The sequence below is a fragment of the Glycine max genome, chromosome 7 (genome assembly GCF_000004515.6).
Source record: "Glycine max cultivar Williams 82 chromosome 7, Glycine_max_v4.0, whole genome shotgun sequence".
Taxonomy (NCBI): domain Eukaryota; kingdom Viridiplantae; phylum Streptophyta; class Magnoliopsida; order Fabales; family Fabaceae; genus Glycine; species Glycine max.
Window position 1 is genome coordinate 25,006,518 of NC_038243.2, and position 72,089 is coordinate 25,078,606.

General features: G+C 37.5%; 2 protein-coding genes, 1 non-coding gene and 1 pseudogene across 3 annotated transcripts; 2 read left to right on the forward strand and 2 right to left on the reverse strand.

Annotated features, from left to right (window-relative positions):
* The first annotated feature begins 13,889 nt into the window (after window positions 1–13,889).
* On the forward strand, window positions 13,890–13,996 carry LOC113002223 (small nucleolar RNA R71). The gene has a single exon (XR_003267767.1). It is a non-coding gene; the product is annotated as a small nucleolar RNA R71 (small nucleolar RNA).
* A 17,246-nt stretch (window positions 13,997–31,242) lies between these two features.
* LOC102669060 (uncharacterized mitochondrial protein AtMg00810-like) lies at window positions 31,243–31,776 on the forward strand. The gene has a single exon (XM_006584267.1). It carries the CDS (start codon window positions 31,243–31,245, stop codon window positions 31,774–31,776), a length of 534 nt encoding a protein of 177 aa, XP_006584330.1.
* Window positions 31,777–36,022: 4,246 nt separating this feature from the next.
* LOC106799280 (ethylene-responsive transcription factor 4-like) lies at window positions 36,023–41,480 on the reverse strand (annotated as a pseudogene).
* A 2,366-nt stretch (window positions 41,481–43,846) lies between these two features.
* On the reverse strand, window positions 43,847–47,588 carry LOC547691 (uncharacterized). The gene is made up of 2 exons (NM_001249526.2): window positions 46,868–47,588; window positions 43,847–44,208 (listed from the first exon to the last, which is right to left on the reverse strand). Exons 1-2 carry the CDS (start codon window positions 47,426–47,428, stop codon window positions 44,149–44,151), a joined length of 621 nt encoding a protein of 206 aa, NP_001236455.2. The 5' UTR covers window positions 47,429–47,588; the 3' UTR covers window positions 43,847–44,148.
* Between the last annotated feature and the right edge of the window lie 24,501 nt (window positions 47,589–72,089).

Here is a 72,089-nt window from a genome sequence, read left to right on the forward strand (position 1 = left end):
TCCCTTTAAACAAAAGATTTCAAAGGACTAACCGCATGAAATATCTTTTGTTTCCCCTTACAAAGATTCAAAGGACTAACCGCCTAAGAATTCTTTGTCTTAACACATCGGAGGATACATCCTTTGTGGTACAAGTAGAGCGTACATCTACTTGGGTTGTAATACTAAGAACAAGAGAGGGTACATCTGTTGTGGATCAGTTCAAGTGAAGTGTACATCCACTTGGTTGTTCAAAGATAACAAGGAAGGGTACATCCCTTGTGGATCTTTGCTTGTAAAGGATTTTACAAGGTTATTGGAAATCTCAAGAACTGGTGGTTGCTTGGGGACTGGACGTAGGCACGGGTTGTGGTTGAACTAGTATAAATCTTGTGTTTTTCTTTCTTCTTCCCTACACTCTTTATTTTTCCGCTGTGCACTTTTTTATTTTTTCTTTACTTTTGTCTAAGTTATTGTTTCTGTTCTTTACTTTCTCATAACTTAGTAGTAAAGCCTAATTGAATCTAGTAACATTAAGAAGGATAAATTTTTAATTAGTCAAGACACGTTCATAATTAATTCAACTCCTCCTTCTTAATTATTCCGAGGCCACTTGATCCAACAAGTGGTATCAGAGCAGGTTTCTTGAGAAAAGTTTTACAACTTCAAGATAAATGGCCTCTTTAAATTCTCTATTTTTTGAAAGTAATTTCAGGTATAGATCAAATCTAAAGTCATTTCAAGATCATGATGAAGACCAAGCCAACTTGTGTCTCATGATAAAATCTCATAAGAACAACGAGGAAGAATCTGTAAGAAAGAAGTGGTACATCGATAGTGGATGTTCCAAGCATATGATGGGAGATGTATCCAAATTTACAATCATTTCCCCCAAGAAAAGTGGACATGTTACATACGGCGACAACAACAAAGGCAAAATCATTGGAGTCAACAAAATAGGTACGAGTTCCTCTACTCCTATTGAAAATGTGTTACTTGTAGAAGGTTTAAAGCATAGCCTATTGAGTGTTAGTCAATTATGTGATAGAGGATATAAAGTATCTTTTGATTCTGAAAAATGTATTATCAAGCATGAGCATGACAAAGATATTGAGCATATAGGTTTCAGAGAAAGTAATGTTTACATGATTGATTTGAAACAAAAATCTGAAAATGATAGATGCTTTCTAAGTAAAGATTGTGATCCTTGGTTATGGCATAAGAGAATTGCTCACATTAACATGGATAATCTAAATAGATTAATCTCAAAAGACCTAGTTGTTGGTTTACCAAAATTAAAGTTTGAAAAAGATAAATTATGTGATGCATGCCAAAAAGGTAAATAAACAAGAGCATCTTTTAAATCTAAAAATATTGTCTCTACCACTCAACCATTACAATTACTGCACATGGATTTGTCTGGACCCTCTAGGGTCATGAGTTTTGGTAGTAGTTACTATGCATTAGTAATTGTTGATGATTATTCTAGGTATACTTAGACTTTATTTCTTACTCACAAAAATGATGCATTTCATGCATTTATGAGACTTGCCAAAGTCATCCAAAACAAGAAAAGTCTCAAAATCATCTCCATTAGAAGTGATCATGGAGGTGAATTTGAAAACAAGTATTTTGAAATGTTTTGTGATGAACATGGCATAGAACATAATTTGTCTGCACCTAGGACACCTCAACAAAACGGTGTAGTAGAAAGGAAAAATAGATCTTTAGAAGAAATAGCTAGAACTCTCTTAAATGACACTCCACTCCCAAAATATTTTTGGGCTGAAGCTGTCAACACCGCATGTTATATTATGAATAGAGCCTTAATAAGACCCATTCTTAAGAAAACCCCATATGAACTGTTTAACAATAGAAAACCAAATGTTGCTCATTTGCATATTTTTGGATGTAAATGTTTTGTCCTAAACAATGGTAAAGAAAGCCTAGGTAAATTTGATGCTAAGGTGGATGAGGGCATCTTTCTTGGTTATTCCCTACATAGCAAAGCCTTTAGGATATACAACAAAAGAACCATGACAATTGAGGAATCAATACATGTTTTTTTTAATGAAACTAATATTATCTCTTTGAGAAAGGATTTTCTTGATGATATTGCAGATTCTTTGGAAGATATGTACAATCAAGAAAGGAATCTAAAAAGGAAGAGAAATGAAGAAAACAAGGATGTTCAAGATGACCTAGCTCAAGAAAATGATGATCTTCCCAAAGAATGTAAAACTTCAAGAAATCATCCTCTTGACAATATCATCGGAGATATCTCAAAAGGGGTAACAACTAGAACTCTCTCAAAGATTTATGCAATAACATGGCATTTGTTTCTATGATAGAACTAAAAACTTTAAACAAGCCATAATAGATGATCAATGGATAGTTGCTATGCAAGAAGAGTTAAATCAATTAGAGAGAAATAATGTTTGGGAACTAGTTGAGAAACCACATAACTACCCCATTATAGGAACAAAATGGGTATTTAGAAATAAACTTGATGAAAATGGTATAGTAATTAGAAATAAAGCTAGACTAGTTGCATAAGGGTACAACCAAGAAGAAGGGATAGACTATGAAGAAACCTTTGCACCTATAGCTAGATTAGAAGCTATTAGGATGCTTTTAGATTATGCATCTATTATGAACTTTACACTTTATCAAATGGATGTCAAGAGTGCCTTCCTAAATGGTCTAATTCAAGAGGGGGTATATGTCGAACAACCTCCCGGGTTTGAAGACTCACAAAAATTAGATCATGTCTATAAATTAAAGAAAACACTTTATGGGTTAAAACAAGCACCTAGGCTTGGTATGAAAGATTAAGTAAATTCCTATTAGAAAATAATTTCATTCGAGGAAAGGTAGATACCACCTTATTCATAAAGAAGAAGGATAATGATATCTTATTATTACAAATTTATGTTGATGATATAATCTTTGGATCTACTAATGAATCTTTGTGCAAAGAATTTTCTATTGACATGCAAAGTGAGTTTGAGATGTCCATGATGGGTGAGTTAAATTACTTTCTTGGACTTCAAATAAAACAAACAAATGATGGGATCTTTGTCAACCAAGCAAAATATTGCAAGGAACTCATCAAGAGATTCGGAATGGAAAACTCAAAACACTTGGCTACTCCTATGAGCACTGGTTGCTACCTTGACAAAGATGAGTCTGGTCAACCTGTTGATGAAAAGAAATATAGAGGTATGATTGGATCTTTACTTTACTTATCTGCAAGTAGGCCAGATATTATGTTTAGTGTGTGCATGTGTGCAAGATTCCAATCAAATCCAAAGTTTTCACATCTAATTGCAGTAAAAAGAATCATAAGATATCTCTTAGGAACTGTTAACCTAATATTATGGTACCCTAAGAATTCTTTTTGCAATTTAATAGGATACTCAGATTCAGATTTTTCCAGATCTAAAACTGATAGGAAGAGCACTAGTGGCACATGTCAGTTCATAGGGCCTGCTCTTGTTTCTTGGCACAACAAGAAGCGAAATAGTGTAGCATTATCCATAGCCGAAGCAGAGTACATCTTTGCTGGTAGTTTTTGTGCACAAATCTTGTGGATGAAACAACAACTATCTGATTATGGGATTGTATTATACCATATTCCCATAAAATGTGACAACATAAGTGCCATAAATCTATCTAAGAACCCAGTCCTCCACTCTAGAACCAAGCACATAGAAATTAGGCATCATTTTCTTAGAGATCATGTCCTAAAAGGTGACTGTGTTCTAGAATTTGTAGATACCAAAAACCAACTTGTAGACATCTTCACAAAACCACTACCTAAAGATTCTTTCTACACCATTAGAAGAGAATTAGGACTTCTAGATGCTAGTGACTTAGACAAATGATTTGTTTTATGTTTTGATGTCTTATGACTATGTTTTGATACACTTTTTAGTATATTACTTTCTAAATTAGTTGTTTTAATTTGGTTATCTTGGATGACTTTATTTGACATTTTATTATAGTTTATGGATAAATTATTATCTTCCCTGCTTAGTTTATGTATGAATTATTGTCCTCCTTGTTTGTTGTATGGATTAAAATGTTTGGATGATTATGAGTTTGTGTATGATTTTTTGTCTCTATACGTACTTTGGCTTTTTGTTGATGCCAAAGGGGGAGAGAAAGTTGGGATTAAATCAAGAACTCATATAATTAAATAACTTAATTTCAAGTGTAGCTTAAACTCAAAAACAAAGGGGGAGAATTAAGTGAGTGATCAATTAGAAGATAGAACTTGTATGCGTTTCTTGATTTCAAGTTTGTCATCATCAAAAAGGGGGAGATTGTAGAAGCAAGCTTCATGATGATGAACCAAGCAATTTTGATGATGCCAAAAGCCCAAATGATTGATTCAAGATTGATTCAAGACTTCAAGATCAAGCATCAAGAATCCAATCCAAGATTCAAGATTGAAGAGAAGAAATCAAGAAGTAACAAGTCAAGACTTCATATAGGATAAGTATTAAAAGATTTTTTCAAAAACCAAATAGCATAGTTTTGTTTTACAAAATAATTTTCTCAAATTTTCTAAGATACCAGAGTGATTACTCTCTGGTAATCGATTACCAGTTGGCAGTAATCGATTACCAGTGACCAGTTTGGTTTTCAAAATATTTTCAAATGGTTTGATGTAGAAGCAAGCTTCATGATGATGAATCAAGTTGATTCAAGTAGTTTTGATGATGACAAAGATGATGACAAAAAGCCCAAAGAATGATTTCAAGATTGAGTCAACAATTTCAAGATCAAGATTAATTTCAAGTTTCATGAGAAGAAATCAAGAAGATTCAAGAATCAAGAGAAGTTTGATTTCAAGGTTCAAGAGAAGATGAATTCAAGATTCAAGAAAAGAAATCAAGAAGACTTCACAAGGGAAGTATTGAAAATATTTTTCAAAAAAACAAACATAGCACAGTTTTGTTTTTCAAAAGAGTTTTTCTCAAAATTTTCTAAGTTACCAGAGTTTTTACTTTCTGGTAATCGATTACCAGTTTCCTGTAATCGATTACCAGTGGCAAAGTTTGATTTCAAAAGCTTTTAACTGAATTTGCAACATTCCAATTGTTTTTTAAATGGTGTAATCGATTACATGGTTTTGGTAATCGATTACCAGTGACAGGTTTTGAATAAAATCAAGAGATGTAACTCTTCCAATGGTTTTCTCAAGATTTTCTCAAGGTTATAACTCTTCCAATGGTTTTCTTGACCAGACATGAAGAGTCTATAAAAGCAAGACCTTGACTTGCATTTTATGTACTTGATATAACTTTTTACACAACTTTTTGAACATCTTTCTTGAACTTCCTCTTCTTCTTCTTTTGCCAAAAGCTTTCTAAGTTTTCTGGTTTCTAAACCTTGTTCTTTCACAGAAAACAAAAGTGTGCTATTCATCTTTTTCATTCTCTTCTCCCTTTGCCAAAAAGAATTCGACAAGGACTAACCGCCTGAATTCTTTTTGTGTCTCTCTTCTCCCTTTTCCAAAAGAACAAAGGACTAACCGCCTGAATTCTTTTGTGTCTCCCTTCTCCCTTTTCAAAGAATTCAAAAAGACACAGTCTGAGAATTCTTTTGATTCTTCCCTTTCCCTTAAACAAAAGATTTCAAAGGACTAACCGCCTGAGATATCTTTTGTTTCCCCTTCACAAACTTTCAAAGGACTAACCGCCTGAGAACTTTGTCTTAACACATTGGAGGGTACATCCTTTGTGGTACAAGTAGAGGGTACATCTACTTGGGTTGTTGTAACTGAGAACAAGAGAAGGTACATCTCTTGTGAATTAGTTCAAGTGGAGGGTACATCCACTTGGTTGCTCAAAGAGAACAAGGGAGGGTACATCCCTTGTGAATCTTTGCTTGTAAAGGCTTTTACAAGGTTGAAAATAAATCTCAAGGACCGCAGGTCGCTTGGGGACTGGATGTAGACACGGGTTGTTGCCGAACAAGTATAAAATCTTGTGTTTGTTTTCTTCTTCCCTACACTCTTTAATTTCCGTTGTGCACTTTAATTATCGCTTTTACTTTTGGTTAAGTTTCAATTACTATTCTTTACTTTCTTAACTTGGTAGAAAAATCCTAATTAAATCTAGTAACATTAAGAAGGATAAGTTTTAATTAGTCAAGGTACATTAATAATTAATTCAACCCCCCCTTCTTAATTATTCTGAGGCCACTTGACCAACATTTGCAACGTTCCAAAATGGTTTTCAAATAGTGTAATCGATTACACTATATTAGTAATCGATTACAAGTGAATCTGAACATTGGAATTCAAATCCAATTGTGAAGAGTAACTAGGAAGTGATCCTAGGTCATTTCCCAACGAGCAATGATAAACCAAATGTTCATAATACACTTGCAGTAACAGCAACGATTGGGGGGGTTTGTTTGTTTTGTGATTTAAAGGACAGAACAAGTAAACTGGAATACGAAACTACTAATATTAAAAATGGATTGTTTCCTCTTCTTCAGAAGCCATTCTCTTATCCAGGGTTATGGAGAATTCGTCCCTAACAGTTAACCACTTAATCCAACCCTATTTCAATTCACTAAGCGAAAATCAACTTAGGTTTGTCAATACGTGATTAGGCACCACATACACCAATTAGTCCTTCGTCCATTAAGCATGAACGCAAGTTAGGTTCAGAGGCAATTAATCGAACACGAAGCGTGCACTGATTAATGTTCATGAATTTTGGTTAACTGGTGAAGGGAAAACTGCCAGAGAACCACATTATAAACGAAACCTCAAAGAGAGTTGGGCTTTGTCCTCAAAAGGAAACAACACCAGAATATTTAGCCTTCCATAGATTCAAACAGAAAACGTAAATGAAACATGAAGCAGAAACGTAAATAAACAGAAACGTAAATGAGACAGAAACGAAAATGAAAACAGAAACGTAAATGAAAGTAGAAGAAGAAACAAGAACGAAATTGTAATTAGAAGCAGGAAATGGAAAATTGCATTACGTGAACAGTAGCATCCAAGCAGAAAAATGTAAAACCCTAAACAAAGCTCTAAATAATGAATGACATAACAGAATAGCCTTGCACGAATCCCAAGGCTGCTATTTAAAAAGAGTCACTCAAAGTCACTTGGCCCTATTACAATAATCTGGCCCAAAACGAAATAAACATTGAACCACATAAAATAAAATTGTGAAATTTCCTAATTAGAAATTAACTAAGGTAAGCGCTGCTTTATTTGCCCTCTTCAAGTCCACAACCAAAATCCGGATTAAGCCCAATGTTTCATTAATTCCTGAAATTAGATTAAAAACATCAAATTAGCTAAATGAGCCCAAATAATAAAACTGCCTAATTAATTGACAATTAAGACCAATAAGTAATTAAAATGGTGCAAAAAGGGTTTAGAAGATAGAAGAAAATGATGGCACATCAAAACCCCCCATACTTAGCCTTTTGCACTCCTGGGCAAAATGAAACAAAGAACAAAATCCAAGGATATCAAAGAGAGACAAACGAAAACATTCACATATTTCTCAATGAACATCAAGGAATGAAAGGAATGGGTAACATCTAACATAAGGAGATCCGAAAAGTCAAGACATTCATGAAAATCATCCAAGCAACCCAATCATGGCAAAATAGTTAATCAGCTCAAGAATTAAAAGTGATAAAGCCTCACAAGATATACACTCTATCTCTCAAGTGTCTAGGCTACTATTTACCCTCAAAGCACCCATGAAAACAAACACCACATAAACTTGGCAAGATTCTAAAATTGACAGTCAACCCATAAACACAAGCACATGAGGAGCAAAAGGTCTTTTAAGGTTGTAATGGGGCCAAGGACAAGGTATGGAAAAATATGGAATAAGTGGCTGAATCCCAAAGGAATAGAGGAGCAATGGGGAATAAGTGCATATTAAGAAAAAATAAGAAAATAAAAAGAAGTAAAGATAAAATTTAAACATAAAGAGTAGAACCAAGAGTCTCATCATTCTTTTGTCATTTAAGATCTTATTCACTCAACTTTATTGCTTTTCTTTTTCTTTTTTTTTTACGTACGTAGCCTTTGAGAAACAACATCTCATTCAGCATGTCCAACATTTAACCAATATACAATGTACATCAAGTATGGCCCAAAATACATCATGAAGCATAGCCAACAAAACATGTTATCCAATGAAACAAAAACCCCCACACTTATTCCCAAAACAATTCCAAAGCTCCAAAATTCCTTAAGGATATGGTGATATCATGGTTTTTCATTTAAGGCTTGTAGTGAGCTTCAAAACAAGGAAAGGGAAACAAGGCTCAAAAGGGCTATCAAAGGAATTAATTCAAGGTAAGTCCATTTGGCTAGAAGCTTATAAGAACAAAATTGTCTCAATCATTTCCAAATATGCATGTGAATTAGGAAGCATCAACAAGAATCAAGCCAAGGCTATTGTGCAAGCAATCAATGGGGCAAAACACACCAAATGATTATGATGATGGATGGCTCAAATTCTCACAAAGGTAAACTCATCACTTTCAAATTGAGCTTTCAAAACTATCATGACATGTAGAGGAGAATCAAAGATTTCAAGTCACAAAATGTCAAAAACTTTTATTTTCAAAACAATTACCCATTTCTTGAACATATCCTATAATTCAAAGAAAAACATGCAAAGTCGTACATGCACACAGAATTGACCCAAAATATTAAACTAAAAATCCGACGAAACTAACAACATTAACAAATTAACACAACTAACAAATTAACAAAACCAACAAAACTAGCAAAACCAAAGAACACTCCCCCCCCCCATACTTAAACAACACATTGTCCTCAATGTAGCACAATTAAGAGATTAAAAACAATTAAATCATCAAATAGAATCGGACAAGTGTAATAAAAGCAAAGAAGGAGATAGGAAGAGAAGAACTCCCTAAGTCATGGTGGAGGAAGAGTAGGGTGGTGTAAGGAAGTATCTTCCACCACTACGTCCACTAAAGAAGGGTTCGTGAGGAATGGCTTAAGTCGATGTCCGTTGACCTTGAAGCTCTTGTTTGTGGAGTCGCTTTTGATCTCAATTGTACCATAAGGAAAAACATTAGTAACAGCAAAAGGACCAATCCACTAAGACCTCAACTTACCACTCATGAGTCCAAGCCTAGAATTATACAATAACACTTTTTGCCCAACCATGAAGTCCTTCTTAACTATCATGCTATCATGGAACTTCTTGGTCTTTTCTTTGTAGAACTTGGCATTCTCGTAGGCTTCTAGGCGGATTTCATCTAACTCACTTAGTTGCAACTTTCTTTCCTCACCAGCTTGATCCATAGAGAAGTTGCAAGTCTTCACTGCCCAGTATGCTTTGTGCTCAATTTCCATTGGAAGATGACATGCCTTCCCAAAGACAACCCGATAAGGAGACATTCCTATAGGTGCTTTGTAGGCAGTTCGATGTGCCCAAAGAGCATCATCAAGCCTGGTACTTCAATCTTTCCTGCTTGGCTGCACAATCTTCTCTAAAATTCTCTTGATCTCCCTGTTAGAAATTTCTGCGTGTCCATTGGTCTGGGGGTGGTATGGTGTGGATACCCTGTGTACCACCCCGTACTTTTTAAGCAGGGCATGCATTGTTCTGTTGCAAAAATGGGTTCCTTGATCACTAACAATTGCTTTAGGTACTCCAAACCTGCAAAACAGATTAGACCTGACAAAATCTGCAACAACTTTAGCATCATTAGTTCTAGTGGGCTTGGCTTCCACCCATTTTGAAACATAGTCAACTGCAAGGAGAATGTAAACATAACCAAAAGAGACAGGAAAAGGGCCCATGAAATCTATACCCCAGACATCAAACACCTCACAAAATAGCATAGGTTGCTGAGGCATTTGTTGTCGCCATGTAAGTGTATTTCCTGCTCTCAGACACTGCTCACAAGTGCTGCAGATCTTCCACACATCTTTAAAGATGGTGGGCCAATAAAAACCACAATCAAGCACTTTGCGAGCTGTCCTTTGAACACCCAGATGACCTCCCGGTGTGGAAGAATGACAGAACTGCAGGACTGAGTCAGTCTCATGATCTGGAATGCATCGTCTAATGATCTGATCACTGCATAATTTCCACAAGTAGGGGTCATCCCAAATAAAATGCTTAGCATCACTTTTAATTTTATCTTTTTGGGCCTTAGATGCTAAGGGAGGAAAAACAAAAGCAACTAAATAATTGACAATGTTAGCAAACCAGGGAGTAGAAAGAGAGTCAGAAATACTATACAGTATATACAAATGATCATCCGGGAAATCATCCCGAATGGGTGAATCCGTATCAAATACACGTTCGATCCGACTCAAATGATCAGCAACTAAATTTTGTGCTCCGCTCCTATCACGGATCTCCAAGTCAAACTCTTGGAGCCAGAGCATCCATCGAATCAACCTGGGCTTAGAATCAGCCTTCTTCAACAAGTACTTTAGAGCTGCATGGTCAGTATAAACAATAATGCGGGTACCAAGCAAATAAGATCAAAATTTTTCAAGAGCAAAAACTATGGCTAGAAGCTCTTTCTCAGTAGTAGTATAATTCGCTTGGGCAGCATCTAAAGTCCTAGAAGCATAGTATATCACCCTGGGCAATTTATCAATTTTCTGAGCAAGGATAGCCCCCGATGCATAATTTGATGCATCACACATAAGCTCAAAAGGGGTTGTCCAGTCGGGTGCCTGGATGATAGGGGTGGTAGTCAACGCTCTTTTGAGGCAATCAAAAGCCTCTTTGCATCTGTCATTAAAGTCAAACTCCACCTCCTTTTGCAACAAGTTGGACAGTGGAAAGGCTACTTTGCTAAAATCTCTTATAAAGCGCTTGTAGAATCTTGCATGACCAAGAAAAGATCGCACCTCTCACACACAAGAGGGGTAAGGCAATTGTGAAATAACAGAAATTTTTGCAGGATCTACTTCAATACCCTTCTTGGAAATAATGTGGCTTAAAACTATACCTTGCTCAACCATAAAATGACATTTTTCAAAATTTAGAACAAGATTAGTTTCGATGCATCTATTCAAAACTTTTTCCAAACTATCCAAACAACCATCAAAAGAGGATCCATATACAGTGAAATCATCCATAAACACCTCTATGCAATTTTCTAAAAAATCACTGAAAATACTAATCATGCACCGTTGGAAGGTACCAGGGGCATTGCACAGGCCGAAAGGCATCCTCCTATAAGCAAAAGTGCCGAAGGGGCAGGTGAATGTGGTCTTTTCCTGATCCTCAGGAGCAATAGTAATTTGCATATAACCAGAAAAACCATCAAGGAAACAGTGGTGAGATTTACCTGCCAGGCGTTCAAGCATCTGGTCAATGAATGGCAGGGGAAAATGGTCATTTTTGGTAACCTGGTTCAGCCTCCTATAGTCAATGCAGACTCTCCAATTGTTCTGCACCCGAGTAGGAATCAGCTCCTCCTTCTCATTTTTTATCACTGTGAGGCCTATCTTCTTCGGGACTACCTGGACGGGACTCACCCATTGGCTGTTGAAGATAGGATAAATGATTCCAGCTTGCAAAAGCTTGGTTATCTCCTTCTTCAGTACATCAAGAATCACCGGGTTGAGTCTTCTCTATGGCTGTCTTACTGGTTTAGCTCCATCCTCTAAATTTATTCGATGCATACATGTGGATGGGCTAATACCAGGAATGTCCGCCAGGGTCCAGCCTATAGCCTTCTTATGCGTCTTGAGAACAGACAACAACTTCTCCTCTTGCGCATCAGCAAGGGAGGCAGATATAATCACTGGAAAACTTTTGCTATCATCCAAGTAAGCGTATTTTAAATTTGATGGCAGAGGCTTCAATTCTGGTGTGGTCGGCTGGATAGTGGTAGAAGGAGATGGTTTCTCAGCCTGTACCTCATAAAGAAATTCAAAGGTATGTGTACTTCCTGAAACATGGTTAGTCCTATCTGACTCTATAAAATCAATCTCGAGAGGTAAAACACCACCACCAGACATGCAATCAATATCACTTTCAGATTCACTCTCAGCATCAAATTCAGACATATGATCAAGTACAATTTCAGACTCAATGGATGAAGAGTGAGAGGCATGCAGATTAGAGTAAAGATCAGTCATGTATTCATCAACAACATGGTCAATTATTTCAGCACGAAGTACAGAAAGATCTTCAGATGGGTATTTCATAGCATCCAGAATATTAAAATGAACAGTTATATCACCAAACTCCATGGATAGTGTGCCTGCATAAACATCTATCTTAGTTCTAGCAATTTTCATAAAGGGTCTGCCTAGAATGATGGGAACTGATCCTTGAGAAAATCCCTCCTCCATATTCAAAATATAAAAATCAAAAGGGAAAATCAGTTCACCAACTCTAACTAAGACATCTTCTATGAAACCAACAGGATAGGCAACACTTTTATTAGCTAAATGAATTACCACATCAGTTGACTGCAAGGGACCTAGAGAAAAAGAATTAAAAATAGACAGAGGCATAACACTAACAGAAGCTCCTAAATCTAGCATGGCATTGTCAAACTTACTATTCCCTATAATACAAGGTATGTTGAATGTACCTGGATCTTTACATTTTTCAGGAATTTGGGGAACAGATTTACCAATCAATGCGGAGACATTTCTGCCCATGCTAATTCGTTCACTTCCTTTAAGCTTCCGCTTATTAGTGCATAGCTCCTTCAAGAATTTAGCATATCTCGGAATTTGCTTTATTGCATCCAGCAGAGGTATGTTTACCTCTACTTTTCTAAATGTTTCCAAGATCTCTTTCTCTGCCTCTTCCATTTTTTTGTTGGAAACTGCTCTTGGAGGGAATGGAAGAGGAGGGATGTGCTGCTTTTGCAAATCAGAATTACCAGTGGAAGAAGATTCACCTGCACAAAAATTGTTAGGTAAATTTTTGTTATCACCTTTTTTTGGAGTAGAGTGAAGTTTGGCAGGTTCATTTGCAAATGAGGAAGGTGCTACAGGTTGAGGTCCTTGACACTGCTTTCCCGACCTCAATGAAATGGCACTGACATTTTTGGGATTTTGGACAGCTTGAGAAGGCAGCTTGTCAGAATTCTGGGACTGTTGTTGATTCAATTGTGTAGTTAATTGTCCCATCTGATTAGTTAAGCTCTGAATGGAAGCTTTGGTCTCTTGTTGAAACTGCATGTTCTGCATAGTCATTTGCCTCACAAGTTCTTCGAGGGAAGGTTGTGGAGGAGCCTCAACTGTTGGTTTTTTCTGGGGTTGTTGCTGTTGTTGGATTGGTGGAGGAATGTATGGTCTGCTTGGGCCAGCAGCATTTTGGAAGGAAAGAGCAGGCTACTGTTGTTGTTGCTGAGAGCTAGACCATCTGAGATTAGGGTGATTCCTCCATCCAGGGTTGTATCTGTTGCTAGAGAGGTCATAATTGTTCTGTTGTGGTTGATTTTGCTGCTGAGGTTGAGGAGGTCTATTGTAAATGTTTGCAGTATAAGCTTCGGGCTGCTCAATTGCTCCAGGTTGCTGCATGGAAGGGCAAAGGTCTGTATGGTGGTCAGCAGAGGAGCACAAACCACAGACCCTTGCGACAGGTGGAGATTTCTGGTTCAAGGCTAGCTGGGTTACCAAGTTAACCAATGCATCCAGTTTGCCTTCAAGCTTCTTAGTTTCAGATGATGTAGCTGAGTTTGTAGCTACCTTATGCACTCCTCTAATGACTATAGCATCATTTCTGGCGCTAAACTGCTGGGAGTTGGAAGCCATCTTCTCAATTAAATTTCTGGCTTCAGCAGGAGTCATGTCTCCAAGGGCTCCACCACTGGCAGCGTCTATCATACTTCTCTCCATATTACTAAGTCCTTCATAAAAATATTGGAGAAGCAGCTGCTCTGAAATCTGATGGTGAGGGCAACTGGCACATAGTTTTTTAAATCTCTCCCAGTATTCATACAGGCTCTCTCCACTGAGTTGTCTAATACCTGAGATATCCTTCCTGATGGTTGTGGTCCTGGAAGCAGGGAAAAAATTTTCTAAGAATACTCTCTTAAGGTCATCCCAGCTCGTGATGGACCTTGGAGCAAGGTAATACAGCCAGTCATTTGCCACTCCCTCTAAAGACTGAGGAAAAGCCTTCAGAAATATGTGATCTTCTTGGACATCTGGGGGTTTCATGGTGGAGCAAACAATATGAAATTCCTTCAAATGTTTGTGCGGGTCTTCACCTGCAAGTCCATGAAACTTTGGAAGCAAATGAATCAATCCAGTTTTAAGAACATATGGGACATCCTTATCAGGGTATTGGATGCACAAGCTTTCGTAGGTGAAATTAGGTGCAGCCATTTCCCTTAGAGTCCTCTCACGGGGTGGAGGTTGTGCCATGTTCTCAGAATGTTCAAAATCAGAATGCTCAGAATCAAAATGCTCAAAATTATAATGCTCAAAATCAGGATGTTCAAAATCACCAATAACAGAATGCACAGATTCACCAGTAATGGAATGCTCAGGTTGATCAAAAGGTATAAAATGATGCCTAACTAATCTATGAAATGTCCTATCTATCTCAGGATCAAAGGGTTGTAAGTCAAATGGATTGCCTCTAGTCATACACTACATTCAGCATGCACAACTAGTTGTCTTGTCATGTAAATAAAGGTGTAGGTTTGAACTACAGCTACCCTCAAATGATATCCAAATGACTTGAAATTTTGTGAGCAACCTTATAAAATGATGAGAAGATAGCACAAAAAAATTTCAGGCAAAAATTCAAAGTCTAACTATGGAAGCTAAAAATGGTAGGTTAAGAAAAATAAGTGAATAAAACTTAAAAAATAAAAAACTTTTGACAGAATCACTTTTTTTGGACGATGGAGACCTCAGCCGGCCTATGGCCAACCCCCACGATGTAGGAAATTTTTTTCTACCCCAAATACATATATAATAATTGCGATTCTGATAACTGGAGCAAAAGTTATGGCCGTTTGAAGTTTTGACAAACACAAAATTTGCTATTTTTTTGGAACTTTCAAATCTGACCAAACTAAAGGCTCTAGCTATTTTTCCCACAAAATATGGATTGAAAGAAGTTACCACAAAATAATTCAGCCAAAAATAACAACCCTAGCTACTAAAACAAAAAATCCAAAATAATTCAGCATGGGTGGTCGCTAAAATCCGTCGCTACATGATTTCTTCTACTACTTTGTTTTGCCGCAACCAAAAGTGGTCGCTAAGTCCATTGCAAAACACTATTCACAGCAAAACACCCAAAACTGAAATAGGGGAAACGCTTAAAAGGAAAACTGAAACAGAACACACACTAAACAAAATACCATGACATTAAACAACACTAACACACATACTAACAAAATACTAACAAGTAAACATAAAACACGAAGGAATTAAACACACAACGCTAGCTATTATGAACCTTTGGACACTGCTCCTCGGCAAAAGCGCCAAATTTGATCGAGGCCGTACCCGAATCAAATAAACATGAAAATGCAGTAACTAGGAAGTGATCCTAGGTCGTTTCCCAACGAGCAATGATAAACCTAATGTTCATAATACACTTGCAGTAACAGCAATGATTGGGGGGGTTTGTTTATTTTGTGATTTAAAGGACAGAACAAGTAAACTGGAATACGAAACTACTAATATTAAAAATGGGCTGTTTCCTCTGATTCAGAAGCCATTCTCTTATCTTGGGTTATGGAGAATTCGTCCCTAACAGTTAACCACTTAATCCAACCCTATTTCAATTCACTAAGCGAAAATCAACTTAGGGTTGTCAATACGTGATTAGGCACCACATACACCAGTTAGCCCTTCGTCCATTAAGCATGAACGCAAGTTAGGTTCAGAGGCAATTAATCGAACACGAAGCGTGCACTGATTAATGTTCACGAATTTGGGTTAATTGGTGAAGGGAAAACTGCCAGGGAACCACATTATAAACGAAACCTCAAAGAGAGTTGGGCTTTGTCCTCAAAAGGAAACAACACCAGAATATTTAGCCTTCCATAGATTCAAACAGAAAACGTAAATGAAACATGAAGCAGAAACGTAAATAAACAGAAACGTAAATGAGATAGAAACGAAAATGAAAACAGAAACGTAAATGAAAGTAGAAGAAGAAACAAGAACGAAATTGTAATTAGAAGCAGGAAATAGAAAATTGCATTACGTGAACAGTAGCATCCAAGCAGAAAAACGTAAAACCCTAAACAAAGCTCTGAATAATGAATGGCATAACAGAATAGCCTTCCACGAATCCCAAGGCTGCTATTTAAAAAGAGTCACTCAAAGTCACTGGGCCCTATTACAATACTCTGGCCCAAAACGAAATAAACACTAAATCACATAAAATAAAATTGTGAAATTTCCTAATTAGAAATTAACTAAGGTAAGCGCTACTTTATTTGCCCTCTTCAAGTCCACAACCAAAATCCGAATTAAGCTCAATGTTTCATTAATTCCTGAAATTAGATTAAAAACATCAAATTAGCTAAATGAGCCCAAATAATAAAATTGCCTAATTAATTGACAATTAAGACCAATCAGTAATTAAAATGATGCAAAAAGGGTTTAGAAGATAGAAGAAAATGATGGCACATCACAGAGATTCAAGGGACTAACCGCCTAAGAATTCTTTGTCTTAACACATTGGAGGGTACATCCTTTGTGGTACAAGTAGAGCATACATCTACTTGGGTTGTAATACTGAGAACAAGAGAGGGTACATTTCTTGTGGATCAGTTCAAGTGGAGTGTACATCCACTTGGTTGAACAAAGAGAACGAGGGTACATCCCTTGTGGATCTTTGCTTGTAAAGGATTTTACAAGGTTATTGGAAATCTCAAGAACCGGTGGTTGCTTGGGGACTGGACGTAGGCACGGGTTGTGGCCGAACCAGTATAAATCTTGTGTTTGTCTTTCTTCATCCCTACACTCTTTATTTTTCCACTGTGTACTTTTTATTTTCGCTTTACTTTTGTCTAAGTTATTGTTTATGTTCTTTACTTTCTCATAACTTATTAGTAAAGCCAAATTGAATCTAGTAACATTAAGAAGGATAAATTTTTAATTAGTCAGGACACGTTCATAATTAATTCAACCCCCCTTCTTAATTATTGCGAGGCCACTTGATCCAACAAACATAATCATCAATAACAACATCAACTCATATTGACATAATCATCAATAACAACATCATTTCATATCAATATCATCATAAACATCAACCTCACCTCATATCAATTAATGTCATCAATAGCAACATCAACAATAAGTCACATTCCGCATATATATACATCTATAGTTCATGCTAGAGATTCACACTTCCCAGGTTTCAAAAACAAGGTTAATAACCATATTCGGAGTCAAATACCCCTGTCAAAACATAAAGGGCTGAGGGGTGTTTCGGATTCTACTAGAAGGAGACATCATTTTAAAATTTTGATCACGCCAATGTGACCGGGGTTCAGTTAAGGTCACGAAAATAACATCAATGTTATAAAAAGATAACTTTTACGATGTCTCATTCTCTAGGGTTTTTCAGGAAGTGTAAAAACACCCTATTACAGTACCCAACACACAAGAGACACTAAGAGGAACTCAAACTAACTAGGAGAAGGGCTTAGAAGTCAAGATTACCTTAGAGAAGCTATGAAATGGAGGATTGGGGGAATTTTTTCTACTGAATCCTTGAGGAGGATTCTGAGGATTCCGCTCCAATTAAAGTGTTCCTCTTGGTGTAGGGGTTCGGGGGCAAGAAATGGCGGCTTGTGGCGGCCATCGATTGTCGTGGGTGGTAGAGAAGGAGGTGTTAGGGTTTGGATGGCATTTTGGAGAAGAGGAGAGTGAAAAATCACGTTTTTCATGCCGAGGAACGTTTTTATAATCTACAAATCTCACTTAGCAAGCTCATCTCGATAACCGGGAGTCCGCTTTTCTCGCTTAGCACACAAATTCACGCTCAGCGCAACTTCCTCTACACTATGGCTCGCTCAGCAGGCCATTTCTCGCTCAGCGCAATTCCCTCTCGGTTTGCAATTGCACTTGGCGCGCCCTTCGCGCTTAGCGACACATCAAAAGTTGTTATTTTCAAAATCACAAGGGTCAGGCTGTGGAGAAATGTCTTAGGAAGCTTCAGAAAACATTTTAAGACGATCCAACGGTTAACGAATCCAGGATCACGATTTTGCCGGAATAGGTTTAGAAATCTCATAATTTCAACTTAGATCAACAAAACTCCACATAACTCAACATCCACATCAAGAAATTCACACATGAATAATTCAAGTCATACCTCCACTCATTCAAGTCAACCATATAGTCAAATAACACAATAAATGTAATCAAACATCGATTTATAAATAGTAATATTTCAAGGTGTTACAAGCATACCTGTTATGTATATGTAATATGTAATTAGGGGGTTTCGGTTTTCTTTTTCTTTCTTCTTTTTTTATCTCTCATTTCCATTGGAAATTTCCTTCTTTTTCTTAATGGGAATTGCATATCCAACTATCAAGGATCCATCTTGTTAACCTATCATGTTCAATTGTACAAAATTACAGATTCCACGTGTTAACTATCATATTATACTTTTTTTTCTTCTCTGCTAGCTAAACATTGTTATTACTATCGTAACTTGATTTATTATGCGATGCGGCATGTCTCTTATTTGGTTCACGGATTGTTTAGTGATTATGTTAATTCGAGTATTTGTTCTGAACTTTGATACATGTGACTATTCCCATGTATTGATATTAAGGGTGTAATTTTGTTTTAGAAACTACAGAGTGAGTGACTGATCAATTAGGGATTTTATCCTTGTCAGTTGTCATACAATTAATTTCACTAGATTCTAGCAAATACGTATTCAATCTTTAAACTATTTTTAATACTTATTTTACCTTTTTGCAAGAACACAAGGATGGGACATGGCCTTCACAACCTACAGGTTTTAATTGTTATGCGAGGTGCTTCTTAATTGCTTTCTGTTTCTAATTTAGGGCCTACCAACATTAGTCTTGTGTTTTGTTTCCTTATATGATGCTATCCTCATATTCTTGTTTTTCCAGCTAGAAAATTAGTAATAGCCAATAGGGGCAGTCTCACATTGACCTTTTGTTCAAGACATTTGCTTTAGGCAATATATTATTTCACTAATCACTAGAAATCCTTGCTGAAGGAAAAGGCACCATTGTTGTTAAAACTCAAAATGGTAGCCAAAAATATATCCATGATGTTTTTTATGTTGGATCAAGTGGCCTCAGAATAATTAAGAAGAGACGGTTGAATTAATTATTCCTAAACCTTTACTAATTAAAAATTTACTCTTCTAAGGCTTTTACTATGTTGTTAAGTAAATGAAGAATAGAAAAGAAACTTAACCAAAAGTAAAAGCGGGAATTAAAGTGCACAACGGAAATTAAAAGAGTAGGGAAGAAGGAGGCAAACACAAGAGTTTTTATATTGGTTCGGCAACAACTTGTGCCTACATCCAGTCCCCAAGCGACCTGCGGTCCTTGAGATTTCTTTTCAACCTTGTAAAAATCCTTTTACAAGCAAAGATCCACAAGGGATGTACCCTCCCTTGTTCTCTTTGAACAACCTAGTGGATGTATCCTCCACTAGAACTAATCCACAAGAGATGTACCCTCTCTTGTTCTCAGTCAACAACCCAAGTAGATGTACCCTCTACTTGTACCACAAAGGATGTACCCTCCAATGTTTTAAGACAAATTTCTCAGGCGGTTAAACCTTTGAAACTTAGTGAACGGGGATACAAAAGAATTCTCAGGCGGTTAGTCCTTTGAAATCTTTTGTATATGGGAAAGGGAAGAATCAAAAGAATTCTCAGACTGTGTCGTTTTGAATTCTTTGACAAGGGAGAAGGGAGACACAAAAGAATTCAGGCGGTTAGTCCTTCGTTCTTTTGGAAAAGGGAGAAGAGAGACACAAAAAGAATTCAGGCGGTTAGTCCTTGGCGAATTCTTTTTGGCAAAGGGAGAAGGGAATGAAAAAGATGAATAGCACAGTTTTCAAGGTTTGGAAAACCAGAAAACTTTGGAAAGCTTTTGGCAAAAGGAAGAAGAACAAGTTCAAAGAGATTCAGAAATCAAAGTGGAAAAGTTGTTGTCAAAAGAATTGTTGAATGAATATTTTTTAAATGCAAATCAAAGTGTTGCTTTTATAGACTCTTCATGTCTGGTCAAGAAAACCATTAGAAGAGTTATAACCTTTAGAAAAACTTAAAAACCATTTGGAAAAGTTACAACTTTTATAAAAACTTGAAAACTATTGGAAGAGTTACATCTTTTGATTTTGTCCAGAAACTATCACTGGTAATCGATTACCAAATCAGTGTAATCGATTACACAAAGCTTTTTTGTGAAAGGATGTGACTCTTCACAGTTTAATTTGAATTCCAACGTTCAAACACACTGGTAATCGATTACCAAATCATTGTAATCAATTACAACATTTTGAAATCAATTGGAACGTTGTAAATTCAATTGAAAGCTTTTTGAAAACCATTTTGAGACTGGTATTCGATTACAGTAATCTGGTAATCGATTACCAGAGAGTAAAAACTCTTTGGTAAAAGATTTTGAGAAAAATTCATGTGCTACTCAGTTTTTGAAAAAACTTTTTAATACTTATCTTGATTGAGTCTTCTCTTGATTCTTGAATCTTGAGCCTTGAATCTTGATCTTGATTCTTGGAACTTGAATCTTGAAACTTGATTCTTGATTTTTGAAATCAAATTTCCTTTTGAACCATGAAGTGTTCTTGATTCAATCTTGAACTCATTCTTTGATTCTTGAAGCCATCATCTTTGTTATCATGAAGTGTTCTTGACTTTTGAGCTTTTTGTCATCATCTTTGTTATCATCAAAACTCCTTGAATCAATCTTGATTCATCATGAAGCTTGCTTCTACATTTTATGTGCTAGGTCTTACTCAAAATCTTCTAAGTGTTGGTCAACTTATTCATAAAAATTATAAAGTCATCTTTGATGATGATAAATGTAATATCATTGATAAAAGAAAGGGCCAAATTATTTCTATCAAAATGGCTCCTAATAAAGTATTTCCTCTATTTATGCCATTTGGGCAAAACAATGCATTGAAATGTGAGAATATGGATGAGTCCATACTGTGGCACTTGAGGTATGGTCATCTAAACTTTAATGGCCTCAAATTATTAAAACAAAAAAATATGGTGCTAGGGCTTCCTTTTATTTCATCTAACCTTAAAGTTTGTGAAGGCTGCATTTATGGCAAGATGCACAGGTTACCATTTCCAAAAACATCTTGGAGAGCTAAAGCTCCACTTCAATTGGTGCATGCTGATATCTGGGGACCATTAAGTACCCCTAGCTTTGGTGGAAGAAGATATTTTCTCTTCTTTGTTGATGACTACACTCGAATGATGTGGGTGTACTTCATCCAACAAAAATCTGATGCATTCTCTTGCTTCAAGGAGTTCAAGGCCCTAGTGGAAAAGCAAAGTGGGCATTCCCTCAAAATCTTGAGAACAAATCGCGGGGGAGAATTCAATGGGCACATATTCATCAATTTTTGCAATGATCATGGCATCAAGAAGGAGATGGTTGTTCGTCACACTCCACAACAGAATGGTGACGCTTAAAGGAAAAACAGAACCATTGTAGAAATGGCTCGATCGATGCTACAACATAAGAACCTGCCAAAGAATCTATGGGTGAAAGCTGTTAGCACAATAGTATACATCCTCAACTGTTCTCCAACTAAAGCAGTCTTAAATATGATGCCATATAAAGCATGGTTCAACAGAAAACCAACAGTTGATCATTTTAAAGATTTTGAATGTGTTGCTTATTCGCACATTCCAAAGGAGAACCGAGAAAAGCTCGATGAAAAAGGAGAAAAGTGAATCTTTGTCGGCTATAGTGACCAATCTAAAGGTTATCAATTATTCAAACCAGATTCAAGGCAGCTGATCATTTCAAGAGATGTCATCTTTGACGGAGGAGCAAGCTGGCAATGGAGTACTGAAGTCAATGAGATGCAAGAAGTAACCAATCCAAGCCCGTGCACACTGCCACCATCACTAACACAGCATGACCAACAGCACCAGCAAGAAGAAGTAGAAGAAGTACCACAACAACAACTACGAAGATCAGGAAGGCCACACAAACTGATGCAATCCTCCCTAGGAAAGGACCAGTTACTAGAGCCATGAGCAAGAGGCTCCAAGAGGATTGGGCTAGGGTTGATAAAGAAGGCCTTAGGGTTCTCATGAACCTTAGGGTAGATTTTTGAGCCCATGGGCCAAGGTTGGGTCCACTCTTCTTTGTAAATAGTAGAATAGGTTGTTTTCTTATTTTGGGCCTTGTATTTTGGCCATTCTAGTAGTATAGGGTTTTAGCCTTGTATTTCAGGGCATTTTGAGTAGTCTTTGTAGTAGGATTTTTTTTTGTATTTTCATGTTTTTTTGTCATGGGGGTGAGCTTAGCTATTATAGGGGTGTGTAGCTAAGCTCTAGCTTCTCAAGAAAGCTTCTCAAGGAGGTGAGCTTAGTTTTTAGATGGGTGTGTGTAGCTAAGCTCTAGCTTCTTAAGGAATCTTCTTAAGGAAGCTTCTCAAGGAGGTGAGCTTAGTTATGAGAGGGGGAAGTTTTCTCAAAGAAACTTCTCAAGGAAGTTTTCTTAAGAAAGCTTCTCAAGGAAATTTTCTTAAGAAAGCTTCTCAAGGAAGCTACCTAGTCTATAAATAGAAGCATGTGTAACACTTGTTGTAACTTTGATGAATGAAAGTCTTATGAGATACACTTCAAAGTTCCACTTCTTTCCTTCTTTTATTCCTTCAATTTCGTGCTCCCCCCTTCTCTCTTTCTTTTCCTCCATTAAAGCATCCTCTTCAAGCTTCTTATCCAAGGCAATTCTTGGTGGTGAAGCTCCTTCTTCCTTGGCTTATTCCCTAGTGGATGGTGCCTTCCCTGTCCTCTTCTCCTTTGCCTTCCGCTGCATCTCCATGGTGAAAAATCACCATTGAAGGACCTCATTGAAGCTCAAAGATCCAGCCTCCATAGAAGCTCCACAAGCAAGCTTCCATCAAGTGGTAATCAGAGCACAAGAGCTTCAAGTAGGTGCTCCTTAAACCTCCATTAATTGTTTTTCTTTACCTTCTCTTCCATTGTTGTTTCTTCATTTTTTCTCCATGTATCTCCTCACATGTCTTGTTCTAAATGTTGTTAACATGATTCTTTAGAGTTTCCACCTATTAAACTTGCTATAGAAGCTAGATTTGATTTTCTATGGTTCAAATTTCTTGTTCTTGTTCTTGAACCATGAATTGTGTTGAGTTTAGGTTCCTTTGAGTTTTGTCTTGTTATTTTTTTTGTGGCTGAAACCTAAACCATAAAATTCTTACAAAAATATTAAAGTAGAAGAAAACCTCAAAAATCTAGAGTGACTTGTTCACCTATTGTAGTTTTGTCATAGAAGTCATGTCTAGTCATGAAACTTGTCACATAAGATTTCTTATGTTGTGCTGAATTTTATTTTCTTGTTTCTTTGTCTAACTCATTTGTTCATGAGTGTATGAAATTCTTTTAGCCTATTATTTGATTTGAGTCAAATCTTTCATGTTAATTAGTCCTTAACATGTTCATGCAAAATTCTTAGAGAGTCTTTGATTGTGAACCTTTTCTTGAACTTTTAGGTTTCTTTATGATTGTGTCTATTGTGAATTTGAGTTTTGGTGATTGAATTGCTGGCTGAAATGTTGATCCTAAGTGAATATTGAACTCCTAAAACTGTGGTAAACAATCCTAGTGAGTTCAACATACATAGGAAGGTTGAAAGTAAGCCCAAGGCAATCAATATACCATGCTTAAAGAAACAAATCGTTGGTGCTGGCAGCTTGGACATACAAACTTGTAAAAATTACTGAGAATTGGCTACTTCGAATTTTGAGCTGAAATTTTTACTGAATTTTCTAGACATCTGGAAAAAGTTATAAAAAAGAAACAAGTGATTTGGATAAATGGAAAAAATATGAAAAATCGCACAAGTTGGCAGGAAAATCAGTATCCAGAAAAAAAAGGTGAAAGGGAAGGGTGCTTGTTGTTTTGGCTCAAAATTTATTCTATAATTGGAAATTTCAATTCAAAATTAGTGTGAAGACAAGTGCCAAAGCTAGAGTTTTGTTGAGTCTTTTTTTTTCAGTTTTTTTTTACTCTACTCTAGAGCCATTCTAAGTTTCTCTTTGAGTCCTAGCTTGCTTTTATGTCCTTTTCATTGCTTTAATTGTTGAATAATCCTTGAAAAATTGTCTTGTTAAAACTCCATTGGTTTAGCTTTCATTTCATTTTTTTTTTTTGGTCTTTGGTTATTGCTTGTCTCTTTGTTTCCTTGTTTGTGGGTTGCCATATAGGGAATTGGAAGGAGGATTGGTGCCATCCCTTGAAGAATTTGAGTCCAGAAGCAAGGGGCCAACCACCTTAAGAGCTATTGGACTAAGAAGCACTCCAAATTGAGTGAATCACCAAAGAGAGAACAACCACCAAAATTGAGGACCATTTTGTAATTTTGTAATTTTCAATTTACTTACCTTCATTGCTTTCAAGTTTTTGTAACAAAAAGGCCTTTCATTGGAAGTGTGTTGGGAGCCTCCAATAGGTTACCAAACTTCCATTTGTGTGTAATAATTTTAGGCAATTTTTGCTTAGGATAGTGAGTGTTTTGTTGGGAACCTTGAATGTGGTCATCCAAACACTCTTAGGATTCACCTAGTTTACATTTCTTGCTTACTTTCATAGCTTATTTCTTTTACCTTCCATTGTCAAATCGCCTAGATAGCTTGCATTTTACCAATTAGTTTTTTTTTACCTTATCTTTCACACCTCTTTTAGTGTTTATTTTGGCTAGTTTCAACCATAGTTTCTTTTACCTTTTGTTTTCAAACCTCCAACAAGAAAGAACCACAACTTAGAAACCAACATGAGTCATCATTCAACTAGTGTTAATGATGAGGGTACTAGTCATAAGGACCCTCTATCTAGAATCTTAGATGAGTTGAGTTCTCTCAAGTTATGGAAAGAAAAACAAGAGAGAAAAGAAAAAGGAAAAAAAAGAGTGGAAGAAACAAGTCAAGATGAAAGAGAGAAAATAAGAGAGGAAGAAAGAAGAAAAATAATAAAAGAAATGAAAAGAGAAAAACATGCCTCCTATAGTAGTCATGACTCTTGCAAGAGTTTAAGTGAAGAACTTAGCGACTATTATAGAGGGCGCCATAGTTCACATACTAAACATCACTCCCAAAGAAGGGAAAGGGATAGAAGGCCTCAAGAGGTTAACATTAGTCTTCCATATTTCCATGGAAAAGATAATGTTGAGGCCTACTTAGATTGGGAAATGAAGGTTGAACAACTCTTTGCTTGCCATCATATTAGCGAAGAGAGAAAAGTTCCATTGGCTACCCTTAGCTTTCAAGGGTATGCCCTCTATTGGTGGACTTCCCTTGTTAGGGAACGAAGGATTCATGGGAATCCTCCAGTAGAGTATTGGAATGATCTTAAGAGTGCCCTTAGGAAGAGGCACATTCCTCCCTACTATGAAAGGGAGCTTATGGACAAGCTCCAAAGGCTTAATCAAGGGAGTATGATTATTGAAGAATACAGACAACAAATGGAACTACTCTTTTTAAGAGCTGGACTTAGGGAGGAGGAAAGGACAAGCATAGCGAGGTTCCTTAGTGGGCTTAATATGGAAGTAAGGGACAAGGTTGAACTCCTTCCATATAGGGACCTAGATGAACTAGTCCAACTTTGTATAAGAGTGGAACAACAACTAAAAAGAAAGCCTTCTTCAAAATCTTATGGCTTTCACTCTTATCCAAGGAAGGACCAAGCCCAAGGAGTTTTGGGGGCTACACCTTCAAAACCCAAGGAAGAAAAGGGTAAGACCATAGAGAAATACACCCCTAAGACTAGTTCCCAAGAAAGGACTAGCAACATTAAATGCTTCAAATGTCTTGGGAGAGGTCACATTGCCTCTCAATGCCCCACCAAGAAAACCATGATTATGAGGGGTCAAGACATTTATAGTAGTCAAGAGGAAACTACTTCTTGCCCTTCCTCTAGTGGAAGTGAAGATGAAGTAAGGGGTGAAGAGTCTAGTGAGGAAGTCTACCCCCATGAAGAAGGTGACCTCTTAATGGTTAGAAGGCTCCTTGGAGGTCAATCTTGTGATCTATCTCAATCCCAAAGAGAGAACATATTTCATACAAGATGCAAAATTTTAGATAAAACTTGTTCTCTCATTGTGGATAGTGGATCTTGTTGCAATTGTTGTAGCACAAGATTAGTTTCCAAGTTGAACCCCACTATCATTCCCCACCCAAAACCTTATAAACTTCAATGGTTCAAAGAGCAAGGGGAAATGATAGTTAACCAACAAGTGAAGGTACCTTTCTCCATTGGGACATATAAGGATGAAGTTAATTGTGATATAGTTCCCATGGAGGCAGGACATAAGGAAGGCCATGGCAATTTGATAGGAAGATCATTTACAATGGCCTAACTAATGAGATTACCCTCACCCATCTTAGCACTAAATTTGTGTTGCATCCTCAAACACCTTCACAGGTGGCCAGAGATCAACTAACTATGAAAGATAAGAGGGATGAGGAAGAAAAACTAGAAAAAAAAAATAAAAAGAAGGATCGTAAGGCCTTGTCTTCAAAGGCCAAGGGGAAGGAAAAAGAGGAAAAGGATTCCTCCAAGAAGATTGTTAAGAAGGAAAATCATTTTGCAACAAAAGGTGATATTAAAAGAGCACTCCTTCTTAAACAATCTTTCTACCTTTTCCTATCAAGGGAAACATCCCTTAGCACTGCCACAATTCCTACATTTGAGACCTTACCCCCAAAGGTCCAAGAACTCTTACATGAATTTGGTGATATATTTCCCAAAGAGATACCCCCTGGGCTACCTCCTTTAAGGGGAATAGAACACCAAATAGATTTAGTCCCAGGAGCAAGCCTTCCTAATAGGCCAGCCTATAGGACTAATCCTCAGGAGACTAAGGAGATAGAGTCTCAGGTAAAAGAATTGTTGAAGAAGGGCTGGGTCCAAGAGAGCCTAAGCCCATGTGATGTGCCAGTGTTGTTGGTGCCCAAAAAGGATGGTACGTGGAGAATGTGTACAGATTGCAGGGCCATCAACAACATCACTGTAAAGTATAGGCACCCCATTCCTAGACTTGATGATTTGCTTGATGAGTTGCATGGTGCCAATATCTTTTCAAAAATTGATCTTAAAAGTGGGTATCACCAAATCAGGATGAAAAAGGGTGATGAGTGGAAAACCGCTTTCAAGACCAAGTTTGGTTTGTATGAATGGCTAGTGATGCCTTTTGGGCTCACTAATGCACCAAGCACCTTTATGAGGCTTATGCATCATGTCTTAAGGGATTTCATAGGTAGATTTGTAGTTGTTTATTTTGATGATATTTTAGTGTACAGTAGGAGCCTAGATGATCACTTAGGACATCTCAGGCAAGTTCTTTCAGTCCTTAGGAAAAACACCCTCTATGGAAATATAGAGAAGTGTACTTTTTGTGTAGATAATATAGTTTTCTTAGGGTTTGTAGTTGGTAGAAATGGGGTCCAAGTGGACCCTGAGAAAATCAAGGCCATCCAAGAATGGCCCACCCCAAAAAGTGTGGGAGATATTAGGAGCTTCCATGGGTTGGCAAGCTTCTATAGAAGGTTCGTTCCTAATTTCTCTACAATTGCATCACCTCTCAATGAGCTAGTGAAGAAGAATGTGGCATTTACCTGGGGTGAAAAGCAAGAGCAAGCCTTTGCTTTGCTCAAAGAAAAGCTTACTAAGGCACCTGTTCTAGCTCTTCCTGACTTTTCTAAAACTTTTGAGCTAGAATGTGATGCCTCTGGAGTGGGAGTTGGAGCTGTTTTGTTGCAAGGTGGGCACCCTATTGCTTATTTTAGTGAAAAACTTCATGGTGCGACCCTTAACTACCCCACCTATGATAAAGAGCTTTATGCCTTAATAAGAGCACTCCGAACTTGGGAACATTACCTTGTTTCCAAGGAATTTGTCATTCATAGTGATCATCAATCACTTAAGTTCATTAGAGGGCAAAGCAAGTTAAACAAAAGGCATGCAAAATGGGTAGAGTACCTAGAGCAATTTCCATATGTTATCAAATACAAAAAGGGAAAAACAAATGTGGTAGTTGATGCCCTCTCTAGGAGACACACATTGTTTTGCTCACTAGGAGCTCAAATTTTAGGATTTGATAACATTAGGGATTTGTATGCTTTAGATGAACATTTCTCTCCCATTTACAAGAGTTGTGGGAAAAAGGCCCAAGATGGATACTATTTGGCTGAGGGGTATTTGTTCAAAGAGGGAAAGCTTTGCATACCCCAAGGAACCATCAAGAAATTACTTGTGAAGGAGAGCCATGAGGGTGGGCTCATGGTCCACTTTGGGATAGACAAGACCCTTGTCTTACTCAAAGAAAAGTTCTCTTGGCCCCATATGAAGAAAGATGTCCATAAGCATTGCACTAGGTGTGTGGCTTGTTTACAAGCCAAGTCTAGGGTGATGCCTCATGGGCTATACACACCCTTACCCATTCCATCTGCACCTTGGGTAGACATTAGTATGGACTTTGTCCTTGGGCTCCCTAGAACCCAAAGAGGTGTAGACTCTATCTTTGTAGTGGTGGATAGGTTTAGCAAGATGGCACACTTTATACCATGCCACAAGGTGGATGATGCTTCCCATATCTCAAAACTCTTTTTTAGGGAAGTTGTGAGACTCCATGGTTTGCCTAGGACCATTGTGTCAGATAAAGATGCTAAGTTCCTTAGCCACTTCTAGAAAACATTATGGGCTAAGCTAGGAACTAAGCTTCTTTTCTCTACCACTTGTCGTCCACAAACTGATGGGCAAACAGAGGTAGTGAATAGGTCTTTATCCACTCTTTTAATGGCTCTTCTAAAAGGCAACCATAAGTCTTGGGATGAGTATCTTCCTCATGTAGAATTTGCCTACAATAGGGGGGTTCATAGAACCACCAAGCAATCCCCTTTTGAGGTTGTCTATGGGTTCAATCCCTTAACACCCTTAGACCTCATCCCCCTCCCACATGACACTTCTTTTATACATAAAGAAGGGGAATCTAGGTCAGAGTTTGTAAAGAAGTTGCATGAGAGGGTTAAGACCCAAATAGAGAACCAAACAAAGGTGTATTCAACTAAGGGCAATAGAGGAAGAAAGGAGCTAGTTCTTAATGAGGGGGACTGGGTTTGGCTCCATCTTAGGAAGGAAAGATTCCCTACTAAAAGGAAATCCAAGCTTAGCCCAAGAGGGGATGGACCTTTTCAGGTCTTGGAGAGGATCAATAATAATGCCTATAGGTTGGACCTCCCAAGAGAGTATGGAGTCAGCACCACTTTTAATATTTCTGATTTAATTCCTTTTGCAGGTGGAGCTGATATAGAGGAGGAGGAACCAACAGATTTGAGGTCAAATCCTCTTCAAGGGGGAGGGGATGATGCAATCCTCCCTAGGAAAGGACCAGTTACCAGAGCCATGAGCAAGAGGCTCCAAGAGGATTGGGCTAGGGTTGATAAAGAAGGCCTTAGGGTTCTCATGAACCTTAGGATAGATTTTTGAGCCCATGGGCCAAGGTTGGGTCCACTCTTCTTTGTAAATAGTAGAATAGGTTGTTTTCTTATTTTGGGCCTTGTATTTTGGCCATTCTAGTAGTATAGGGTTTTAGCCTTGTATTTCAGGGCATTTTGAGTAGTCTTTGTAGTAGGATTTTTTTTTTTGTATTTTCATGTTTTTTTGTCATGGGGGTGAGCTTAGCTATTATAGGGGTGTGTAGCTAAGCTCTAGCTTCTCAAGAAAGCTTCTCAAGGAGGTGAGCTTAGTTTTTAGATGGGTGTGTGTAGCTAAGCTCTAGCTTCTCAAGGAAGCTTCTCAAGGAGGTGAGCTTAGTTTTTAGATGGGTGTGTGTAGCTAAGCTCTAGCTTCTCAAGGAAGCTTCTCAAGGAGGTGAGCTTAGTTTTTAGATGGGTGTGTGTAGCTAAACTCTAGCTTCTCAAGAAAGTTTTCTCAAAGAAGCTTCTCAAGGAAGTTTTCTTAAGAAAGCTTCTCAAGGAAGTTTTCTTAAGAAAGCTTCTCAAGGAAGCTACCTAGTCTATAAATAGAAGCATGTGTAACACTTGTTGTAACTTTGATGAATGAAAGTCTTATGAGATACACTTCAAAGTTCCACTTCTTTCCTTCTTTTATTCCTTCAATTTCGTGCTCCCCCCTTCTCTCTTTCTTTTCCTCCATTAAAGCATCCTCTTCAAGCTTCTTATCCAAGGCAATTCTTGGTGGTGAAGCTCCTTCTTCCTTGGCTTATTCCCTAGTGGATGGTGCCTCCCCTATCCTCTTCTCCTTTGCCTTCCGCTGCATCTCCATGGTGAAAAATCACCATTGAAGGACCTCATTGAAGCTCAAAGATCCAGCCTCCATAGAAGCTCCACAAGCAAGCTTCCATCACAAACTGAATCCAAAGTACACAAATGTTGGATTTTTTGCCTGTGAACCTCAAAAGTTTGAGGAAGCATCGAAAGAAGAAGTTTGGAGAAAATCCATGGACGAGGAAATCAAAATGATAGAGAAAAATCATACATGGGAGCTCATGCAAAAACCAGAAGACAAGGAGATCATTGGCCTGAAATGGGTTTACAAAATTAAATATAATGAGGATGGAACAATCCAGAAACACAAAGCACGACTTGCCGCTAAAGGCTATTCACAACTGCTAGGAGTTGATTTCAACGAGACATTTGCTCCTGTTGTGCGCATGGAAACAATCAGAACTGTACTAGCCTTAGCTGCACAGTTGAAGCTACAAGTCTACGAACTAGATGTAAAATAAGCTTTCTTGAATGGAGAGATTGAAGAAGAAGTCTACGTGGAGCAACCACAAGGATACAAATTTCAAGGAGAAGACAAAGTATATCACTTGAAAAAGGCGCTTTATGGTCTCAAACAAGCTCCCTGAGCATGGAACAGCAAAATAGACAAATACCTCGTCAAGCATAGATTCCTCAAAAGTCCAAGTGAGCCGTCACTATATGTGAAGATGCAAGGTAATCATTTCTTGATTTTGTGCCTATACGTAGATGATTTAATCTACACCGGCAACAACTCACAAATGATGGAAGAATTCAAAAAGGCTATGATGAAAGGGTATGAAATGATCGATCTTGGACTCATGAAATATTTTCTCGGCATCCAAGTCAAGCAAAGACCTGGACAAATATTTATCTCGCAAGAAAAATATGCGGATGACTTACTAAAGAAGTTCAACATGCAAGATTGCAAACCACTTGCCACACCTATGGCGATGAACAAGAAGCTTTCAAAAGATGATGGGCAAAACAAAGTTGATGCAACAGTTTATAGAAGCCTAGTTGGTTCGCTAATCTACTTAACCAACTCAAGGCCAGACATCGTACATACAGTTATCATCGTGTCTAGATTCATGAGTAACCCAAGCAAAGCACACTTTGCAGCTGCCAAGAGAATCCTAAGATATGTCAAAGGCACAAAGGATTTTGGCATTTTGTACGGGGCAGATAGAGACTTTAACTTGACAGGTTATACAGATAGCGACTGGACAGGAAGCACAGATGATAGAAAAAGCACAAGTGGATATGTGTTTCTTCTAGGCAACAAAGCAATATCATAGGCATCAAAGAAGCAAACGAAAATTGCTCTATCATCAGCAGAAGCAGAATACATGGCTGCAACAAGCACTGCATGTGAAGCGACATGGCTCAGAAAAATTCTGCAAGACGTACAACAAGACTCTAAGACTCCAACAATTATTCATTGAGATAATATGTTAGCTATTGCAATGACTAAGAATCAAGTATTCCACAGCCATACAAAGCACATTGAGATTAGATACCACTTCATTAGAGAGCTCATGGAACGTGGAGAAATCAAAATGGAGTTCTACAAGACTGAAGAACAATTAGCAGACATCTTCACTAAGCCTATTGCAACAGAGAAGTTCATCAAATTCAGAGACATGCTTGGAGTTCAAGACTTTTCTAGATTAAGGGGGAGTGTTGAAGATTAATCTAGAAAAGTGTAGATGTATAATTGGTGGTCCATTACCTAGAGAGTTTTATACCTATGGAGATGTTGTAGTGTGTAGAAACTTCTTGATGGATGTAGAAAAATATCTTATTATCTAAAGTCATAGAAGCACCTAGAACATTATAGAGATGGATGGTAGATGAAAGATGAGTCTAGAAGACTCTAGGATTAAGTAGTATAGAAGGGTGTAGAAATCACCTATGTAACCTATATAAAGGCATAAGTTGTAGCAAGCCATGTAATGTAAGTCAAGAAGCTAATAAGCACAATTCAAGTTAAGGTGTCAATTTTCTGAAAACTCATCCTCTTCCTACTCCCATCATTTCTATCATACATTTCTACCATATCCTTCCAAAAGAAAAGGCATAACCATGTTCCATATCCTAACATGTTCTGTGCTTTTTTCCAAATTTTTCAAAGAGAGCACATTTGAATTATGTTGAACCTGAAGGACCAGACCAGTAATTTTCCAAGAATGTATATTTTAGATATACAAAACAATGATTGTATTTCTGAATAAATCTGGTTTTAATGACCAGATTTGTTGTACAGGACTATAGACACTCAGCACACAAGAGTTTCCCTTCAAGAAATATTCTCCTATTTCTTATTTCTCCTGACATATACTTTCAAAGGCTTATTACCCTCCATCTATACTTTGTTGAAGCCGTGCTTTTTTTTAGCTTTCCCCTTAAAAGTGCTTTGATATATTAATATCAACAAAAAGATTAATTACATTGATTTGAAGCATGGTTTGATTTCTAAGATTAATTACATCCTATTCCTCATTCATTGCTTTGGCTGTTTGTAGTGTAACAATTCTATGTAGTTTTCTCCTTCTTTTTCATCCTTAGGAGTCCGGATTTATAATTAGTGTTTGTAAAGGTAATTGCCACTTGTCTTTTTAATTTATTTCCTTTTGTATTGTCTTTTTAATTTATTAAAAGTTTTGTCAAATTTTATTTACTAAAAGTATATATTACTTTAAGAAAGATAACGAGAGATAGAGGAATTATTATTATTATTATTGTATGTTATTATTTTGGGGATAATGGTTTGGTGGAATTTAATTATGTGTAGGTGGATGACAAGTACCAATATTCATGTCACAACAAAGATAGCCAAGTTCATGGATGGGAAGACGCTAAACTACAGGTTTAATATTAATTTACTTTATCTATCTAATATATAAGTATATATTATATAGCTTGATTTTATAACTTAGCTAATAGTGACACTAGCATACATATATATGCCTAGCATACGTATATATTATCTATCTAATATATCACTTTTATTTTCCCATAAGTCCATATCTGATTATTAGTAGTATTAATTTATTGATTTTTAATTGGTTTTGATTTGGTTTTTGGCATTGAACATGTGTAGCTCAATAGAATTATCTCACTAATTCCTCTTAATTTTGCCAGTTCAGCTGATTATATTCTGTTTTGTTTATTGATTCACAAATGCTAACCAGTGTCTTTAATAAGAATACTATTTAATTTTTTTAAAATAATTAAATGCATAAAAATATGCTTGCAGTGATTTTGAATTGCACTTCTATGTTATTTTTAATAATTTTTTTTGTTTAATTTCTTAACCACTGGTTAGCTGGACTAGACCATATATTTTACCAAATAATTAAATTTTGATATGGAAATCACTAAGACATTAAACTCTTCATTCAATTGAAATGGATATATCATTAGGGTCCAGTTAGTTAGATGAAAAGTATTGTAATGAGTATCTCTTTTTGTTGAGTGTAGACTCAGAACTTTGTGTGCAAGTTACTAGACCGGAGTCATGGAGCAGTTTGGACCACTACAGCTCCACCAAGTGGACCTTTGACTTTAATATCTACTGGACAAGACAATTACAAGGTAATATAATTCCAAGCACAAGGAACTTGATCCGTTAGATCGTTTACTACCGCTAAAAGCTCTTTGAGAAGTTAGAGCTCAGGTATTAATATTTTATGTTTTGTTTATTCAAATTTTTGTTTATTTAATTTGATAAATTAATATATGAATACTTTTGCATCTCATGACTAGAAACTAGATAAATCCTCTTAGTCTATGTTACTGATCATCTTTGGTGTTTCTCTCTTTTTTTTTATAATGCCTTTGGCTATTTTAATTTTGTCTTATGTAAATAATTTTGAAGATTCTTAAAACCTTAAAATTGTCATTGCTAACATGTATATTTTTGTTATAGGTAGATGCAAATTCAAAAGGTCGGAGTCACAGATTGTTCAGGGAAATTATCATATCAGACTCAATTCCAAATGATAAGGATGAAGAATGTTTATCACTCCCCACCATTCAATGGGAAACACTTGCTTCCAATCTTGAAGATTTTTCAAAAGTAGCTGTAAGATCATGTTAACCATCTTTTGTCTTACTTTTCCCCCTGGATTTGAAACCTTATTAACTTTACCTTTAAATGTTAACTGTAGGAAAAATTTGCAATCAGCAAGTCTACTGTGGAAGTTGCTGATAGCATGAAACTTCAAGATGATGCTATTCCTACTCTTGAAAAGCTTCGGAAGGTATGGACATCCTTTAGTTTAGTGTTTGATTGGTGTACATTCTAGGGAACACCCTCATCTTTGGTTGTGATATTTTGATGTAAGGGAATATTGCCTTTGATTTATGCAGAAGAAAAAAAGAGCAATAAAGCAAAAACAAAGGCAGGATATGCTGTTTAAAAAAGATTTTCAGAACTCTCATTATTCCAGAAATACACGCTCTTGTCGCCCAATTAACCGATGTAGAATGTAGCTTTTCTAGTAGTGAGTATTCAGTAATTAGTTTTACCATGTGATGTGACTGCAACTGACTGTTTGTGAAACAACAACAACAATGTGAGTTTGTAGTTTTAGTACTAAATTGTTTATGTAAGTATGAGGGATAGAGGGTTCCATGCCTTGCAGCGATCTGGATGATAATGCTAAATTTAGAAGGTTTAGAGTCAGATTTATAGTTGTCCTCTTATATGTTATGTTTGAAGTTAAATTATGAGAGAAGACCTACTTGTCTAGTAGCTTAGATGCATAACTATTCATTTTTATCAATCTGAACTTTTCAAAAAAAAATGAAAGTTCAAGTTCTAATGTTCAATAAGAATTGCTTAAACAACTTATATGCAGCCACATGAATACCTAAGCAAGTATAAGTATTCACTATTATAGCACTACTCATAAATTATACTACGAACTTTATCCAAAAATATAGATAATAGGTCTTGACTTTATCTAATCCACTAAATTCCTACCAAGTACCAATTAACATGTGCATGCTTCTTTCCTAAGGTAAACAAGAGGCTAATGGCCAACATAGGTCAGCAAGTATTGATGACATTTGCAACCTTGCTTTTTCACGGGAAATATCACTTCTGTTTCACTCCTCTCATTTTGAATGAGATTGCCATATGCTATGGAAAAGTGCCAAAGTGCAACATTCTTTTTTGACAAAAAAAAAATGAAACAGTGACCTTATACTATAATCAGTTAAATGGTAAACACATTGTATATAATAAGTCATTTAATCAAAAGGAAATCTCAGGGTTTTTTTTTCTTTTCCTAGAAAATTAATGCATATATTGAGCATGCATTAAACATTTAAAAATTACTTATACCTCCACCGAACCAACATATTGTGATAAACCATTCGCTATAGCTGGATTTATAGTGTATTTTGCAATGTATCGTTTGATCGGGAAGTTGTCATTATCTGATTCACCAGCTGGAGCGGTCCTCATTGTACCTTCATCTTATTGGCAGTTTGCCAAGTTTTTCTTATCATCTAAGGAAGAAATAATGCAACTTATCAAAGCCTGAGGGTTCAAAAAGGGAAAAAAAACTAGATTTTCACCAGCATTGATTCATAGAAACATTGATTTCCCAGGCAGGAACAAGATTCAGATCTTAATGCCGAATTAACAATCATTTATCATGTGTTTATAAATATGCAAGCTACATTATCCATTTTTTAAAATGTCAGTGCATCAAGTGAGTCATGTGATTTTGAATCTACGGTGGAAAGGAATAAAAATAGGGAAGTAAAAACCCTAGAAAAAGGATAGAGGGAATACTTGTCAAGAGCGGGAGCCATGTTATTGGTGAGAGTGCTGACGATGATCAGATTGGCGGGGGCTGGGCCTAAAAATGATGTCAAAGCGGTGCCGGTGTGCATCATTTCGACTATGCAGCATGCGAGGCCGAAGGTCATGGGCCAGATGGAGCTGCAACGAGCCCAATTCATCAAATCGTCAACCTTCAACATCACGAACTTTGCTGCCTTCAACGCACCGACAGGAGAGGAAGCACCACTACTACAAAAATGTCTTTTTACGTCGTCTTATCTACATCGGTTATAAAAAACCGATGTAGATGGAATTTTTAAAAATAAAATAAATTTTTTTAAGCTAACGACAGCGGTTTTATAGAACCGCCTTCAATGTGAAGGTTACAAAGGCGGTTTTATAAAAACCGTCTTTGTTAGTCACCAAACTACTACGGTCTTTTCAAAAACCGCATTTAATTTGAAGTTATAAATTTTTTAATTATTTTTTATTTCAGTTTTCCCTCTTTATTAATAAAATATATTATACAAAACGTCTTCATTTATGCGAATTTGGATGGAAGATTCTGGAAACGTTCCCTTCACCCTCATCAGATCGATAACAGAGGAAGAGGAAGAGTCTGAGTCGCTCGTCAGTCGCCGCAACGGGATGATGATTGTAGTCAAATGCAAAGCCACGTGGACCGCCCATGCCGGCGCATAGAACAAAGTCGTAGTACAAAAAAAGGTTTCCCACAGAACCGCGCCGGTAAAGTGCTGGAAGGGGAATCGAGCGGATGCGACTGCGGCGAGGGCAAGGTTGAGGTCTAGAGGGGAGGTGTGACATCCTGGAAATTTCTACCCGTAATTTTTTGTAAACGGTGCATTTTGAATGGCTATATATATATGAGTATTATTCAGAGTATGTATATGTATATATATTCCTGGTAGAAGTAGGTATTTTGGGGGAAAGATACGCGGGTTAGGCTAATTAAGGAAGAGAAGTCCATAACTGGATAGTTATAGGTTAATTCTCAATTAATTAGTCTAAAAATCATCGTTTTGTGTGCCACTTAAAATTTAACAAAACCAACCTCTGAACCACACTCGGGGTTTTATCCTGAGCGTTTTGATATATATATTGCCTACTTTCGAAAACTGGCCCCGATGGGCACAGAGAAACGCGAGGGACTGGAACCAGAGAAATGGCACGCAAACCGAGGCAAGATTTTAGCATTTCAAAAGGTCAGATTTTTCTCTTCATGTGGCTGAGCATGAGTCACATCAAGAGAAAAAGGTGGGCCCTTTTTGTTCCACTCAAAATGGGACAAGTGGCAAGTGCTTTTGAAAAAAATAAAATAATAGAAAAGAGAAAAGCTTTTTTTTTTAACCAAAAAGCAACACTCTCTCTCTCCTCACTCAACCCCAAAATTTCAGAAAGCTTTTTCCTCTCTCTCTCACGTTGCCATTCTCTTCTTCTTCCTCCACCATTGAAGCTCCAACAAAGCTCCAACCTTTGGTAGCCATTTCTGCTCCAAATCGCGAAAGGAAGGCATTTTCGGAGTCGTGAAGCGTATCTCTACGTGTGTGACTTCGAAATTTCAGGTTTGGGTAGACTTCCTTCTCACTTGATTTTCGTGGGTATTGGGTTCTGGGAGATGTGATGGGTAGTTTTGCTAGGTTTCTGCTTCATGATAGTTATTTGTGAAGAAATTTGTTGAAAGCATGTTGAACTTGCCATGTTGGTGTGAGTCAAGCTTACCCATTCTGTTTTAGGGTTTTTATGATGATGCTTGTGATGTTTATGTGCTGAAATTGCTGATGGAAAATTGCTAGGGATGAAGGGTAGAGTTAACCTAGGGTTAGAAAGTGAGAATGTAGTGTTATGAGTAGAAAAAGAGTGAGGCTTTGAGAGTTGGAAGGCTAAAACGGGATTCAGTGGTAAATGGAGGTGAAAGTGAGTAAATCCTAGTTTAAAATGTCATCTAGGACTTATGAGAAAGCTTGGGCTGTGCAAGAGAGAAAAACAAATGGCCAAAGTGAAGGCAAGAGTCATTTCTAGGGTAAAATTGGGTGTTGAGGAGTCAAATTTTGATTTGGTAGAGTTTTCGTCGTAAAACCAGTTTGAGCAAGTTTAGATTGATGATATAGACTTGTTTGAGGTGAGAGTTTCTCCAAATTTACCCCATTCTCATTTTCACTTCTCAAACCTTGAAAATCCACTAAATTGAGGGGTTTTAGATGCCTAGATTTTGAGTTGCTTTGGTCTGAAGCTTGTCCTTGGTTTAGACATGATTGATACATGATTTGGGACTTGTAGGATTCAATTTGGGCAAAATTGGATGAGGGAAAGTGTGATTTCGAAAATCTGCACTTTATGCAGAATTTTGCTGTCAAATAGGTGCAGCAGAATTTTGGCTTTGTGCAGAAAGTGTTGTGTATTTGCTGGTTGTGGAAAGAGTAGTATAGATTGGGTTTTGGACGTTTTCTAGCAGATCCCAACGGTCATAATGTATATTTATGTGCTAGAGACTTCCAGTAAAATTTTCGAGTCGATCCAACGGTTAACGAATTGGAACGAGGATAATATTACAGTGGTATTTGAGTGTGAAAAGTTGTGATGTTGGTTTGCGTTTTGGGCAGAGTTTTCTGCCTCTGCCCTGTTTTCTTGGTTGTGTTAGTTCATGATGCTTGGATGTTGAATTACTTGGATGTTGTGGAAGCTTGGGAGGATTGATGGGGACCCGGCGTTGAGAGGAACGAGGATAAGGGCTACGTGGGAGTACGTGAGCTCAGTTGAGGTGGGCAACAGGGGATGGTGGGTTTATACGTGATTTGTGAATGTGGAGAATTGTTTTGCACCATCGCCTGACCGCCACCTAGTACCACATGTGATGGGTACCCCATAATCCTACAAGCTTGAAATGAGGAAGTGTGGAAGGGTGAGACTTCCTTCTTTTATTGTTGACCACAGAGTGGTACCTGGAGATATGTCGCGGGAGTCAGGAGACCTTGGGGACGTCAGGTGGGGTGCTATTTCCCAAAACCAAGCTTGACCAATCCCGACCCAACCCGGGCATAGTCAATCAGTGAGAACCTGTGATGTACCTAAACAGGCGAGCTCCTGGCAGTCAACAGATAAAAGAACAAAGACCACAAAGCAAGGAGGCTTGTGTGGTAGCTGGCCAGCTGTGAGCTTTGAGTGTTACATGGGATATGGCCTCTGGTAATCGATTACCAAGGGTGGGTAATCGATTACAAGGCTTAAAAGTGAAGACAGGAAGCTAAGATGGCCTCTGGTAATCGATTACCAAGGGGTGTAATCGGTTACCAGGCTTAAAAACGAGATCAGGAAGCTAAGAGGGCTTCTGGTAATCGATTACCAAGGTGTGTAATCGATTACCAGGCTTAGAAATGAAGGCAGCATGTTTTGGAGGCCTCTGGTAATCGATTACCAGGCTGTGTAATCGATTACACAGAGGAACATGCCACTAGTAATTGATTACCAGTTATGTGTAATCGATTACACAGTGCATTTTTGCATGTTTCATGTCCTGAGGCTGTGTAATTCGAGTTTAGCCTCTGGTAATCGATTACCAAGGCTGTGTAATCGATTACTAGAGATGAAAAGCCTTGAGATACCCCTTTTACTTACATGTAGTGGTTATGAGACGCATTGTGTTGCTCCGTAGTTAGATATCACGTGAAAGAGTCTACCCCTTTCTTTTATTTCTTGTAGATCGTGATGGCGGCGCAACTAATCCATGACCGAGTGGAGATGGAGTGCCTAGAGGGAGCTTGGGAGACCCTCGAAGGCAATGTGAGGTGCCGATTTCGGGGCATGATTCAATTCACGGCTACTTCATTGGTGCATCCAGATGAACCCGCGCGCACGCTTCAGCGCACTGTGGAGTGGATACTACCCACGCCTACACCATACCGTCTAGTGGAGCCAGTCCAAGTGATCGAGGTGACGTCATCTGAGGAAGACCCTGAGGAAGACCCAGAGGAGCTACCTCCTGAGCCTGTTGTGGATGCTCTTGACTTTCTAGAGGGTGATGAGGACCCACTCCTTGAGGTGGATTCTCCCGAGGACGTCATGTCGGCATCTGAGGCAGACTCTACGGAGGAGAGCGGCCCTGGAGAGATGGCGATTAGTGGAGGCTCTTCATCATAGTAGACAGCTCATTGGACCAGTTTTATATACTTTTTGAGGGTGGGTGTATCTAGGACTGACTGTTAGGTTTACTCTTTTGTTTTGTATGGGTAGACCTATTGTATAGGAATTTGATGATTGTATACATGTGGCTGAAGCCACCACAGTGGACACCTTTGCTCTGGATGACACCATGTATTTTGCAAAACTCTTATATTTTGGACAACTTTAAATGATGAATGCACTTATGTTTAATCTTGTTATTTGGAAAGAATGTGTTAACAGACCTTATTTGAAAGAGATTTCACCGACCGTATTTTATTTTATTATTTTACACGTGACGACCTAAAATGATGGCTGGTATACTTTTATTTTTGAAGAAGCAACATATTTTAGACGTTATGAGTGAGCAGAAAGAAATGACTCCGAATAGAGTTGTGAACTGGCCATTCAGGACTCTATAGTGATAATTTTCCTTCTGAACTTAATTATTGTGAAAAGTGAAAGAAACGAATAAGAAAAAAAAAATTCCCACGGTTTTTGTTGTTTAAATTATTACTATTAAACCAGTCATTATTTTGGGGACGCCACATGAGGAATCGGCGGCGACGTCGCAGTCGCGGCTAGAGGACTCGACGATGCTGCTCTAACTGGGGCTCAAGTTCTTAACATTTTCCAAAGGGAGAGGGAAGTTTTTCTTGGCCTTAGGGCCATGAAACTCTCGTGCAGCGGCGTCATAGGCACGCACTGCCGCCTCCGCAGTGTCGAAGGTTCCGAGCCAGACGCGGCTCTTCTTGCTGGGATCTCTGATCTCTGAGGCGTATCTCCCCCATGGCCTCTTTCTCACTCCACGAAAATGCACCTCCGGTGATATTGATGATACATGCAGGAGCCATCAGCCATGCTCATGTGGGATCTGCATCTGTGTTGGTTGGTGATATTGATGATGCATTGGACTCTGAAAAAAGGTAACGTTCTTCACATTATTATCTGATTCAAGTATTATTTGTCATTCTGGCCTTGTTCTTATCGTAATATTGCTGCTACCATTGTATCTGCAAGTTGCATAGCAAGCAATATTCTTTGATATCAAGAATTATCTGTATTTTGCAATTTGCAATGATATTTGGTTTTACATTGTGTCTATCTGGCTAAAATAGTAATGGTTGGATTATTTTTCTTTGTCATGAATTGTTTCTGCAGGTACTTGAAAAGGGGTGTGAATGATCGGGGGAGGGTTGCTAATGATGTTGAGACAGAGCAGATTGTCCTTGATGAAGAATCAGGCTCTTGCAAGGGAAAGATGAGTTCAGTTGTGCAAATGCGTGGATCAATACCACTTTTCTGGTCACAAGAAGCATCAAGATTTAGCCCCAAGCCTGATATAATTTGTATGAGAGTAGTTGAGATTAATATTTATACTGTTCATTGTTAAATTCTATGTTGTTATAATACATCTAGCTCTCTTTTGATCCCCCCCCCCGTTTTGACTTCCAGTGCAGAGGTATGATCCAACATACCAAGCAACAAAATTGCATTTTGAAGACCTAGCTAAGAGATATGGCAATCCAATTATTGTTCTGAATTTGATTAAGTTAATTCCTCATATAAAAATAGTTAGTGCGTTAACAAATATGAATTTACATGTTTTTTTTATTCCTTTCCCATTTTTTCTTTGCATTAATGAATTGCTTCTTTTATAAAAAGATAATTTATAGTTGAGAAGCGGCCTCAAGAAATGATGTTGAGACGTGAATTTGCAAATGTTGTTGGGTATCTGAACCAAATTCTACCAGTGGAGAACCATCTTAGATTTATTCACTGGTATTTTCACAGTAACAGTCTCTTCATCTTTTGTTTTTTTGCATTTCAAATTTAAATCTGACTATTTCCTATTCTTCTCTGTCATTTTCAAAGCAAGTCTGCCAATGTTTTGGCAGTTTTAGGAGCTGTAGCAAGTGAAGTGCTTGATTTAACTGGTTTTTACTGCAGTGGTAAACCCAACATCATTAAGAGAGCCAACAAGAGCAATCAAACAAGTACAGGGAGGTATGTCCATCATTGAAATTGTTACTTAACATTAAAACAGTCTTTTTCTTGTTTCTTCATGTAAGTTTTAGTTGAATCATAACTCTTAACTTGAAAGAAAGCAAAGATATAAAAAATGCAGGGATCTGTGACCTTTTCCCCTTCATAACATTTGTTATGTGACCTTTTCCCCTTCATAACATTTGTTATGTTTAACGACATGTTCTTCTAGAGACAGACTCGCTGTTATATATGCTCTTTCCACAATTAGAGGATATAGAACTAGTAGTCTCCATTAAAATGATAAAATGATTGAATTAGAATTACACCAGTAGTCAACTATCTATGTTATCTCTCCTATTAGGGCCTTTAAGCCTGGGCTCCATTTTGGGGATAAGATGTAGTTTAAAACTGTAATTTGATTCTGGTTTTATATTTGTATTGCACAAGGATTTATAAAGTAAATTGTAATTTTACATTTAAGTCTATGTTGTTGATTAGATGTATGATTTAGATTTTATAATAACACATAATATTGTTACCATAACTTCAAACTTAAATGCATAAATAATTCAATGAGTATTTTATTTTGATGGTGGTAAGGTAACAACACTTGTGGCTATATCAGTAGAGTCTCTACTGGAAAAATGGAAAATGTTAGAGATTTAATATAAAATCATTGATGCCAGTGTTATTTCTGGGTGATTCTTATTTTTACTGAATATTATTGCAGTTCTATTTTATAATTGTAAAAGTGCAAGATGTTGCTTTAGAGAAAGGAAGTTCTATTTTTATTTTCAACTCATTATGTATTTTTATAGGGATACTTCAATGAGAGATCTGAGAGCTAGTTCTGTGGATCTTGTGAGGATTGGGAACAGTAATGAAATGCTAAATTCTGTGGTTAATCAAGACAAAGAGACTGACATGAATTTAAATATAGCTCCATCATTAAGCAAGAAAAGGGTTTTTTGATTGGACAAAATTTAAATATAGTTCTTAACATGTTGTTTGTCATGTTATGTTATTAGAATTGAAATTTATCTCAAAGTTTGTACTAAAAAAATATGTAGATTAAATTAAACTCCAATAGGAGAAAACTGCATCTCGCAATTCACACTTAGTTGAAGATACTAATAGTGATTCACTCATTATAAATAACATATCAAACTGTTGAAGTGTCGAGGATGTTATAAAGTACCTCTCAAGTGAGGGTGGTTGTCGCTGTTGATGGAGATAAAAACCAAATTAATTAGTAAGAATTAGCAGTCTGATTTTATGGTTTTGCCATTATCTTTTAAGCTAATTATTCTAGCTTCCATGTTCAAATTAACCTTTTAGATTAAGGTAAACGATTAAGCACCATTGGATGCATATACAGCCATTAATGATGTCTCTTCTCTACATATAATAATTTGTGGGATAATGTTATTGAAACATACGTACGTTCAGTAATTCATAGCTACAAAGGTACCTGAACTACATTTTACTGTCTAGTGAAACTAATATAATTGCAAACACCCATATAGTTATAGAAACCGTTTGTGACTTCAAAACATATATATAGCATGAAAATGTAAATAACATCACTCTTATATATTAAACTATGCACCAGGAAGATCATTCCTTTTGTGAGATAACTCTCCCTGGCTCGCAGCAACACTGAAGGGTGCACTGTGTTTCAAAGCTAATGTAAAATATGTTGTAATTACGAAGCCACAGCTATTGGACTCCCTCCTTCAATGATTGGCATAAAACTCACCCTTTTCTGCAAGAATTGTTAATCCAACAAAATCATCAATTTAATGGGTACGTACAAACTCTTCTAATCATGCTGATATGAAATGTTAGTTAGCTACAAATTAATGAAAGCATACAATTGTGTACTGAATAATTTTATTTTCGCAACCACTCCTCCATAAACAATAATAGTCACAGTATAAAAAAAATAAACAATAATAGTCACACCATGCAAGTTTGTTTTTAATAAACTATAAATTATACAATATCTGTTGAAGAATCTTTATCCTGTGCAGACCCAACAACTTGAAAAGGACATAGCACTTAACCCTTTGGATATCAATACATTGGTTATACATGAAATATTTGATGTTTAATTAAATTGCTTGGCCATTACACATTATCCATTCTATTTTTCTTGTCGCCAACTATATCAATATGAATATGGACGGAAAGGAATCTGTTCTTGTGCTTTAGAATTGTTCAGATGGTACGTTACTTGGTATGTCATTGCTCTTTGATTTATGATGTAAATTCATTTAAGTACTAAGCAGGTGAGGATTGATATCTATAAAACAGGGGATATATATAATATGATCTTATAAAGTTGCAAATTATATGTAGGTCGAAGACTCGAAGTTAGTTGACATGATTTACAATGTTTGAATAATCAATAAAAATACATGTTAATGAAAACATTATTTTAATAGGTAAAATGTTCAAAATTTGCGCGCGATAAATGATGTTCTGCATGGTAGATTCATTTTTCCTTACTATATAACGGTAAAATATCTTAGGAACTTTCATAAGAAAAAAGAATCCTGAAATGATTGCTATAGTGCTAAAATTTTATAAGAAACGCTCTTAAATTATATTAATGTAATTATATCTGTGGACCATTTTGTATGAATATTACAAATTAGTTGCGCAATTGGTGTTGTGAATAGTAAAATAAAATATATTCAATAGATAATTGATATTTTAATTATTACCATACAACTTGTATCCCTATAATAATCTTTTATATCTAATTAGTGCATTTGGGGTCAACTCATATTTATTTGATATTAATTAAAAGTAATAAGAAGTATTTAAAGTCGATTATAATTTTATATACATTTTTTTGTTACATGAGCTAAAGTATAATTTTATATACAGAAAGTTAAGAAATATTTAAAGTATATATATATATATATATATATAAGGAAATAAATATTAATTAATAAATGATTTTGTCCTTTTATGTTTATCTTTAAAATATATGCATGATTAACAAAATGTCTTGATAGTTTTGTCCGTTTTTATATTTTTCTATAAATCATTGAACAACCGAACAAGTAATCGATAATAATAAATATTTTATAAAATAACTAAAGCAACAAATTCCTTTTATAATAGTATAGATGATGATTGCACCCGCTACGTCAACTTACTGCAAAAGAAGAGTTGATTCTACTAAGCATTGACTCAAATATTATTAATCGAATAATAATGTAAGAAATATACTATGCGAACTCTTTTTTGTTAAATAAATGGAAAATTTGAAGTCTCTAGAACGTACTGTATGCTAAAACACATTACGTAAAGCTGGTATTAGGCATATGGATGATTAATTATAACACTAGAAAATTACTATCCAATAAAACGTATGAAGTACTTACAAAACTGTGAGGTTGGTTTGTTAGAAAGAGAAAAAAGTTACTTCGGTTCCATTTTTTTACAAATTTTAACTCTCATTAATCATTTATTCACATATTTCCTTATTTGAAATAATAAAATTTAATCTTTAAGAAAATACTGCTTCAACAAACAACAAACCACATTTACATCCTAATATTTTATTTTATCTATCGCTGCTATTTATAAAGAAATCTCTCTTAATTTTACTCCGCTTCTATTCTTAAAATCCCTCCACTTGTCGTCCTTGGTTTGATTTAAAGACAGAGTAAACGAAATAAATTGTAACAAAATGAACTGTACTTGACAGTATGCGAGAATTTAGTCAAATGTTAAACACAAAGAAACTCTTTTAAACGAAGATCAAACTAGCACAAAACAGGAACAACCATTAGTATTTACTATAGTAATATTTGAATAAATTTATCTACCATATTTGTAGAAGAAAAATAAAAGAATAAAATAACATAAATTTTTATATACGTTAAAACTAATTTATATATCTGAATTTTAAGAAAAATTAAATAAAATAACTTATATAATAGTACTCAAAATATACAACTTGATTTTATAGTTCAATTTTTTAAAATATTGTTAGAATAAAAGATTTTAACATTATTAATTAATTAAATAGAAATCATAATAAATATTATTTTTAAAGCAATTATAATAAAAGTTAAATTTGTAATTATCTGAAGATCAGAAATTATTAATTAATTTGGGACCACTTTGTGTTCCTGGTCTGAACCAATATCAAAGTAACACACGACACATCTAAGTTATTGAATTTACAAACAAAAAAAATTTAACAATACCGGATTAATAATCATATAGAAATTAATTAATAGAAATCATCATAATTGTGAACCACTTAATAATTTTTCACAAAATGATGCTGTAAAAATGCAAACTATTTATTCTTGATTTTAACCTAGAAGAAAAAAATAATTTTATTTTATTTTCTTTTGTTAATGTAAAATTTCATTATGTCTAGTTTGTAGGAAGCATACCTCACGTGCCTTAGTACTTTCCCCAGCTCTGGCTCTAACACCCTTCCAATGTTTCACCTCCCCATTTCCATTCCCACCATTCACCATGCAAAGTCCCATAATCTTCTCCGCAGCCTCAGCCTCTGTCTCGCACCCTCTCATCAGCCTCTCCACCTCGGCCTTCGGCAGCCTCATCTTAAGCCTCAGTCCCCCATTCTCTGCCGGCTCACTCGACAGCGGCTTCATGATCGTAAGATCCGAAGCAGACCGCCGAGCCAGAACTAGACTCTCGAGCCTGTCCTTGGCGCTCATGTTGATCCCCGAGCGAACCCTCCTCGGCGCCACCGTCGCCTCCTTCGGAAGCTCCACAAGGAAGTAAAACCTCTTCGGCATCAACTCCTTGTGGGCCTCCAAAGGCTTCGCTCTTATACCATAATGCTTCACAGCCTCGGACTCCAATAAAACAAGACCAGGGTGGTTTTTTAGCACATCACAAACTTTTATTGGGGTTTTAAGCTTGAAGGTTTCCCCATCAATCTTCATCACCTTTGTGGTTTTCTTTCCCCCCAAGGCATTCCCCATTGGAGTATTAATTACAACAAACAATATTTGGTGCAATTAATTCAACAATAGTTGTTGTTGCTGTTTTTGATGGGTTAGGGATAATAATGCTACAAAACCAAACTAAGGTGTAATGTAACGTTCACATGGGGGAGATGGTGGTTGTGTTGGAGTTGGACTTGTGGTGTGTGGGTGGTTGTGGATTTATTATGTGTGGTTTGGTCAATAAAATAAGGCAGGGTTTGAAAAACTTTTTATCAAGGGATTTTTGACATTAAAAAAAAAAAAAAAAAGAAGAGGGAGTTACACTAAACTAAGTTGAAGGTTTCGCTTTCGGAAGGGGAAAAATAGTAGACCTAATTGGCTGGTTGTTTAATTGCTACAGTGTTGCTACTTGTTGTGTCATAGGCCTTGTTGTCTCCGTTCGGGTTTCAACAACTACCGTGTTTTGAATTAATCCTCAACGCGCCAGGCCCAGTTTCTGGATTTTTATATGCAAGAGTTCAGTTTTGTTTTCTTACCTCTTCGACGATGCGACAAACGGCAATCACGGAGGGAATAGAGAAATTTTCTTACACTGAGATGAAATGGAAATGAGATATAATGATACTATATTTCACTCTTTAGATTAACTGGGGGTTGAATCTAATCATCTGCATATGAATCGAGTCCTAAATATATAATTGTGTTAAATATTTAGTATGAGAGTTTTATTATCTACATCGATTCTAATTTCTATTGAATTTAAACAAGATTGTTTCTTATGATTGATATCTCATGATGGAGAGGTGCAATCAGTCCATCTAATGATTTTTTACATGAGATTGAAGGTCTTATGACAAGGTCCAACATTAAGAAGATGAAACAAACATTACAAGGTTTGATTCTAAATATCAAAAAGAAATAAGACCAATGTGAATTAAGGATTGCACCTAATTGGATCGGTTTCCTACAAATTGATGAAGATGGTTTGAGGTCAACTTCAAAAATAGGATTTATTTTCATTTTTAATTATATTTTTTTTGGTCTATTTTCGACATGTAATGAGCTGCCACGACCTTTTATTGTTATTTTAAAGTCTTTTAATTATTAAATTAGTTATTGAGCCTTTGGTCTAAATCAGGATCATCAGTAGGTCTGTAAATAGACTCCTTAAACACTTTGTTGGGGGATTTTGAAGATTAATGAAAAATTTGAGAGTTTCTCTACTGAGAGAGCTTTTCCTTTGTTCTTGGGCTACTGATAGTGTTGGCTCTATTGGTAAGTCACGGTTAGGGTCAAGTTATTTTTCTTTTTATACTTACTTTCAAAACGATCCTAGGTGTTCTCTTATCATTTGGTATCAAAACTGGAATCATGTGTTATCAAATTCTTTGTGTTTTCTTTCTTCTTGTGTGTTTCCTCCTTTGTTTGTTTCCTTTTGTTTAACTCTATATTATTTATATTATTATTTCATCTTCCTTTATTTTATTTCTTTGAGTCTATCTTTCTTTTTTGAACTCTATCTAGTATTAATATCTTTTTGTCTTCTTTTATATATATATATATATATATATATATATATATATATATATATATATATATATATATATATATATATTATAAAAAATTCGTGCAAAAAAAATCCAATTTTCAAATTTGGAATCACTTCTAACACAATTCTTGTAGCAATTTTAACCATGAGTGGAGAAGAAGGAGTGGATCTCAAGTTGTTTCTTAAAGTTATTAATGAATAATTTTAAGCTTTAAACTTGAGATTGGATAGTTTGTAATCTCCATTCTAATCTAGAAGTCATAGACAATCAACTTCAGAAGAAGAAGAGAATGATGGGTATTCAAATGAAAGAAGTCATGGAAGTAGGTGAAGAGACGAACCAAGAAGAGATAATCATTTGGGGAGCATTAAGATGACAATCCCTACGTTTCAAGATAAAAATGATCTTGAATTGTATTTGGAGTGGGTGAGAGAGGTTGAACATGTGTTTGATTGCCATAATTATTCTAAGGAGGAAAAGGCTAAATTAGTTGTTCTTAAATTCATTGATTATGCTAGTATTTGGTGAGATCAACTTGTGACTAGTAGGTACAGGAATGGTGAAAGGCCTATTAGTATATGAGAAGAGATGAAGACTGTCATGAGAAGGAGATTTGTACCTAGCCACTATCATAGGGATTTGCACAAAAAATAGCAAACTCTAACTCAAGGTTCCACGAGTATGGAGGACTACTACAAGAAGATGGAAATAGCCATGATTAGAGTCAATGTTGAAGAAGATCGTGAGACAACTATGGTCAGATTCATTGGAGGTGTAAAGAAGGAGATAACTTATGTGGTAGAATTGCAACATTATGTGGAGATGGAGGACTTGTTGCACAAATCTATTCAAGTGGGGAGGTAATTGAAAGCTAAGAGTACTTCCAAATTTTGTTCCACTTTTTCATGGAAGTCAAATTGGCAAAACAAAAAATCTGTGAGAAAGTCAAAAGATGAAGCTAAGTCCAAAAAATTCATTTATTGTACCTAAAGGTAGAATGGAAATTAATTCATCTTCTAGACCTCATGTCAAATGTTTCAGGTGTCAAGGAGTTGGACATATTGCTTCTCAATGTCCAAATAAAAGAGTCGTGATATTGCTGGATAATGAAGACATAGAGAATGAGAGCTCAAGTGATGATGAAATGTCACCATTGGAGGATTACATTGATGTTGATGTTGCTAAACTTGTAAATGGAGATGTGTCTGTTACTAGATGTGCTCTTAACATGCAGCCTGAGGTGATGAGTAAGCATATTTTTCATACAAGATGTCACATAAAAGACAAGGTATGCAATTTGATCATTGATAGTAGAAGTTGTACTAATGTTGTTAGAACCTTGTTGGTTGAGAAATTGGGTTTGCCCAGATTAAAGCACTTTAATCCATATAGACTTGAATGGCTGAATGATTGTGGAGACGTAAGGGTGAAGTTCTTTGTGATGTGGTACCTATGTATGTTGGTATATACTTCTAGGGCATCCATGGCAATTTGATAAAAAGGTTATACATGATGGTTACAAAAATATATCTGCTCTTGTTTTGAACAATCACACCATTGTGTTAACATCTCTCTAGCCTGCTGAGGCCTGTGTCGATCAAATCAAAATTGTAAGAGAGTGTAAGTTGAGAGAAGAACAATTGAGCATTCAAGAAAAAAAGAGAAAAGAAAAGAAAAAATGAGAGTGAGAAAACGAAAGAAAAGAATAAAAAAGAAGACAAAGAAAAGAAAATTAAGAAAGTGAGTGCATTTGCAAAAGAAAAGAGAGGTTGAGAGTGTTTTGATGGCTAGAGAGCAGTTACTTGTACTCATGTACAAGGATGTTGAGCATGACCCTGACTACGACCTGCCAGAAGAACCAGCACTATAAGTTCTTAACTTAAGAACAAAGGAAAATCTCTCTCAATAGAAAAACTCTCAATTTTCATTAATCTTCAAAATCCCTCAACAAAGTGTTTAAAAAGTCTATTTATACTCTTACTAATAACCCTAATTTAGACACAAGGCCCAATATTAACTAATGTAATAATTAAAAAACTTTAAAATAACAATAAAAGGTTGTGGGAGTCCATTAAAGTCCGAAAATAAGTCCAAAATACAATTAAAAAAGAAAATAAATCATATTCTTCAAGTTGACTTCAAAGCATCTTCATCAATTTGTAGGAGAGTGATCCAATTAGGTGCAACCCTTAATTCACATTGGTCTTCTTTATCTTTGATCTTTAGAATCAAACCTCTTGTTTCATCCTCTAATCCCATGTAAAGGATCATTAGACGGGTTGATTGCACCTCCATCATTTCTATTGAACTTAAACAATATTGTTTCTCATTATTGATACCTGGTCTTTATAAAAAAAAAAAAAAAATTGAATCTAACTAATGAATGAGACTAATTCATATGAAGTGTTTTATTATCTAACAATGTATCAACAAGATTTTTCCCAAAAAAAAAACATGTCAAAAAACATATATTGATAAAATGATAATTAGTTGGATTTTATTTTAGCTTATTTAGAAATACATCCATTATTATTTTCTAAACACGCCTTGTATTAATGTTAGTCATTGTAGTGGTTGCCTCAAAGGCTACAATTGACAAATGTTTATATTCTTTGGACATGTTTCCAAACACATATTTCATCTTGTTTCATTGTTTTATTTTCATATCTCTCTCTTCCTAATTTAGGAGAAATGAGAATTTTGTTTCTTTCCATCAAAATATTTCTAAACAGTTTAACAATAATTTTTGTCATTAACCCTATGTTACGCACGCCAAGTAGAAGCTAAAATTTGTGGATTTTACATCTTTTAACTAGATTTGACGTGATTTCATGAAACGGGTGTACTCGAAGCTAAACCAAAATCACATATTTCATTCTAATTCATTTTGTTTCTTTTTATCAATCTAAACATAACTTGACGCAGGACAATTGTTGCATGTGCAGTGAAATTGGTTGACTTTTTCTTCCAGGTATATTTGAAACACTAAATTTCACCACCATCGGGTTCCTCCTAATTGTGAGTAGTTCAAAAAGCGATTTAGGTTCAAATCAAACTTTCACAATATTCAGTAATCGGCATCCCGAAAGTCAAATAAAGTAAACGTGGAATATTTTAGGTAATTGGGTAACATTTGTCAAAGTGAAGAAATGTGACACTAATAACGATGAAATATTATAAACAAACGATTAAAAGTATGATAAGACACTAAAGTCCAAATGTGAAGTCCAACTTGATAGTCGGTTCATCAAATTGGATGTAGTGCACTTTCAAGCACTATATTTGGCTAAGGATGAATTTTTTCATTTCATTTTGAAAAGTTACTTATGGTTGCTTGACTGACTGCCTGAAACAAATCTATCATTTGGAGCTTCCAAAATGACCAAAATCCCCTCCCTTCCGGTCCCACAAAATGCAGGAAGAACTGAGAGCAAAGACCAAGCATGCGTTTGAAATTAAACGCATAAATTATTATTACTTAATTCTAAAGTGAAGCACGCTTATTCTGCAATACGGAAAGCCAAACACGCTTAGTATACCCGACCCACCTTCAAATCGTCGTATACCTTTCATTTTTTTTTAAAATAAAGCAATAATATTTGGACATTTATTATCTTAAATACCATATTAACATCTTTCATTTTCTTTATATTCCTTTTTTTCTATATATATATATATATATATCATTCTTATATTTAACGTAATAATATTTAAACATCCTCTCATTTTAAACACTCGGTTGGCATCTTTCATTTTTTTTTTCTACCTAACATATCATTATCATTATTTAGTATTATATCATACTTATATTTTTTTTATCCTTTTTCTTTCTTTTTCTGTCTGTGTCAACTAGTATATATGGTGTTCACATTTATATATATATATATATATATATATATATATATATATATATATATTCTTTCTTTTTTTTTTCACCAGATATTGAATAGCATTTTTGGTATTTAAGTATATTTTCTTTTAGAAAAAAATATAGTACGCTTCTCTATCAGTTCGTGGGTTTTTGTTTGTTTGTTTGTTTGTTTTTTTACAGAATGCTCTATCAGTTCTTCACTTCTTCGAGATATACGACAACCGATTTCAAGACCTCACTTGCTCAATTTGTTGGGATCTTGATTTTTAATGCCATCAACACATCACAGGGTAATGATGACGCTAATTTAATGCTGAGGAATCGAGTTTAATTAATGAGAATTGTACGAATTATCAATATTCGTAAAATATTAAATTGAGTACTCTAATAATTCTTTTAATTACGATTATATTTTTTTAAAAGCAATTACAATTATACTTCCTCGTTTTTTATTATAAGACATAATTTAAAGACATAATTTAAAAAAATGATGATTCTTTTGACACAGGTTGTTTGTCTAATTTTAAAGTGATTTTATATTAAATAATAGAATTTTATAACTATACTTAAATTACATAACTTAAGTTATTATAAATAAATAAATTATTCTTATAAGAAATTATTTTTTACATGATAACATAATTTTTGTCATTAATTAACATTTTTCTAGGCAATAAAAATAAATAAGAAAAAAAATCAATATATAGAAAACGACCATTCACATATATAATATATAAAAATATACTACTGCAAAAATGTTATTCTACATCGATTATTTGATACATACAACATCGGTTATTGACCGTCATCGTAGCAGACGTCGTAGAAAAGAACGCGTCTATGATTATGGTTTTTAACGATCGTCTTAGAATGTGCGAATATTCTAAGACGGTTGTCTCTATGATCGTCTTAGAATGTAACACATTCTACATCAATCCTATTCATGAGACCGTCTTAGAATGTAAGTCGTGGGTCGTGGAGACAACCGTCTTAGAATGTATTATTTTTAAATAAAAAAAATATTTTTTATACTTTAGTAAGCTTTGCAAAAATCTCTTGATCATGAACAATATATGAAGGAAATGATAAATCTTATAATTAAACAAAGATACTACTACTATGTTTCTATTGATGCTTGTATCTGAGTACTAAAAAGAAAGCGTGTTATAATGGGAAGATCAACACATAAAATTACTAGAAAGAGTGTCATTAGTGTATAAAAAGTTGGCATATCATTTATAATCCCAAAAAGTGAATTTTTCCTAACACTAAGTGAATTTTGCCTTCCAGTACAAAAAGTTGGCATATCATTTATAATCCAAAAAAGTACAACAGAAATTTATATTACAACAAGCAAGTTTTCCCACCAGGTGAGGTAGCACATGGATCAAAAGATACCATTAGTGTATAGAAAAATCCTTATACAATATCTTTTCTCCATATAAAAAAACCCATGGTAAAGGGAAACAATTTTGGGAAATTCTGCAGAGAGAAAAAACACACAGCAAAGAGAGAGAGAAAACACACGATGCAGCCCAAGGGTCAAGAAAAAAATATATATTCATTCTTAAAACACGATAAACAGAATGAGTGATAGAGGATATATCAAAAGCTACTCTAAGATCATTAGTTAGCAAGTGATAGTTATTGACACCAAGGAATAACAAGCTGAGATGGCTAGTGAAGATAAAGTACAAATCTCAACAAATTAAAAACTAAAACCTAGTCCATTCCTTAAAAAGGCAGGAAGCATCATAATTCATTATGCAACAAAATCAAAGAATAAGTTTCAGTAGAAACCCTTTAGTAAATGATTTGGAAGTCCACAGTAAACTTATGAAAAACTAGGTGTTAAACATTACATAACCAATATTTTTAACAGACAAACTAACAAAGACAAAACACAAGGATAACCTGAGAAATGCAAATATAAGAGATAAAAAAACTAACCTCTACTTGGAATTTTCGGTTCTGAAGAGTGCTGATATCTAAATCTACTTTCTTTAGATGCACATAGTTCCATGTATAAAAACAAACATGCAATTTTACATAACAAACAAGGGAATTTTACACATATTTGTGAAAGAAATATTTTACAGAATTTTTAAACCTTCTCCTCAAGATTAGTCCTAGAACCAGAGGAAAGCAATTTTCCTTCTTTAACTCAATCTTGAACTCTATCTGAGACTTTCAAATTTCCATAAACATCTCTTTGCCCAGTAAATATCCTGTTTTCTCCTATATCTCCTATCACTCCAAGAAGGGCATATTCCAGTCCAGCCCAATGTGTCTTTAAGGTGTATGAAAAGATGAAGAGTGGTGCCAAGTGCACCCAGCAAAATTTATAAATGGCAAAAATGCCCCTGGCTTCTTTTTTCCTTATAAAAGCTTTTTTTTTCCAGAAATGCACACATCTCCATTTTTGGTAGCTATTTTTCTCTGCTTTTGTGTTTTTCGTGTGGCATTGTGATGTAAGCTCCATTGGAGCTTGTAGGCCTAGGATCTTCTTCATCAATGGATTCATTTGCTTCTTGAAAGATGAATGGCAGCGGAATGGAGAAGGAAGAGAGAGAGGAGACGCCACTTCAAGGAGAAGATGAGTCTAGAAGAAGCTCACCACCATAGGAGGTCATGGATAAGAGCTTGGAGGAAGAAGGAGATGAATGAAGGGAGGGGGAGAGAAGAGCACGAAATTTTGTGCTCTAAAAGAGCTTTGAAATATGAAGATTAATATTCAAATGATCAAAGTTCAAAAAAATGTACACACATGACCTCTATTTATATCCTAAGTGTCACACAAAATTGGAGGAAAATTTGAATTTCAATTCAAATTTCACTTGAATTTGAAATTGAATTTGTGGAGCCAAACTTTGGAGCCAAAATTTCACTAATTATAATTAGTGAATTTTAGTTATGGTTCAGCCCACTAATCCAAGATCAATTCCAAGATTCTCCACTAAGTGTGCTTAGGTGTCATGAGGCATGTAAAACATGAAGGACATGCACAAAGTGTGACTATATGATGTGGCAATGGGGTGTAGTAAGAAAATGCTCACCTCCCCCTCTAAAATTTAATTGGATTGGGCTTCTACCAATTCAATTAAATTTATTTCCAACCACACACATCAAATATTCACTTAGTGCATGCGAAATTACAAAACTACCCCTAATACAAAAACTAGTATAGGCACCCTAAAATACCAGGGTTGGAAAATCCTATAATTCTAGGGTATCCTACCTATATTATGGAGCCCTAAATACAAGACCCAAAATTAATGAAATCTTAATCTAATAGGTACAAAGATAAGTGGGCTCATACTTAGCCCATGGGCCTGAAATCTATCCTAAGGCTCATGAGAACCCTAGGACCTTCTTTTGCATCTTTGGCCTAATCTTCTTGGAGTTTTCTATCCAATGCCCTTGGGGGATAGGATTGAATCATTCCCTCCCTCTTGAAAAGGATTTGACCTCAAATCCAGAGGTTCTTGAAACTGATTAATTCTTTCCTCAACACCTGTGTCATACCCTAATTTCGTCCGGGGACCTTTGCTTGGTGACATGCTGTGGCGTCCCTAAATTAATGACTAAGAGCCTCCGCTGATCGCCATCTCCCTCGGACCACTATCCTCCGTAGAGTCTGCCTCAGATGCCGACATGACTTCCTCGGGAGAATCCACCTCGAGAAGTGGATCCTCATCACCCTCTAGAAAGTCAAGGGCATCCACAGCAGGCTCAGGAGGTAGCTCCTCCAGGTCCTCCTCAGGGTCTTCCTCGGATGACGTTACCTCGATCACTTGAACGGGCTCCACTAGACGATATGGTGTAGGCGTGGGTAGTATCCACTCCACCGTGCACTGAAGCGTCCGTGCAGGTTCATCTGGATGCACCAAAGAAGTAGCCGTGAATCGAATGGTGCCCCGAAATCGGCACCTTGTGTTGCCTTCGAGGGTCTCCCAAGCTCCCTCTAGGCACTCCATCTCTACTCGATCACGGATTAGCTGCGCCGCCATCACGATCTACAAGAAAGAAGAGAAAGGGGTAGACTCTTTCACAAGAATCTAACTGCGCTGCACACAATGCATCTCATAACCACTACATGACGTTAAAAGGAGTATCTTGAGGCTTTTCATCTCTGGTAATCGATTACACAACCTTGGTAATCGATTACCAGAGGCTAAACTTGAATTACACAGCCTCAGGACATGAAATATGCAATAATACACTGTGTAATCGATTACACATGCCTGGTAATCGATTACCAGTGACCCATTCCTCTGTGTAATCGATTACACAGGCTGGTAATCGATTACCAGAGGCTCCCTAAGTTTTCTGACTTCGTTTTCAAGCCTGGTAATCGATTACACCCCTTGGTAATCGATTACCAGAGACCATCTTAGCCTCCTGTCCTCAATTTTAAGCCTTGTAATCGATTACCCACCCTTGGTAATTGATTACCAGAGGCCACAATCCACATATTACACAAAATTCACAGCTGGCCAGCCACCACAAGCCTCCTTGCTTTGTGGTCTTGTTTTCCTTTTATCTGTTGACTGCCAGGAGCTCGCCTGTTTAGGTACATCACAGGTTCTCACTGACCGACTATGCCCGGGTTGGGTCGGGATTGGTCAAGCTTGGTTTTGGGCAATAGCACCCCACCTGACGTCCCCAAGGTCTCCTGACCCCCGCGACATATCTCCAGGTACCACTCTGTGGTCAACAATAAAAGCAGGAAGTTTCACCTTTCAACACTTCCTCATCTCAAGCTTGTAGGATTATGGGGTACCCATCACATGTGGTACTAGGTGGCGGTCGGGCGATGGTGCACAACAAGTTTTCCACATCCACAATGCGCGCATAAACCCACCATCCCCTGTTGCCCACCTCCAACTGAGCTCACGTACTCCCACGTAGCCCATATCCTCGTTTCTCTCAACACCGGGTCCCCATCAATCCTCTCAAGCTTCCACAACATCCAAGTAAAACAACATTCAAACAGCACAAGCTATCACAGCCAAGCAAAAGCAGAGCAAAGTCAGAAAACTCTGCTCAAACACCAACCAAAATCACAGCTTTTCTCACTTAAAGACCACAGTAACAATTCCTTCGATCCAATTCGTTAACCGTTGGATCGACTCCAAAATTTTACTGGAAGTCTATAGTGCATAAGCCTACATTGTGACCGTTGGGATCTACTAGCAAACATCAAGAACTCATTCTGTACTACTCTTTCCACAGCCAACCACACACAAGCATTTTCTGCACCAAGCTAAAATCCTGCTGCACCTATTTTGACAGCAAAATTCTGCATAAGTGCAGATTTCGAAAATCACACTTCCCCTCATCCAATCTTGCTCAAATCAAATCCTACAAGTCCCAAATCATGTATCAAACATGTCTAAACCAAAGCCAAGCTTCAAACCACAGCAACACAAAATCTAGGTGTCCAAAACCCCTCAATTCAATGGCTTTTCTAGGTTTGAAAGGTGGAATTTAGAATGAGGTAAATTTGAAGCAAACTCTCACCTCACACAAGTCCATAACATCAATCTAAACTTGCTCAAACTGAATTTACACCAAAAATTCCACCAAACCAAAATTTGACTCTTCAACACCCAATTTTGCCCTAGAAATGGCTCTTGGTTCACTTTGGTCATTTGTTTTTCTCTCTAGCTCAGCCTAACCTTTCTCACATGTCCTAAATGACATTTCAAGCTAGTATTAACTCACTTTAACCTCCATTTACCACAGAATTCAGACTTAGCCTTCCAACTCTCAAAGTCTCACTCTTTTTCCACTCATAACATCACATTCTCACTTTCTAACCCTAGGTTAGTTCTACCCTTCATCTCTAACAGTTTTCCATCAACAATTTTTCAGCCCACAACATCACAAACATCATCACAAAACCCTAAAATAGAATGGGTATGTTTAACTCATCCAAACATGGCAATTTCAACAAGTTTTCAGCAAATGTCTTCACAAATAATCATCACACAGCAGAAAACTACCAAAACCACCCATCATATCTCCCAAAACCCCATACCCACGAAATTTAAGAGAGAAAGAAGTCCACCCAAACCTGAAATTTCGAAGTCCCACTCGTAGCCACGCACTTCACGACTCCAAAAATGCTCTCCTTTCACGATTTGGGGCAGAAATGGTGGCCAAAGGTTGAAGCTTTGCTTGAAGCTTCAATGGAGAATGAAGAAGAAGAAAGCTACGTGAGAGAGGGAGAGAAAAGGCTTCTGAATTTCTGCTTTGGCTGAGTGAGGAGAGAGAAAAGCTTTTTGGTTTTAAATAAAAAGGGTTTTCCCTTTTTCCATTATTTTATTCAAGCTCTGCCACATGTCCCTATTTGATTGGAGCAAAAAGGGCCCACTTTCTCTTTTTGACTGTGACCCATACTCAGTCACAAAAGTGAGAAAAATCTGACCTTTGAAACGCTACAATCCTGCCTCGGTTTGCGTGCCGTTTCTCTGATTCCAGTTTCTCGCGTTTCTCTGCGTCCGTCGGGGCCAGTTTTCGAAAGCAAGCAATATATATATCAAAACGCTCAGAATAAAACCCCGAGCGTGGTTCAGAGGTTGGTTTCGTTAAATTCTAAGTTGCACGCAAAACGATGATTTTTAAACTAATTAATTAAGAATTAACCCATAACCTCTCAGTTATGGATTTCTCTTCCTTAATTAGTCTAACCCGCGTATCTTGCCCCCACTATTCCTACTTCTACCAAGAACATATAGGCATAGACACTGAATAATACTTATATATATAATCATTCAAAATACATCGTTTCCAAAAATTCCGGGTAGAAATTTCCAGGATGTTACAATACTCCCACCCTTTTAGGAATTTCGTCCCCGAAATTAACTACTCTATGAACAAACTTGGGTACAATTCTCTCATCCTATCCTCCAACTCCCATGTAGAATCACCCTCATCGGTTCCCCACTGCACCTTCACCAACGCGATCTCCTTTCCTCTCAACGACTTCGTCCTTCGGTCAGTGATCTCCTGAGGTTGTGCTCTATAGGTGAGGTTATCCTTCACCTGTACCTCGTCCACTGCAAGTATATGTGATGGATCTGGGTTGTACCGTCTCAGTTGAGAGACATGGAACACAGGATGCAAATTCGATAAACTCGGAGGTAAGGCGATATGATAAGCTACAGGCCCAATCTTCTTCAAAATCTGATATGGACCTAGATACTTGGGTGTCAACTTCCTAGCTTTAAGAGCTCTTCCGACTCCGGTTACGGGAGAAACCTTCAAAAACACATGTTCTCCTTCCTGAAAATCTAGTGGCTTCCTCCTTCTATCATAGTAGCTCTTTTGCCTATCCTGAGATGCTTTTATCTTCTCTCGAATCAACCTCACTTGTTCATTAATCTGTTGTAGCATTTCAGGTCCAAGAAGTACTGCTTCTCCATCATCATACCAACAAATAGGAGTTTTGCACTTTCGTCCATATAAAGCTTCAAAAGGAGCCATACCAATACTGGCTTGGTAACTATTGTTGTAAGTAAACTCAATCAATGGAAAACAATCCATCCAGCTACCTTGTTGCTCTATAATACACGCCCGAAGTAGATCCTCTAGAGTCTGAATGGTTCGTTCAGTCTGACCATCTATTTGAGGATGATAAGCTGAACTAAGCTTCAGCTTTGTCCCCAAGGCTTCATGTAGACTCGTCCAAAATCGCGAAGTGAACCTCGGATCCCTGTCAGATACAATACTAGAAGGAATTCCATGCAACCTTACTACTTCCTTGATGTACAACTCCACTAGTTTCTCCATTCTATACTTCATATTCACTGGGATAAAATGAGCAGATTTGGTGAGTCGATCAACTATGACCCACACAGCATCATGTCCACGACTAGTCTTGGGCAAACTAGATACAAAATCCATAGATATGCTCTCCCATTTCCATTCCGGAATCTCCAATGGCTTCAATTCTCCCGATGGTCGTTGGTGCTCAACCTTAGCCTTTTGACAGGTCAAACATCTTGCTACATATTTGGCTACATCTTTCTTCATGCCATGCCACCAAAAACTTCTCTTCAAATCTTGGTACATCTTAGTCATTCCTGGATGGAAACTAAGACGACTTTTATGAGCTTCTTCCAAGATCTTAACTCTCAAATCATCTGAAGATGGCACACATATCCTCCCCTTGAATCTAATTAACCCGGTTGTGTCCTTCTCAAACTCCACATCCTTATCCCCCATTACATCTAACACCTTGCCTTGCAAAAACGGGTCATCCTCTTGAGCCTTGCGTATGTGATCTACGAATTCATTGGTAATCTGCAACGCTCCCACAAATAAGCTCTTTGGTCGCATCTCGATTGCTAGATTCAAATCTCGGAACTCCTCTATCAATCTCTACTCCAAACTCATCATAGTCGCAACATGTAAGGATTTCCGGCTTAGCGCATCGGCTACTACATTAGCCTTTCCTGGGTGGTAGGAAAGACCAAAATCATAATCCTTAAGGAACTCCATCCATCTTCGTTGCCTCATATTGAGCTCCTTCTGATCGAACAAGTACTTGAGACTCTTGTGGTTACTAAAAACTTCGAAACGAGTACCGTACAAATAATGCCTCCAAATCTTTAAGGCAAAGACCACCGCTGCTAGTTCCAAGTCATGAGTCGGATAGTTAACTTCATGAGGACGTAATTGACGTGAAGCATAAGCCACTACTCTTCCCTCTTGCATCAACACACATCCCAAGCCTTGCCCGCTTGCATCGCAATACACTTCAAATGTCCTCTTAGGGTCGGGCAAAATTAACACTGGAGCTGTCGTCAACCGCCTCTTCAACTCTTGGAAACTTTGATCACACTTCTCATTCCAGACAAACTTCTCGTTCTTACGAGTCAACTTAGTTAGAGGCAACGCCAATTTAGAAAATACCTCAATGAACTTTCTATAATAACTAGCCAACCCCAAGAAGCTTCGAACCTCCGTTGGAGTTGTCGGTTGTTGCCACTCCATAACCGACTCCACCTTGTTCGGATCCACCGCAACCCCATCCTTGGAAATCACGTGCCCCAAGAACTGTACTTTCTCCAACCAAAATTCACATTTCGACAGTTTGGCGAACAACTTCCTATCCCTCAGGATATGCAACACAATCCTCAAGTGCTTCTCATGCTCCTCCTTATTCCTCGAATACACTAGGATATCATCAATAAACACAACCACAAACTGATCCAAGTAATCATGGAATATACGATTCATATAGTCCATGAAGATGGCAGGAGCATTAGTCACTCCAAATGGCATGACTAAATACTCGTAGTGCCCATACCGAGTCCGAAACGCAGTCTTTGGGATATCTTCCTTCTTAACTCGGATTTGATGATACCCCGATCGCAGATCGATCTTCGAAAATACCGTCGCTCCCCTCAATTGGTCAATCAAATCATCTATCCTTGGTAGAGGATATTTGTTCTTGATAGTGACCTTGTTTAACTGCCGGTAGTCTACACACATCCTCATACTTCCATCCTTCTTTTTAACCAACAAGACCGGTGCTCCCCACGGTGATGCGCTTGGACGAACAAATTGTTTGCTCAAAAGATCCTGCACTTGTGCCTTCACCTCTGCTAGTTCTACCGGAGACATTCTATAAGGCGCAATCGACACTGGATTCGCCCCCGGCACCAAGTCAATAATGAATTCCACTTCTCTCTCAGGTGGTAATTCACAAATGTCGTCAGGAAAAACTTCCGGGAATTCTGCCACCACCGGTATACTACTAACTTCAGCGTCCTCTTCCACATACATAGAGAACAACACCATGTAAGTTTGAACATCACCCGTTCCTTCGTTGGCCGCATTCCCTTTCAACGATTCACTTGGAACTACATCTCCACCAAACACTAGCATCTTCTCCTTACAGTCTAGAAAGATATGGTTAGTAGATAACCAATCCATCCCCAAGATCACATCTAGATGAGCTAAAGGTAGGCAAATCAAGTCCGCCATAAAAGATCGACCCTCAACAATTATGGGACACTTCAAACACACCCGAGAGGTGGTTACAGGCTCGCTCGTCGGAGTAGACACCACCATATCACATGGCAACTCCGTCGCACATAACCCCAACCTCTCCACACATGCATGAGATATGAAAGAATGCGTGGCACCTGAATCATAAAGTACATCTAGTAGTTTATCAGCTATCAAACACTTACCCCGTATCAAATCGTCGGAGGCAGCTGCTTCTGATCCACTCATAGCAAATACCCGAGAGGGTACTTTTGGTCTTCCACCACTAGTGTTGTTGTTGCTAACATTACCACTCCTTGTGGAATTAGTGGGTCCACGATTGACGGTGTTGGAATTGGCTGTTACCGTCGGTCTCCCGGTCACCCTACATTCTCGAGCATAATGGCCCACCTTGCCACACACATAACAACGATTCTCCTGTGTCTGCTGGAGCTGTGGGCAATTTTTCTTAATATGCGGTCCTCCACACTGAAAGCACTGTACCCCAGTCCCCCTTGACTGGCTCATGTTGGAGGTAGCCATAGGTTGCTTCCCCTTGTTGCTAGCATACGGCTTCATCCTCTTGTTACCATTCCCCTTAAAAGGATGGTTTCTCTGAGGTCCTCCAACACCTCTAGCTTGCCTCTCCTTCATCTTATCTTCAAAAATCCTCCACTTTGTCACCAACTGATTAAAATCCGTAATCTGCATATAACTAACCGCCTGTTGGATCTCCAACCGAAGCCCATTCTCAAACTGAGCACATAAATCTTCCTCATTCCGAGCATCTTGGTATTGAGGCCAATACTGCAGAAGCTCATTAAACTTAGTCGTGTACTCCCCAACAGACATGTTTCCTTGCTTCAGATCCAGAAATTCCCTCGCCTTTCTCTTCCTGAGATCTCGTGGAAAGTAATTCTCCAGGAATTTGTCCTTGAAGGCATTCCAAGGAATCACGCCTCCAGGTGCAACAAATGAAGGCTTCACGAACTTCCACCAATTCTCGGCCTCCCCTTGGAGCATAAATGTTGCATAAAGGACCTTATGCTCCTCAAGGCAACCCATCGCCTCGAAAATCTTTTCCGTCTCAGCTAACCACAACCTAGCACCTTCCGGATCATAGTCTCCACTGAACTTTGGCGGGTGGTTCTTACGGAAAGCCATGAGTCCCCGATACTCCGCCGGCTCCACATCACGTTCCTGCACTAGAGTTTCCAGCACAGTTGTGATGCGGTCAAGGACATCACGATTCTGATCCCTACCACGTCCTGCCATACCTATCCTGTAGGGAAACTATTAGCACCCAAGAAATCCTAAAGAGAGAGAGTACCACACAGGCTATGACAGTTATAACAACCTCCTTCTCTTTATACATACTCATACACACAACAATCCTGTGAATCAGTCACACATCCATGCTCAAAACAAAAAGGCAGAAATACACACAATGTGTGACTTAACGTCACTCCCCGAAACCTACTCCCAAGTTTCAGAGATACACAACATTCACACAGCAAGACCATAACAGGTTCACTAGAATCCAACTTTTGCTCTGATACCACCATTTGTGGCGTCCCTAAATTAATGACTGGTTTAATAGTAATAATTTAAATAACAAAAACCATGGTAAATTTTTTTTTTCTTTTTTTTCTTCTTTTCCCTTTTCATATCTTTCTCTTTTCACCATAACTAGGTTTAGAAGGAAAATCCTCACTACAGAGTCCTGAATGGCCAGTTCACAACTCTATTCGGAGTCATTTCTTTCTTACCACTCACAATCTCTAAACTATTTTGCTGTTTCAAAAGGAAGAATGTACCAGCCATTACTTTAGGTCGTCACATGAAAATAAAAGAATAAAATACGGTCGGTAAACTCTTTTACAAATAAAGTTGCAAATGCTTTCTTTTCGAGTAACAAGATTGATCATAAATACATTCATCATTTAAGGCTGTTCAAAATATGGGAGTTTTACAAAATACAGTGTCATCCAGAGCAAAGGTGTCCATAGTGGTGGCTTCAGCCACATGTATACAATCATCAAATGCCTATACATCAGGTCTACCCATACAAAAACAAAAGAGTAAACCTAACAGTTAGTCCTAGATACACCCACCCTCAAAATATACAAAACGAATCCAAAAAGTTGTCCACTAGGACGAAGAGCCTCCGCTGATCGCCATCTCCCTCGGGCCACTATCCTCCGTAGAGTCTGCCTCAGATGCCGACATGACTTCCTCGGGAGAATCCACCTCGAGAAGTGGATCCTCATCACCCTCTAGAAAGTCAAGGGCATCCACAGCAGGCTCAGGAGGTAGCTCCTCCAGGTCCTCCTCAGGGTCTTCCTCGGATGACGTTACCTCGATCACTTGAACGGGCTCCACTAGACGATATGGTGTAGGCGTGGGTAGTATCCACTCCACCGTGCACTGAAGCGTCCGTGCAGGTTCATCTGGATGCACCAAAGAAGTAGCCGTGAATCGAATGGTGCCCCGAAATCGGCACCTTGTGTTGCCTTCGAGGGTCTCCCAAGCTCCCTCTAGGCACTCCATCTCTACTCGATCACGGATTAGCTGCGCCGCCATCACGATCTACAAGAAAGAAGAGAAAGGGGTAGACTCTTTCACAAGAATCTAACTGCGCTGCACACAATGCATCTCATAACCACTACATGACGTTAAAAGGAGTATCTTGAGGCTTTTCATCTCTGGTAATCGATTACACAACCTTGGTAATCGATTACCAGAGGCTAAACTTGAATTACACAGCCTCAGGACATGAAATATGCAATAATACACTGTGTAATCGATTACACATGCCTGGTAATCGATTACCAGTGACCCATTCCTCTGTGTAATCGATTACACAGGCTGGTAATCGATTACCAGAGGCTCCCTAAGTTTCCTGACTTCGTTTTCAAGCCTGGTAATCGATTACACCCCTTGGTAATCGATTACCAGAGACCATCTTAGCCTCCTGTCCTCAATTTTAAGCCTTGTAATCGATTACCCACCCTTGGTAATTGATTACCAGAGGCCACAATCCACATATTACACAAAATTCACAGCTGGCCAGCCACCACAAGCCTCCTTGCTTTGTGGTCTTGTTTTCCTTTTATCTGTTGACTGCCAGGAGCTCGCCTGTTTAGGTACATCACAGGTTCTCACTGACCGACTATGCCCGGGTTGGGTCGGGATTGGTCAAGCTTGGTTTTGGGCAATAGCACCCCACCTGACGTCCCCAAGGTCTCCTGACCCCCGCGACATATCTCCAGGTACCACTCTGTGGTCAACAATAAAAGCAGGAAGTTTCACCTTTCAACACTTCCTCATCTCAAGCTTGTAGGATTATGGGGTACCCATCACATGTGGTACTAGGTGGCGGTCGGGCGATGGTGCACAACAAGTTTTCCACATCCACAATGCGCGCATAAACCCACCATCCCCTGTTGCCCACCTCCAACTGAGCTCACGTACTCCCACGTAGCCCATATCCTCGTTTCTCTCAACACCGGGTCCCCATCAATCCTCTCAAGCTTCCACAACATCCAAGTAAAACAACATTCAAACAGCACAAGCTATCACAGCCAAGCAAAAGCAGAGCAAAGTCAGAAAACTCTGCTCAAACACCAACCAAAATCACAGCTTTTCTCACTTAAAGACCACAGTAACAATTCCTTCGATCCAATTCGTTAACCGTTGGATCGACTCCAAAATTTTACTGGAAGTCTATAGTGCATAAGCCTACATTGTGACCGTTGGGATCTACTAGCAAACATCAAGAACTCATTCTGTACTACTCTTTCCACAGCCAACCACACACAAGCATTTTCTGCACCAAGCTAAAATCCTGCTGCACCTATTTTGACAGCAAAATTCTGCATAAGTGCAGATTTCGAAAATCACACTTCCCCTCATCCAATCTTGCTCAAATCAAATCCTACAAGTCCCAAATCATGTATCAAACATGTCTAAACCAAAGCCAAGCTTCAAACCACAGCAACACAAAATCTAGGTGTCCAAAACCCCTCAATTCAATGGCTTTTCTAGGTTTGAAAGGTGGAATTTAGAATGAGGTAAATTTGAAGCAAACTCTCACCTCACACAAGTCCATAACATCAATCTAAACTTGCTCAAACTGAATTTACACCAAAAATTCCACCAAACCAAAATTTGACTCTTCAACACCCAATTTTGCCCTAGAAATGGCTCTTGGTTCACTTTGGTCATTTGTTTTTCTCTCTAGCTCAGCCTAACCTTTCTCACATGTCCTAAATGACATTTCAAGCTAGTATTAACTCACTTTAACCTCCATTTACCACAGAATTCAGACTTAGCCTTCCAACTCTCAAAGTCTCACTCTTTTTCCACTCATAACATCACATTCTCACTTTCTAACCCTAGGTTAGTTCTACCCTTCATCTCTAACAGTTTTCCATCAACAATTTTTCAGCCTACAACATCACAAACATCATCACAAAACCCTAAAATAGAATGGGTATGTTTAACTCATCCAAACATGGCAATTTCAACAAGTTTTCAGCAAATGTCTTCACAAATAATCATCACACAGCAGAAAACTACCAAAACCACCCATCATATCTCCCAAAACCCCATACCCACGAAATTTAAGAGAGAAAGAAGTCCACCCAAACCTGAAATTTCGAAGTCCCACTCGTAGCCACGCACTTCACGACTCCAAAAATGCTCTCCTTTCACGATTTGGGGCAGAAATGGTGGCCAAAGGTTGAAGCTTTGCTTGAAGCTTCAATGGAGAATGAAGAAGAAGAAAGCTACGTGAGAGAGGGAGAGAAAAGGCTTCTGAATTTCTGCTTTGGCTGAGTGAGGAGAGAGAAAAGCTTTTTGGTTTTAAATAAAAAGGGTTTTCCCTTTTTCCATTATTTTATTCAAGCTCTGCCACATGTCCCTATTTGATTGGAGCAAAAAGGGCCCACTTTCTCTTTTTGACTGTGACCCATACTCAGTCACAAAAGTGAGAAAAATCTGACCTTTGAAACGCTACAATCCTGCCTCGGTTTGCGTGCCGTTTCTCTGATTCCAGTTTCTCGCGTTTCTCTGCGTCCGTCGGGGCCAGTTTTCGAAAGCAAGCAATATATATATCAAAACGCTCAGAATAAAACCCCGAGCGTGGTTCAGAGGTTGGTTTCGTTAAATTCTAAGTTGCACGCAAAACGATGATTTTTAAACTAATTAATTAAGAATTAACCCATAACCTCTCAGTTATGGATTTCTCTTCCTTAATTAGTCTAACCCGCATATCTTGCCCTCACTATTCCTACTTCTACCAAGAACATATAGGCATAGACACTGAATAATACTTATATATATAATCATTCAAAATACATCGTTTCCAAAAATTCCGGGTAGAAATTTCCAGGATGTTACACATGCGACCTTTCTTTGGTCCTTGTGAGGTGCTTGGCACCCATCATTAGGCAATTTGTGAAATTCCAGGACATGCCGGAAAACCAAAAAAAATATTGATGCACAATCCGTAAGTTTCCGTGACACACCGGAAATCAAATGGAAGCATCGTTGCATAATTAAGTGAGGTTCCGTAACATTCCGTAAGTCAAAAAGGGGATGATTATGTAATCCGCAAGGTTCCGTAACATTACGGAAAGAAAACAAGTATCGTTACGAAATTCGTAAGTTTCCGTAACTTTACGAAAAAAGAATCACAAAAAAAAAAGCAGAGGGGGGTGTACTTAGTAAAAATGGGGGTGCAAATAGCACTCAGGCCCACTTGGGTCCTCCAGAATATTCCTCCAGAAGAAGCAACCTGGCTCGCCTGGGCGAGCTGGGCGGCAACCACCTCCCCTATTTTACTATAAATAGGGGAGGAAGTGAAGAAGAAAATGGTTCAGCCCCTTTGGCACTTCTCTCTCTTTCGAATTTGCTTGGAAAAATTGTTTCCGTGAAGAAAATCTAAGCCGAGGCGCTTCCGAAACGTTTCCGTAACGTTTTCCGTGAGGAATTTCGCAAAGGTTTCAACCGTTCTTCGACGTTCTTCATTTGTTCTTCATCGTTCTTCGATCTTCAACGGGTAAGTACCTCGAACCAAGCTTTTCGATTCATTCTATGTACCCGTAGTGGTCCACATTGTGTTTCGTGCATTTTTATTCTCGTTTTGTTTACTTTTTATACCCGCTCTTGACGTGCTTAAGCCATTTTACTTAAGTCATTTCTCGCTTAACTTAAAAATAAAATAAATTTCCACCGAACGTTTGAATTGTATTATCCGTTAACTTCGGTTAAAATGAATTCCGACCGTTCGGTCGTGCCGTAACCACGTTGGAAATCAAAAAGAGGTAAAAAATAATATAATAATCAAAAAACATCTTTTAGTAAAATAAAGCGGAAAATCAATCGGACGTTTTCTCTTTGGGATTTCTCATTCTTAATCGAATTGATTAATAACTAAAGTGAAACTAAAGGCTAAAATCAATTCGCCTAGTCAAGCTCGTCCATAAAAATAGGCTTTTGAAGTTTGTCATTTCAATTTCTCACTAAGTAAAATGGATCATTTTTAAGGTCCAACGCCTTAAAATGATCACCACTTAAGTAAAAAAGAATCACTTGACAAAAAGAAAGAACTACGTAGGTCTGATTTCCTCATCGCAATTGAGGATACGTAGGAGCAAAAGCCCCGCTTTTGTCGACCACCCCAAGAGATCGTTAATGGTCCAATGCCTTAACGTTTCTCTCCTTTCAAAAAACAAGAGATCGTTAATGGTCCAACGCCTTAACGTTTCTCTCCTTTCAAAATCAAAAGACCGTTTAATGGTCCAACACCTTAAATGACCTTTTGTTCAATAAAAACATATTTTGCAAAAAAGACAAAAACAACTTAACCAAACACTTTGTTCCGAAAGAACTACGTAGGTCTGATTTCCTCATCACAAATTGAGGAATACGTAGGAGCAAAGGGAAACACCCTTGTCGACCACAAAAAAGAAAAAATATAAAAAGGGTATAAAGGATATAAGGACATAAAAGGGAACGTAAAAATCAAAGTCATGTTTGCACATTCGATTAAAGGCTGCCGTCCCTTGTGACGGACGTATGGGGTGCTAACACCTTCCCCGTGCGTAAATACAACTCCCGAACCTTTCACTTAAAAGTTCGTAGATCGCGTCTTTTCCGATTTTTCCGACGTTTTCCTCAAATAAACGTTGGTGGCGACTCCGCGCGTATTCCTTTCGTGGAACACGCATCCCGCGAGTCACGCGTCGCCCTCCCGCCGAAGGGTAGGTTGCGACAACCTGTAAAAAGAATAAAAACATATGTATTAGTGATGTTGCGTATGTTAGAGTACGGTAAGGACTGAAAACCCCTTTCTTGGCCATCTTCCCATGAGAGAACATAGTTCCTCACCAACTCAATGAGTGGTGCTACAAGTATAGAAAAATATGGGACAAACCTTTTGTAAAAGTTTGTTAAGTCATTGAAGCCCCAAATTTCCCTTATACTTGGTGGAGTAGGCCACTCAAGAATGACCTTTATTATACCTAATGAGTCCTTATGTACATAAATCATGAAGATGTTGGGTGAATGAGTGATTTTACAAAAGAGTGTTACACCACTCAACTCATTCATCATACCACCTATCACAGGGATTTGGTGCCTAATAATACCTATTTTAAGCTCTTGCGAACCAAACCCTCATCCAATAACTCCTTTACTTGAGGAATAACCTCAAGCTTAAGAGGTATGGCGGTGCTAAGGGATGTTTCCCTTGATAGGGGAAGGTAGAAAAATTGTTTAAGAAGGAGTGCTATTTTAATATCACCTTTTGTTGCAAAATGATTTTCCTTCTTAACAATCTTCTTGGAGGAATCCTTTTCCTCCTTTTCCTTCCCCTTGGCCTTTGAAGACAAGGCCTTACTATCCTTCTTTTTCTTTTGTTTTTCTAGTTTTTCTTCCTCACCCCTCTTATCTTTCATAGTTAGTTGATCTTTGGCCACCTGTGAAGGTGTTTGAGGATGCAACAGAAATTTAGTGTCAAGATGGGTGAGGGTAATTTCATTAGTTAGGCCATTGCAAATGATCTTCCTATCAAATTGCCATGGCCTTCCTAAAAGAATATGCCTTACCTCCATGGGAACTATATCACAATTAACTTCATCCTTATATGTCCCAATGGAGAAAGGTACCTTCACTTGTTGGTTAACTATCATTTCCCCTAGCTCATTGATCCATTGAAGTTTATAAGGTTTTGGGTGGGGAATGATAGTGAGGTTCAACTTGAAAACTAATCTTGTGCTACAACAATTGCAACAAGATCCACTATCCATAATGAGAGAACATGTTTTATCTAAAATTTTGCATCTTGTATGAAAGATGTTCTCTCCTTGGGATTGAGATAGATCATAAGATTGACCTCCAAGGAGCCTTCTAACTATTAAGAGGTCACCTTCTTCATGGGGGTAGACTTCCTCACTAGACTCTTCACCCCTTACTTCATCTTCACTTCCACTAGAGGAAGGGCAAAACGTAGTCTCCTCTTGACTACTATAAATGTCTTGACCCCTCATGATCATGGTTTTCTTTGTGGGGCACTAAGAGGCAATGTGACCTCTCCCAAGACATTTGAAGCATTTAATATTGCTAGTCCTTTCTTAGGAACTAGTCTTAGGGGTGTATTTCTCTATGGTCTTACCCTTATCTTCCTTGGGTTTTGAAGGTGCAGCCCCCAAAATTCCATGGGCTTGGTCCTTTCTTGGATAAGAGTGTGAGCCATAAGATTTTGAAGAAGGTTTTCTTTTAAGTTGTTGCTCCACTCTTATACAAAGTTGGACTAACTCATCTAGGTCCCCATATGGAAGGAGTTCAACCTTGGCCCTCACTTCCATATTAAGCCCACTAAGGAACCTAGCTATGCTTGTTCTTTCCTCTCCCTAAGTCCAGCTCGTAAAAGGAGTAGTTCCATTTGTTGTCTATATTCTTCAACACTCATACTCCCTTGTCTAAGCCTTTGGAGCTTGTCCATAAGCTCCCTTTCATAGTAAGAGTGAATGTGCCTCTTCCTAAGGGCACTCTTAAGATCATTCCAATACTCTACTGGAGGATCCCCATGAATCCTTCGTTCCCTAACAAGGGAAGTCCACCAATAGAGGGCATACCCTTGAAAGCTAAGGGTTGCCTATGGAACTTTTCTCTCTTCGCTAATATGATGGCAAGCAAAGAGTTGTTCAACCTTCATTTCCCAATCTAAGTAGGCCTCAACATTATCTTTTCCATGGAAATATGGGAG

What these genes read in the sequence shown, in the direction of transcription:
- LOC102669060 (XM_006584267.1), top strand. Translation starts at nt 31,243, where the DNA reads ATGGAAGAATTCAAAAAGGCTATGATGAAAGGGTATGAAATGATCGAT.
- LOC547691 (NM_001249526.2), bottom strand. Translation starts at nt 47,428, where the DNA reads ATGGGGAATGCCTTGGGGGGAAAGAAAACCACAAAGGTGATGAAGATT. An exon ending in AAAGTACTAAGGCACGTGAG is followed by an intron (nt 44,209 to 46,867) that starts GTATGCTTCCTA and finishes CAATTCTTGCAG; the next exon opens with AAAAGGGTGAGTTTTATGCC.